Source organism: Diabrotica virgifera, chromosome 7 (assembly GCF_917563875.1).
Source record: "Diabrotica virgifera virgifera chromosome 7, PGI_DIABVI_V3a".
NCBI lineage: Eukaryota > Metazoa > Arthropoda > Insecta > Coleoptera > Chrysomelidae > Diabrotica > Diabrotica virgifera.
In genome coordinates, this window is record NC_065449.1 from 48271565 (window position 1) to 48328120 (window position 56556).

Genomic DNA, 56556 nt, shown 5'->3' on the forward strand with positions numbered 1-56556 from the left:
TTTAAAATTGGTGAAACGCACCTTTAAAAATAAAAAACCGCATTTTTTCGTTTTTTTTTTTCGTTTTTTGATACAATTTTATACATGTTTTTCAAAAAAGGTAACACCGTCAATAGTGTAGGTAAAACACTGAAAAATAATTGGGGTTTGCTTAATAAGATTTTTTTGTAATGCCATCCATTTTCAAGATACAGGGCGTTGAAGAAAACAAAATTTTACATATTTCTTACGATTTTGCCGATACTACTGACAACATTGTAATAAAATTTAGTGAGTTTTAAGAGGTAGTTGTTGTGCATTTTTTGACATATAATTTTATAATGAATTTTATATTTATCATTGGCGCGCATAGGGGTAATAGTCTGAAGTTATTAAAGAAAAAAGATAGTACGCCACTGACATATTTCAAATTAACAATCATTTTAGAATTCCTCGTTCAATTTTTGAGAAAAAATATGTTTTCCTATTTTTTCATGCGATGTGCTATTTTTATTCAAAAAATTAATAAAACATCTTAAACCTTACCAAGTATTCGAACTTCTAGTAGTTTCTACATCTACATACAGTTGCGTCCGCGAGTATTTACTTGTGCGTCATCATTTAAAGCATACGAAATAAGTCGGAAATCTAATTCACGCATCAACAAGTGACAGAAAGTGGCTACTGTTCTGATTACGAGTTTTACTATAAAATTTGACGTTATCAAATAAATAGAATGTCAAATGTAAGTTTTTCTTTAAAAATTTTGGCAGAATTGCAGCTACATTTGAAGTACATTAATAAATTCTTTTAATATCAATAGTGATTAATAAATAAACAATTTATAAAAAATAAAATTTTATATACAACAATGTTCTCAGTGTGTTGATGTAATAGGTTTTTTATTATTTATTTAAAAGTATTTTGTAATATGTTGAGTGTCAACAATAAACAAAAGTAATGCCATTGACTAAGGACAAGAAGGATTTTACCTACTGATAAAATCAAAGTACAATTTTTAAAAGAGTTTTATAGGAAATAATATTATATTTTATAACTACTAACTAATTAATTGCCATTTTATCACTTTGACGGAAACCTAAACACAATCACTTCTTTACTGTGTGAATGACGTTAGCTTTGTATGTTTTAAATATTAACTGCCAAAATATAATTACTTACCTTATAATTTGAAAGTCCAATATAAAATTAGTTGTGAAAACAACTGTTTGTGTATAATAAAGAAACTTCAAAACGCAAAAATTCGACAAAAACAGCAAAAAATTCAACTGACTGACAGCCCCAAAAAGTAAACAAAGCAGAAACGTCAAACAAATTGTGCTTAAAATATGAAAACATACCGAATCGTCTTTTTTTGTACCTATCTCTTTTCAATGCACTGAGTCTAGATGGTTCATAAAAATAACATGTGTTTTAACTTAATAACAAACGGCAGCTGGTTTGTCATGAGTTTCATGCGTGCAAGAGAATGATGCTAGATAAAAAGTATGTGTTTTATCTCGCCGGGTATTAATGACGCACGGGTAAAGACTCGCGGACTCAACTGTAAACTCGTACATCCATTATAATAAAAACTAATTCGAATACTTTGGAAGCGTTAAGATATTTTATTTTTTGCAGCAAAACGGCGCATCGTATGAAAAAATGACAACATAGTTTTTTTATCGCAAATTGAACGAGGTCTTCAAAAACGATTGTTAATTTGAAATATGTCAGTGGCGTACTATCTTCTTTCTTTAAAAAGTTCAGACCATTACCCCTATGCGCGCCAATGATAAATATAAAATTCTTAATTGTATGTCAAAAATGCACAACAACTCCCTCTTAAAACTCGCCAAATTTGATTACAATGTTGCCGGTAGTTTCGGCAAAATCGTAAAAAATGTGTAAAATTTTGTTTTCTTCAACTTGAATCTTTGTATCTTGAATATGGATGGCATTGCAAAAATTTTTTATTAAACAAACCCCAATTATTTTCAGTTCTTTACCTATTCTAGTGACGGTGTTGCCTTTTTTGAAAAATATGTATAAATGTGTATCAAAAAACCAAAAAAAAAACCGAGAAAACGCGGTTTTTATTTTTAAAAGTACGTTTCACCAATTTTAAAAATTTGAAAAAATTCAGGGTGAAATATTATGCAAAAATACACGTTTTTTATTATTTTGGTGAAAATGAATGTCTTAGTTATTTTTTTATACTCATTTAAAATTTTAAAATCGTTCTAAAATTTAAATTTCCCGCCAAAAATTAAAAAAAAAAATTTTTCGGACAGAACTTTTTAATGTTGTTCTGAAGCTATTTCCTTGTGGCATTTTTATAATTATGTATTTTTTATGGGAAATAAGCCACAATTTTACTAAAAAATGAATTTATTAACGTTTCGAAGCCCAAATCGGGTTTCGTTGTCAAAATACAAAATACTATTGATACAATAGTATTTTGTATTTTGACAACGAAACCCGATTTGGGCTTCGAAACGTTAATAAATTCATTTTTTAGTAAAATTGTGGCTTATTTCCCATAAAAAATACATAAGAACTTTTTAATGTTTACAACTTTTTTATTTAAAGTTTTTTGCTTGTTCTCGATGCGGCTGAGATAAAAAATAAAAACATAAAAACCCTAAATAGGCTCTAGGTGGGTCACATGACCACCTAGGGGGCTAAAAATTTCAGAAAGTTAGTTTCACTATATATGCTAAACGGTGACCTATATGGAATTCGAATCGAGTTGGGGGCACTTTTCATCATCTTACCCGGCTAGGCCCTTTCGCTATTATTTTTTTATGATGTTTACTCTTAGGGCCCGGATAGCGCAGGTTGTTGCATGTCTAACTTCCACGCAGGTAGGCCGGGGTTCGAAATCCAGCTCGGCGAGATCATCTAGACTCTAGAAATTTTTAAATATCTATAGGCCCCAGGTCGACTCAGCCTGAATAAAAATGAATACCTTGGGTAAAGCCAGGGGTAATAATAGGCGGTTGAAGCATAGCACTGGTCCTGTTACCTTCCTTGTATGCCGTAGGCCCTAGATATTGCAGACTACTCTGCTATAATCCCACAGCCGCGTTAGCGGTATAAAACGGGAAACTATTATTATTATAAATAAAGTAAAAGACAGACGTACTCTCAATCATTTAATTGTGTACTTCCGACGACCGGTTTCGCTCTCTATAGGCTGCAGAGCATCTTCTGGTCAACGGTTACAAGTCACTAAATGATTCGGATACAAGGAGCTATAACCTCATTATTCCTTAACATGATGTTTCTGCTTAAGTTATGCTAACGGGATATGGTGGAATAGACGGAGAATGTTACAAAGGAAAACAAGTTTGTGGTATTTGGGATTTCTTGAGGGTGAAGAGATAGTTGTTGAGAGACAACCAACAAATCTGTGTCTATGCTTGTGTTTGTGAAGTAAAATAGTGAATGTCATATATACAATTTTTTAAAATATTTACTGTTCACAAAAAGTTTTGGAGGTTTTATTGGTTTTAAAGATTTATATTTTTACTTATTAAAGAATTTGTTTTTATGATTTTATTTATATTTATTAACAGAATTCTATTTATTAATGTGTGTTAGTGCAAGATTGACAACGTTTGGATACAGACGGGTAGAATGTGTATTATGTATGTTAGATGTGGATGTGCAGCTGTAACCTAAATTGTTAAGGCTAGTACTACTTGAGGTTCTAATGAAAGAAGTAGTGGTCGTGTAAGGGAAGACCAATCAGAAAGCTTAAAAACTTAAAAAGGTAAAAAGTTGTAGCTAAAATATAAATTAGCAGTCATATATTAAAACAGTAATAAATGTTAATTAATAGAAAACAATGTAGGTACCTCGAACTGAGATATAAGTTAAAGGGGGTGGAGAAGTAGAGTAGAAAATAAAAGAATAGAAAGAAAGGTAGGAAGTAAAATTCAGTTGTAAGTAATTGATTGCAAATTGAGACTATGTTTTAATACAAGCAGTGAACGAATATCAATAAACTATTGAATTAGATAAAAGAAATAGTAATAAATTTTATTTTGTGGGTATACCTACATTGTATTTTAAAAATTCGTCAATAAATAGGTGCGTGAATTCACATCACATTAAATTAAAACAAACACATAGGACACAAGACGAAACAACAAATAATGTAGGAAATTTAAGTTAGGAGCACTGAATTTAATTTATTTTAACTGTCTTGGTTTTTAGTCAAAGAATCATTTTTAAATGATGATGAATTTTAAAAATGATTCTTGGACTAAAAACCAAGACAGCTAAAATAAATTAAATGCAATGCTCCTAACTTAAATTTCCCACATTATTTGTTGTTTCGTCTTGTGTCCTCTATGTTTGTTTTAATTTAATGTGATGGGAATTCACTCACCTATTTATTGATGAATTTTTAAAATACAATGTAGGTATACCCACAAAATACACTTTATTACTATTTCTTTTATCTAATTCAATAGTTTATTGATATTCGTTCACTGCTTGTATTAAAACATAGTCTCAATTTGCAATCAATTACTTACAACTGAATTTTACTTCCTACCTTTCTTTCTATTCTTTTATTTTCTATTCTACTTCTCCACCCCTTTAACTTATATCTCAGTTCGAGGTACCTATATTGTTTTCTATTAATTAACATTTATTACTGTTTTAATATATGACTGCCAATTTATATTTTAGCTACAACTTTTTAACTTTTTAAGTTTTTAAGCTTTCTGATTGGTCTTCCCTTACACGACCACTACTCCTTTCATTAGAACATCAAGCAGTACTAGCCTTAACAATTTAGGTTACAGCTGCACATCCACATCTAACATACATAATACACATTCTACCCGTCTGTATCCAAACGTTGTCAACCTTGCACTAACACACACATTAATAAATAGAATTCTGTTAATAAATATAAATAAAATAATAAAAACAAATTCTTTAATAAGTAAAAATATAAATCTTTAAAACCAATAAAATCTCCAAAACTTTTTGTAAACAGTAAACATTTTAAAGAATTGTATATATGACATTCACTATTTTACTTCACAAACACAAGCATAGACACAGATTTGTTGGTTGTCTCTCAACAACTATCTCTTCACCCTCAAGAAATCTCAAATACCATAAACTTGTTTTCCTTTGTAACATTCTCCGTCTATTCCACCATATCCCGTTAGCATAACTTAAGCAGAAACATCATGTTAAGGAATAATGAGGTTATAGCTCCTTGTATCCGAATCATTTAGTGACTTTCGCAAATGGAGGCTACGGCCCAATGCAACGAAAACTGAAGTGTGCTGTTTCCATCTGAATAATGCCCAAGCCAACAAAAAACTCTCCGTTCACTTTGAAAACAGACTACTCGCTCATAACTCAACACAAAAATATCTTGGAGTGACTCTTGACAGAACCTTAAGTTTTAAGGAACACCTACAAAGAACGGCAGAAAAACTGAAGACGCGAAATAATATAATCCAAAAGCTATGTGGCACCACATGGGGGTCCTCAGTACACAGCCTCCGTACTCAGATCATCCGCTCTCGGACTCGTATACTCGGCGGCTGAATATGCTTCGCCGGTATGGCTCAATAGCAAACACACGAAGATCATTGACACCCAATTAAACCAGACAATGCGAATGATCTCAGGTACAATTCGACCAACACCGAACTATTGGCTTCCCATTCTGAGTCACATTCCACCGCCTAAACTAAGAAGAAATCATTCTCTTCTCAGAGAATATCGAAAAATCGAGGCTAACCATCAACTACCCATCCACCATGATCAGCTTGATATCGAAATGAAAAGACTGCGCTCCAGATATCCCCCATTGTTAAGGGCCACCTCCCTACATCAGGAATATTTCGACCTCACCAACGCTTGGAGAAGACAATGGGAGAGCGACTCACCACAGGAATCACACCAAATGGCCTGTATCGATCAGAAACCGCCAGGCTTTGAACTGCCCCGCAATACATGGACGGCGCTGAACAGAATAAGGACAGGGACCGGTAGATGTGCTGACAGCTTGCATAGATGGGGAAAGGCCCTTACTCCTGAGTGTGATTGTGGTGCGCAACGGCAGACCATCCGCCACATTATTGAGGAATGCCCCCGAAGGCGATACCCTGGAGTTTCCGATGAGTTCCTGAATGCGACCGAAAATGTTTTACAGTATATTAATACATTAGATGTTCGTTTGTGATACTTCATGTAGTGTTTTATATATTTCTTTAAAATTATGTGTTCTTGTTGTATCTATGCCCTACGATAAATAAAATAAATAAATAAATTTAGTGACTTGTAACCGTTGACCTGATGATGCTCTGCATACTTTAGAGAGCGAAACCGGTCGTCGGAAGTACACAATTAAATGATTGAGAGTACGTCTGTCTTTTACTTCATTTAAAATAAACTCTCACATGCAACCCATTCAACATATTATTATTATGTTTACTTTTAACAGTTTGATGTATTGAAAAAATAGATTTTCATTCTGCAATTTAAATGGAAGGTACCTAACTTTTTTATGCGCACAAGTTCGGTTCAATTCAATCAAATTATTTTTGATCCAGAATATGTGCTTTATTTTATGACCTACCTTTTTGTTACACACTGTATACTGTATATTATACATAAACTACTTCAGAACTTCAGATATTTTCAGAGGTATGAATGGGTGATATCAATTTTATTATCTTCGACTCTTTGAACGTGTTTTCGAGTAATAAAGTTAACTTAAAAACACGCTACGAGAAGAGGACTAGAAAATAAATATGATTGTGATAAAGGTATAAGATATCACGTACTTGTCCCTTAAAAAAAGATTTATGCTTATAGCGGATTATCACGAAAAATAATGAAGAAATATTTTTAGTTTTAAAGGTCAAATAAATGTAATTCGTCGTGTCAAATACGTGATTTAATATTAATTAAAAAATCTCGTATCCTTTTTATTATCAATAATATACATATACAAAGGACGTAAGAAATGAAATCATTATTATAATTAAAGCAATAACGTCTTTAAAATAATGTGTTATTGTTGTAATAACAAATAAATTAATAGCTACTTTCACGGAAAAGCTATTACAATGAATTTCGTGTTAAGCAGAATCGTATAGTAGTAAACGTAATTTCGCGTTATCTATAAAATAAATAGGTAAGTAGATTAAGTGATTGGTAGTAGACTGTACATTTACAGAGGATTTGATTAAAATATATGTGAACCTTATGTACATAGTTTTAAAAGCTATACATTAATTTAATAACTATGCATTAACTCGGAAAACATCGACCGCACGAAAAAATTGTTAAAAAAAAATTGTAGGAATTTATAAAATATGTATTTGGAACAATTTCAGTTTTTACCATTTTTATCGAAACTTTGAAAATGAAGGAGATATTGATCAAAACAACTGCTATAAAACCAATCAGGTCTTACGCTCGCGCCTTTACCGCATATGTATATATTCTCTCCATTTTTATTTAGGTACATTTTTGTCCTAAAACTAATAATAAACGCAACAGTTCAATAATTGCGCATGGTCCCTATTCCTCTCCACCCCCTTCCGAATATGTCGACCGCAAGAAAAAAATTGCTAAAAAGAAATTACAGGAAATCGCAATAGAAACAATTTCATTTCTTACACTTTTTGTCGAAAAGTTGAAAATGGCGGAAATATTGAACAAAACCCATTGCTATAAAACCAATCAGGTCTTATGCTAGCGCCTTTACCGCATACCTACTACTTACCGTCTATATTCGTTATAGACCTGTATCCCGCGTACCAAAAAAAGTTGATTAATAGCAAGCTGAAAATTTGTTAATAGCTTAACGGTGTCTATTTGATGTACAGGAACACTGGAACAAGGGAATTTTTAATTGTGGAACAATTTAATAATTTGGAACGTCAGTTTTCGAAAACGTCCCTTGTATTTTGTCGGACAGAACTTCCAATTTATTTGTTACCCTTTCATTAAACTCTCATGCCAAAAACAGACTGCTATTACTAACCAACATGATTCCTGTCATTTGACATGTTCTTCGTGTTCCACTCATTAAAATGCCCAGTTGATTTTTGTATGAAAGTTTAATGAAATGGTAACAAACCAATTGGAAGTCCTGTCCGACAAAATACATGGAACGTTTTCGTAGTCTTACGTTCCAAATTTTTAACCTGTTCCACAATTAAAACTTCCTCTGTTCCAGTGTTCCCATACATCAAAGTTTGTCCGACTGGACACCGTTAAACTATTAACAAATTTTTAGCTTGCTATTAATCAACTTTTGTTTGGTACGCGGGATCCAGGTCTATTGACTACCTTAAATATTTTTTTTCTCTGATTCTGGCCTTGGTTTAGAACTAGAACCTTTAGCCACGTAATTGTATAACTTATCGCTAACTCAGTCGTAATGTGTAGTGTGTGTGTTGAGTAAGTGTCTTGTTACTTTGCAAAGTCGACGTCATTGTCTTTGCAAAGAGACGCTAATTGTATCCGAACGTCTGAAAACTATTATGAAACTATTTTCATTTATTAATTTATAATAAACGAAAAAATCCCTGACCACGGTGGGATTCGAACTCACTACCATTCGGAACTTTCGATCCAAAGGTTAGGCGCTCTTACCAATGAGCCACAGAGGGGGTTTACCTTAAATATTGATTAAAAAAAAATAAAAGAGATCAAAATTATATAAAATTAATTCTCTCTATTTTTGTATAGATTGATTTTTGTCGTAGAACTAACCATAAACGAAATAGTTCAATAATTACGCCTTAACTCTCACTATTTTTTCCCTTAACTCGGAAAATATCGATCAAATGAAAAAATTGTAATTACAAAAATTATATAGGCATAACAGCATTTTAAACATTTTCAGATTTCACACTTTTTGTCGAAAAGGTGAAAATGGCGGTGTTATTGAGCAAAAACGGTTCTCGTTTAAGGCCATCGGTACATAATTCGCAAATATTTTACGGCTATCCCTACTTTTTCTGTCTTTACACGGCAAATTACGTGTAGTAAAATTCACACTGGTATGGATATGTAAACATTACTAGAACGTCATTCTTCTTGACAATGTCATGATTAACTTTAAAGAGATGGCTTTTGAATGTTCTTGGATAACTGTTATTAATTGCAAATTATTAATTCAGTTAATGAATGTGATAATTTTTTCACTAACTATGTATTCAGTGATTGTAATAATTTATATGTACAACAAAAACTAATACTCAATCGAGAAAAGAGGAAAAGTGTTAAAGTGATTTTTTAATAATATTTTGTTACTATGGAACGCTTACAATTTTGAACATCTTTAACAACGAAAAATGCTTGGATCACGGAATATATTATCCTGATGTATTCTCTGCTTGGATTTTCCACAAATAATACACAATAAATAACTTTTTATTAAGTACACGTCTTAAATCAACTATTTATCAAATACACTATATATCAACATTATTTAATCAACAACTCAGAATATTCCCGATGCCATGTCAAATATTTAAAATTGTCACTGATTGTCACTGTCTGACTGACAATATGCTGACAATATTCTATTCGACTGAGTGCGTTGTAAGACAAATATAGATTTGGAAAATATTACCACGGACATTGTGTTCATTTTTTTTCGAATCCTGAAAAAATCAATAAATATTTTTGAAAAATTTAAACGCAGAATGAAAGAATAAATTATTACCGAGGGTCGAAAGTCCCTTAGAATAAATAAAAAGTTTATTTTCAATGGGATATTTAAAATTAAAAATACACAAAATTTTCTCTTAGTTTTTCACCCCTGTAACTTATTAAAATAAACATTATAGAAGTTCTCAGGGACTTTCGGCCCTCGATAATAACGTAATCTTTCATTCTGCGTTTAAATTTTTCAATAATACTTAGTTTTCTTAGAATTCGAAAAAAAATTAATCCCAATTTGAATAGTATTGCAGCCGAAAATACGTACCCATCCCCTTAAAGTCAAGATGACGCAACGGAGGAGTTCGGAATAGAAAAGATTAGAAAAACAAAATTTGAGGTAGCTCGGCATGCAAGGTTAGGCCTATTATTCGTTTAACCCGACTGGACTAATACAGAAATAGGAGAAGGTGCCCACTTACATTTTTTTTTGTTCATTTTAAATGTGGCAGGTATAAATACATTTGCTATTTATTGCAAATATGTTTGCAACACCAAAGTTATTCGGCGACGATTTTATTTGAAAAAAATGTGCATTACTTTGCTAAATGCTTATTAATTGCAAAGGATGGAACATAAAAATATTCCCAAGAAAATAAGGTATTAATTGAAGAGATTGAGAGGTAAAAAGAAGAAGAATTTGCAAAACCAAAAGACGCAGGTGCAACTATGGACGCAGACCACCTACTTGTAGTAACGACCGTAAATAAAAACATTGTTGTAAAAGGGCGGAGGTAAATTCCTCACCAACCAGTAAAAAGATATAATCCGACAGGTATTTTCCTCATCAAATTTAAAGGTTCCTATTAATCCGGTAGGTATTTTCCTCACCAACTCACTCAGGTAATAAAATAAAAATATAGATTTAATTTAAGAATGTCAATTATGAAAGCATCCGAAATCCGAATACAAGACATTAATTTCCTTAAATTATAATAATAGTTTATTTATAATATAGATAATATACAAGACGTATAAATTATTATTTAATATTTATTATAATAAGACAGACACTTTACAAAATCCAATCTAGTTATTTGATTAGACTGATATGTTATTAATGAATTTACTACATTTTTCAATTTAAGTTTAACTTGTTTATTCATTGATAGAATCTACCTGAAATTCTTTAATTTTTTCAAAGAAAATATATATGGTTGGATGCGTATTACAAAACGATAAATTAAAATGCGAATGAAAAGATTCGCAAGCATTCGTAATACGAATAACAGGAGAATTTGCCCCTGTCCACAAATATGGGGAGAATATAGCATTTTCGTCTATATAAGTTTCAACTAAATAATCAACATATCTATCTTAAATTTCATTTCCTGGTTTGCATGACATTAAATCAAACACAAAACAATCTGATACGTCTTCTGGTTTTATATGTAAGGCCAAAAGTATGTTTGAGACACTTGCCTCTTTCTGGATCATTTTTAAATTCTGATATTAAATCAAGAGACCAAGACATTTCTAGAGGTACCAAGCTTAGTGTAGGTGAAATTTACAAACATGTATTTCAGTGTTCGGACACATTTCAATGATTGCATTCCTTTTCAAAATCTTCAAAAATTTTACTAGCATTAAACTCAATTTTGAGAGCTTTAAAAATTTCTGATTTTAACAAATAAAAAATATTGTTGTAAATTTCTGTTTTTTTGTTTGGCAGTAAACAGTATAATAAAGAAATATAATGCCCATTAACTAGCCCATGAATAATGAATAATTGCAATGTGCCATCCATATAATAAAATTCAATGTGGCTAAAAGTCTTATATTTGTTTCACAACTAAATACAACTATCCTATATTTGACACAGTTTATAAAGAGAAAATTTTCCCTCTTGGTTGTTTTTTGAGCACACCCCGTCACAAATTCTTGAACCTCATCAATATTGGAAGGAAGTCAAGCAGGAATCATTTTTCGTCGATAATTATATATTTTTTCTTATGTAACTGACAACAATCCTAGTAATTGTTTCAGACAAATTAGCTGCAAGTGCTTGGCGTATAATTTTTGCTGGTTTTTCAATTCTCTTCGGCTTTACGTTTACAATAGTTAGAAACAATTTTTCGATCTAACTTCTGACAATCTTGCTCATGATTATGTTGTCGGCTACTTCTAGATATTATAAAAGTTGCACCAATAGTAAAAAAATTCGCACTACAAGTTGTTTTATCCTCCAGAACACTTCTTCACTTTTTAAAACTTTCACTTTAATAAAATTTTCAAATACCAGTAAAGGTTTACCGCGATCACTTTCTATTAAACGTGCCATTTTTGTCAAAATTCCAATTGTGACTAAAAATAAAATACTATAATTAATTAATTAATTAATTATTATAATTATAGGTACCTACTGTAATTTAATAGTAGATAAATAATTCAATTGAATGCCTTTTAGTAAAATCTACCTGAAATAACTGAAATATCCATTTTGGTCTTGGTGAAGAAAATACCTGTGGGATTATGATATACCCTTATAAACGCAGGCAAAAGATTATTTTGGTGAGGAAATTACACCCGCCGTTGTAAAATGTTTAAAAATAGTGTGTGTCTGTAACACGTATACATCTTGTGCAATACTTGTTATAATAATAAGAATTGACATTTTCGATCATATATTTTACTACCACTGATTGTAAAAAAATAAATTATTTTTATTCGAGGATTTGTTTGGACATTTTCGATCATATATTTTACTACAACTGATTGTAAAAAAATAAATTAATTTTATTCGAGAACTTGTTTACTTTTAATTTACCTTGTTATAAATTTAAATCTAACTTATGACCTTTTTATATAAAATAAAATTCCGCAGTGTAATATACTATATGACACTTCAAAAAACACATAACATGTAAAATTGATGACTTAAGGTCAATTAGACCACCACGTACTAATGCCGGAACAAAACTTTGGCCTCATTAGTGCAGGATTAACAACCAATATACATGTATATATGCAACAAAACAATGCTTAAAGTAAGACTCTACGATATTCCTTACATTGCTCAGAGCAATCTTAAGAATTCCCGTTACTTGAATATATTAGTGCTATTTACAATATCCATTAATTTTATATTTTCACGTTTGTAAAGCTAAATAATGGATACATTCCGGAAAATTGGTTCATAAGTATGCGATTTTAAATGTACCTTCCGTGGCACTACACTAGTGTATTTAAATCACGTTTGCCTTATCGGTATTAATTATTATTAGTATTTTAATATTCGATTTAATAACGTAATTTAGAAAAATGGTTTCTGGAAAAGATTTGTATATACTGCTTTCATTATATTATGAAATAATTAATTGATTGGTTGACTTACCTGTTAAGGAAGGACAATCATAATTGTCCTATCTTACATTTCGAACATTTGTACTAATAGTAGTGGCATTTTCTGGCCGCTGATCACAGTTTAAAGAAGAAGAATAAGAAAAAAGAAGATATTAGGCTTCTTGACACGTGACGTGCGCACATCACTGTTTTTTTTTTTATTTTGATCGCACAAAAACGGGTGGGTTCGAAAGAATCAAAGGGAGAGAGCGTACAAATGTTCGAAATGTAAGATAGGACAATTATGATTGTCCTTCCTTAACAGGTAAGTCAACCAATCAATTAATTGTCCTTCACATAACATTTCGAACATTTGTACTAATGGTAGGCTGTTGAAAGATTAAGCAATATTGTGCGATAATTAAACAAAACTACATTGCAATCCAAAAATCGATACTTTACATTTTTTTTAAGGAACTTTACAAAAAAAAAGAGAGAATGTATTAGAACAATTAAGAGTAATGTTTGTAAATAATAAGAACATTAATGTTCTTATGCAATAATAATAACATACACATATAATTACCAACGTATAACCAACAATAAACAAACGCAGAAGCATACATGGACTAAACAGACAATATAGTTTTTGCAAAGAGTCCGTAATCTTTTGCTGGAGGTTTATTATAAAAAATATTAAATACTTGAGAATTTTCTGTCAATCCCGCCGTCTCTCTAAGGGTCGATTTCTCATACCTGCGTTAATCTATGGTTCAGTTGAACCAGGTTCACCCGTGATCTGTGGTTTTGTTTGAAATGCATTTCTCATTGCGCGTTCATGTCAGCGCTCGTTCTACAGCTTTCGAGAAATGCCAATAGATGGCAAAAGGTAAAAAACTGTCGCCATTTTGAACTACCATTTTTATGCTGTTTTTGAATAAAGTTAAATTTAAGTATTTATAGTCAAATAGTCATTTTAATAATTATAAATAAATGTTATAAAAACAAAAATAATGTTATCGTTTATCGTTAGGCTTAATATAATAAAATAGGATATATTTATATTATGACAGCGTTTCGTGTTAATACAACGCATGCGTAGTCCATGGAATCATCTGAACTGAGTTCTGAAATCTTTGAACGGCCGAATTCCACCGTTCAAGCATCGTTCAAGTTTAAACTGCCATCGGTTGAACGTGTGAATTGAGAAAGACGATTTTGACTTTAAACTGACGTTTACTAGAAGTTCAGGTTAAACTGGAGTTGAACTCGACATGAGAAATTGGCCCTAATAGTTTCTATATTTAATCCAGCTCTAGCTCCTGCTGACGTAGATGCTTGTCTAACACTATACCCTTTAAAAATATTGGTGTCTATGTTACATAATTTTAAAACATCTTTTAGCCATCTACTCAAAGTCTGCGTAAATGCTGCTTTATATGTTTTTTTTATTGTTATAAACAACTTGTCCTCTGATTGAGGACGAATGATTTTAGAAATCTCTAAATAGTGACATAAGTCGATGCTACACACAACTGTGGTTTTTCTTTAAAATAGAGAAATCTTAAAATAGGTTGATTTTTATTTTTCGAAGAAGTCTTTATCCTATCTGGTATAATAATCGCAATTTTATCTTGATCCATGAAAATATTTTGAATTTTTATTAGGGATAGGGTTTGCAACCTGTGAGCTGTAGCAGAGCAATCAACATTACAAGTTTGTAAGTAAGTTCTTTCAAGGAAAGACCTGTGAGAGGAAATAATGTTTCTAAATAAAATAATACTGGTTGAGGGTCTCAAGTAAATTGATATTTGGTATATATACCTTTGTAAAATTTTTTAAACATGTTTTTATGACTTTATGGTATATGTATTATCAATGCCAATGCAGCTCTATGAATGTTTATAGAGCTATATGTATAATCTCGATCGACGATATATTTAATAAAATTAATAATATTTGATAATTCATAAGCAAAAGGGTCCATATTTTTTCTATACTATACCTCCACCATCTCTTGAAAACTGTATCATAATAATTTAGTGTTTTTGTTGTGATAGATGCAATCATAATTGCGATGGAATGCTCAGGAATACCTTTTCTTAAAAAAGCTTGCCTGACAAACATGCGATAGTCAGGGTAAGATGTTGGTGTCCCGGATATGGAAGCCTAAAAGGGTGCAAAATTAAATTTTTACCAGGTCCTAAAATTATCTTTTTGCCTGATATCAAAGGTTGGTTACCAAGGCTGATTTGGCCATTCTGCTACTACCACAATTCCTACTGCTTTGTCACATATGATTTTTTCTAAAACTCTTGGAATAATAGCAAAAGGTGGAGTAGAAAAGCATAAAATTTTAATCCATGCCAATTTGGAGTGAAGGCATCAACTTTCTCCGATTCGGGGTCAGGTTTCCAAGATACATACCTTGTACATTTTTTGTTAAGATATGTGGCAAACAAATCGATTTCTGGAATATGAAGCTGTTTAAAAATTATATTAACACAAATATCACTTAAAGAATACTCTGTTCCTATTTTCAAAAATCTTGACTCTGAATCAGCAATAATATTTTCTTTTGTACTGATATAAGATCCAAATATTTTTAAATTTCTATTTTCACAGTATTGTCAAATTTTTCTGCAAATGTGGTTAAGATTAGATTAGAGTATTGCACACTCCCCATCTTGTTAATACAAGATACAGCTGTTGTGTTATCTATTCTTAGCAAAATATTACAATTCCTATATTCCTTGGAAAAGGATTTCAAGTCATTATATGCTGCCAATAGCTCAAGTACATTTATATGTAGCTCTCGCTGTCCATAACTCCAAAAACTATGAGTTTTATTATCATTACAGCATGCTCCCCATGCTAAAAGAGATGCATCACAAAATATTTCAAGTACATAATCAGATTCTTTTATACTTTGTTCACTAATTGGTATGTTATATAACCACCAATTGAAATCGTTTTACAAGTATTTAGGTATGGTCATTTTTGTGTTAAAACTATTAGTTTTAGAAGGAGCAAGCCACTTTTCTTTTTCTAAAATTTTTAAGTATAATTTTCCATATTTAACTGAAGGACAAACTGCTACCAACTGACCGATTAAAACTGCAAATGATCTTATCGTACATGTACTTTTATTTTTGATGGTCTGAATACTATTAATTATTTTTTCTTTTTTTTTATCAGCAGATGCAAAATATATCATTTTATTATAATCAAACGTAAAACCAAGAAAAGTTATAATTTTTGTGGGTGAAAGTATACTTTTTCTTTATTTATAGTAAATCCCAGGCGGAAAAAAGAACAAGTTTCAACAATATTTTCTTTAAATTCTAAATATGATTTTGAAATCAGTAAAGTGTCATCTAAAAAAAAATGACAGAAGTAAAGCCTTTTGTTCTTAGATTGTTTAAGGCTGGTTTTAAGGTTTTCGTAAATATAAAAGGCGAGATATTCAAACCAAATGGTAAGAAGTTGAAATGATATAGAATATTTTTGTACTCCAATTTTAAATATTTTTTTTTTAATTTTCATGAAGAGCAATAGCAAAATAGGCATCTTGTAAATCTACTTTTGCCACAAAACAACCCTTGAAAAATGAGCTTGAGAACTGACCTATAGTCTTCCAACTTAAAATGTGGGGCTTCTATAAAGCAATTTAACTGTTTTAAATTTAAAACAAATCTATGACTTCCGTCCTTTTTGGGCACTAGACAATATGAAGAAAGGAATTGCTCTCTTGTATGTTAAGAAGAAGAAATAGCTCCCTTATCTAGTAATTGCTTTATAGCTAAATCATACGACTCATTTGGGTCTATGAAAAACTTTTGGTGCTCTCTCTTGAGACGGTGTTGTTTTAAATAAAATATTAAAACCTTGGACCCAACTTAAAACTTTGTTGTCTGAAGTAATCTTTTTCCGGTTTTTAAAATAATTAGCCACATTTTCTGCTGATTTTTTATTTACCTTTAGTATGACCTCCTGGTTGTTCTGGTTGGGTTTTGATGCTGTTGTCTGCTCGTCTGTTTGTATCTCGATGTTGGTTGAGGATGATTTGAGTCTGGCTTTGTCGAAATCTTGGTCTGTTCGAGACTGGATTGAAGTTTAAACTCTGTTGATTGAAGTTGTAAGATTCCGGAAGTACTCTTGTTGGATGCTCAGTGGAAAAAACAGCTTGGCGTTGTGGCGTGGTCTTCGGATAAAAAGTGGCTTTTTGTGGCTTCACTATAGAGCTGACTTGAAAAGCTGCTGATCTTGTATCTTTGCTTTCTTTCAACATTTCAATCAAATTCTCCCCAAATAAATATTTATCTATAGGTTGCTCGTCTAATAATTTTTTAAATTTTAAATTTAATGAAGAACTGAGCAAAAATCTTCTGTGCAAGGACATCTTATAAAACACTTCTATATCGAAGTTTATGGAATTGGCAATTGTTTCGATATTCGACCTCTTTATAAAGGGACATAATACTTGCAGCTAAAAATTGTTTGCATAGTTTTCAAGTCTTTATCTTCCCTAATTTTATTTTTATCTTTTATGGCAGATAAAATCTCAGAATTCAACTGAGGTGGGCAAAGTCTTTCGCAGTTTGTAGCAGGTAAGAATTTTTCTGTAAGTTTACCCACAATACTTGTGTCTAAGCCTTTGGAAAGGGAATAGTTTAGCCTTTTTGCTACATCTGGCAACATTTCAGAAGCATTAAGGTTAGTTTTTAATGGGTCTTCCCCAATTAAGTTAATCATATTTAGAGATATAGATTATTTTTGTGTAGGTACCTCTCCAATGAAAAAATCTTCTGTCTGTTGTTGTGACTCCTCAATAAGTACTGCTGGTTATAGATCTTCACTTGCCCTAAAATCTTCAATTATGCTTGTTATGCTCAAAATATGCTAATCTTCAGTTATGCTCAAATTGCATTGGATCTCATTCTCTGTATTATTTAGTGAAACTGATGGGCTATGCACCTCCACAATGGTTTCTGTAATATTATTTTTAATATTTTGACAAAACCAAACAAAAATTTAGTGTAAGTAAACTTGCTACGCTTGAAAAGTGAAATCAAGGTAAAATGTACAAACAAATATTTAAATAAATATTATGTATTTTATTTTAAATTTCTGTGCTACTATAAAATACCTCTGAGAAATAGGAGCATCTCAAATAAATCATAAAGATTTTCTGGGCTATTAAAAAATACCCGCCTCCCTAGTATTATTGTTTGAAGACAAGCCAAACACAAATTTTGTGTAAGTAACTTGCTATTCTTGTGATGTAAATTCGAAGTAAAATGTGTAAAATTAGTTAAATAAAATTATATTCCATACTATACTTCCGGGCCACTATAAAGTGCCTCTGAGAAATAGGAGCATCTCAAATAAATCATAAAGATTTTCTGGGCTATTAAAAAATACCCGCTCCCCTAGTATTATTGTTTGAAGACAAGCCAAACACAAATTTTGTACAAGTAACTTGCTATTCTTGTGATGTAAATTCGAAGTAAAATGTGTAAAATTAGTTAAATAAAAATATATTCCATTCTATACTTCTGGGCTACTATAAAGTGCCTCTGAGAAATAGAAGCAGGTCAAATAATCATAAAGATTTTCTGGGCAACTTAAAAGTACCCTCTGATTTATTGTTATATCCTTAATTATTTAGTCTCTATTACTTGGGCTACCTTAAGGCACCTTTATTGAGACAAACAATATAATTTTTCTTTGCAAAATGTGACGTTTTTGCATGTAATTTATGTTAACACATTTTCTACGAAATAAACATTATCAGGAAAACCCGTGCAGTCCGGCAACATAGTGCCTGTTTTATATTCGAACAGGAAGATGGCGAAAAAACAGGAACTATGGCAACAGAAAAATATACTGATAACAACAAAATAAAAGACTCCATGTTTGAATTTGATTAAGATTGTCACTTTGTAAATAATTAACAAATATAGCTCTATTTATTCACGCTAAATTTAAATTAACTACCATAAGCAAATCAAAAAAATTTCATATAAATACCTGAGTCCTTTTCATCCATTTCCTCTCTCAACTTTACCAATTTCTGTTACAACTCTTCATATTTCCGCCGCTTTCGGGATAAACAACCACTCTTTGATGTCACACATTTTCGGTATGAAAATTCTTCGGTGTGGACAAGCACACCTTTTTGGCATTTTAAACGCTTTTTAACAATTTTTATACAATTATTTCGAACACGCGTGTGATCAGCCGCGCACAGAAAAAAACAGTGATGTGCGCACGTCACGTGTCAAGAAGCCTAATATCTTCTTTTTTCTTATTCTTCTTCTTTAAACTGTGATCAGCGGCCAGAAAATGCCACTACTATTAGTACAAATGTTCGAAATGTTATGTGAAGGACAATTAAAAATAATATTTAATTTATAGTAAGTGCATACCAGAGACTGATTTTACCAGTCCGCTAGTTCCTACTGACCATCCCACCATACAATTTTGATACCATAACCAGTTAAAGAAGAGATATAACACAAGCTTACTGTCTGTTTCTACACGAACAGTACAAATATACACAATACTTCTGCAGCTTCTACCTTCACTTTGGCCCTTTAAAGTGCTACAGACAACCTTCCAGCATACATAACCGCTGCAAAATATACCCTCAAGCCATCTCTTAAAAAAAATAACAGACGATTGTTCTCACTGAAGAAGGCAACTAATGTATTTACTATTATTCTATTTGAAAATAAGCCACGATTTTAGTTTGAAATTAAGTTTATTTAAGAAAATCTTAAATTTCTAGATCGCGTTAATAAAGCTATTGGTAATGGCATTGTGCCAAAATAATATTTCTTTTGTATACTAAAACTATTCAAATCGAACCCCTCAATCTCAGTATTGGAAAAGTTGTTTCCCCAACAAACAGAATATTAATTTCGAACATCTCTCCCTCTATTCCCCATGGACTGGCAGAACATAGAGTTAAGAGCCTTGGTCTTCGACGTCTCCTTCCTTAAAACAGTCATTCTAAGTGATTAATACTCACATATCCTCAGCTTCGGCCGTCAACTATGTGTTTTTTACCTTTTAATAATTTCCAGCTACACACCTCCTTGTTGTGTGTGTGAAGTGTGTGTGTGTGTGTGTGTGTGTGTGTGTGTGAAAAAATGGCTTGGATGCGAGTCCGTTAGCCACAGATTTTTATTTTATTTTTACCTCAATTTATTAGTTTTGTTATATTTATACGTATTTCACTTAAATGATTATATTTGTTTCTTTCAAGTAGTTTATGAGTAATTTAAATATTTCCATTTTATGACAACTTAGTAGATATTCTATACTAATTGGAAAATGAACTTGTGTTTGTCGTAAATTGTAATATAATTGATTTATATATCTCTCGTTAATTTTGCATTCCAAGTAAATATGGTTTAAATCTCTAATCGAAACACTATCACAAAAACATACTGATGAATTAATTATTCCTAATTTGTGCAGATGTGCCTCATATTTCCCGTGTCGAGTTTTTAATCTGACGATAGTAGAAATATCTTGCTTTGGCAGGTTATATTTAAATATGTATTCATGTGGCGGAGGAAGTTCTTGATGTAAAGAAAAATATAAATTTTTTGACATGCTTGTAATATTTTTCCATATTTTATTTATTCTAACTTTGACGTCATTTATTGCATCTGTCGATAAGATGTGAGTTAGTATCTCACCTTTTTTTATTGCATCTTTGACCAACTCATTCACTTTCTCATTACCCAGTATACCGGCATGCCCTTTGGCCCATATAAATACTACTTCCACTTTAGACAAATTATTTTTTATATTACATAAAATTTTTGATTTGTATGGACTAAAATCAGTATTTTCAATTGCATATATTGCAGATCTGGAGTCTTTTATTATCACAGCTTTTTCAATATTATTCTCTTTGATCCATTCTAGAGCTTTTTCGATGGCTATAATCTCACCTGTAAAAATACTACTAATACTAGATAATTTGTAATTATTATGTTGATGGGTATTTTGCACATACATAGCACATCCTACTCCTGTTTGATTTTTAGAACCGTCTGTATAAATTACTGTGTAATCCACAAAGTCGCTCAGTATAGATTTTACTAAAATATTATTTAAATGATTTGATTCTGTATATTTAGGAATTATGATTCTGGGTTTTTTTATCAAAGTACACCTCCTTGTTAATTCCTTTGAAAGGAAGTGATAAGAGAATTTTTTGTCTACGGAGAAGATAGAATATTTCATATGCAAATAGTCAGCGTTGTTTTTAATTGCCCCAAAACTTTGACAACTTATCACGAAATCTTACTCATACTCATAACTGTGTCCCTTCCTAACCAATTTACTTTATCTCTCTTCCTACTCAGAAAATTGCGAAAATGAAACAACATATAAAGAAATTTATGAAAATATAGAGTACCTAGTTTAATAAATCTAGCCCAAGTATACTTTCGCTCCTAGAGCATCATCAGGGGCGTTTCGTCAAAGCAAGAAGGTATCCTGGCAGAATGTTGTAACATTTGTTTAGTAAGAGAGATGGCTTGGCAAATTAACACATAACATAAATCACTTCTTCCTCTTCCTCTTCACCTAGTCATTCACGTCCACATTTGAATACAAGCCTCTTCAAATCTTCTGTTCCATTGTTTTTTGTTGTACGCTACTTGTAGCCAATTTTTCCCTGCAGTTCGTTTCAGATCATCTGTCCATCTTATAGGAGGTCTGTCTCTGGGTCTTTTGTGTTGGTATGGTCTCCAGGCCATAAAACACACACTCCACAAAGAGAAACCTTTCTAAAAGTTAATAAATGCCGGTACTACATCATTTGCACTATTAACAATGCGTTGTTAATAGAACCATAGAGAATATACAAAAATGGAGACCAATTACAGAAGAATTAGTTAATTAAAGTTACCTACCAAAGAGATAACAAACAAACTGAATGAAATTATAACATTAGCAGACGGACAAGATTTTAGGTCGGAAAGATCATGCATAGACGCTATGTTTATAATGAGGCAAGTTCAAGACAAATCATCAGAATACAACTAACCGGAATATTTATGTTCCGTGGACTTTAAAAAATCATTTGACAGGATCAAATTAGTTCTGTCGGACTGCTTTTTACTGAATTGTGTAAGAGAAGCGAAAAAACCTAAAATCTATAATTCTAATAATTCTTATCAGCCAATTACGTTATCGTTCTTAAAAATTCATAAATAATCATAATAATTTATATTCTCATTACCATAGATATGACTTTAGAACGTATTCACGATGGGATTTTCAATTTAGTTTGCGATAAAGTTTACAAAAATGAGTGTCTGTGATAAAAACGTTAATGTTGATGCGTGTACAGAAATCGTAAGAAAAAAGATAAAAGGTAAGCAAGTGCATTTAGTAAAATTGTATTGTAAATACTCTAATATCCATCTTAAAATGTAAAGGACCTATATCGGGAGTTAAAAAAATATAAAATTATTTTTATTATAAATATGGCAATTATTACTTTTATTCTTTCTTCCCATACAGGTGTCGGATTTGAGTTTAGTGACACTACATGTTCACCCATATCTTTATTTTTTTTCGATCTTGTGTTATTATTTTTATTTCTGGAGCGTTTTCTGTTTAAACTTTCCACATCTACCATTAATGTATCCATTTTTTTATCGGTCTGCCCTTTTCTTTTTTGGTCATATTTCATGTGTAGTGAATCTTTCTTAGAATTTCGAGTGAAATTTTAGACGAAGCAACGAAGCAATTAACCTAGGAATTTTGTGCAGTAAGGTGAATCGTCATGCAACTTTTTTCATTCGATTTGTGAGTGTGTCAGGCAATTTTGTAAACTAAATTGATCTCCGGCAAAAATTTTTGTGCATGAGAAAAAGCATCTTTAAAGTGCATCTCGAAGAGATGGAAAATAAATAATTTAGGACTCAGGAAATATTGACGCAAATGAGTTCAATTTGTATACTTAAGCGTTTTGGAGGTCACTGAATACGAATTTCATGACAGCGATGGTCTCCGAGGTACCTGGTGCCCAGGGGGAACTCGTCACCTGGGACGACCGAATAATTCGCGAAATGAAGACTGGATCGAAAAATTGAAAAATGGGTTTTCAATGTTTTTTAAAGATCTATCGAATGACACTAAACACGACCTCCCCACTCCACCCCCTGGAGGTGCGGTGGGGGTAACTTCAAAATCTTAAATAGAAACCCCATTTGTTATTGCAGATTTAGATTTCTCACGTAAAAGTAAGCATCTCTTATTCAAGACATTGTTTAGAATTGTGTATAGATGGCGCTATAATCGGAAAAAACGATTTATCCTGATACCATAGGTAAATTATAGAAACGGTCTAATATCTCAAGAAATACACTTCCAAATAAAAAAAGAATGTGTGTACTTTGTACGCACGTGAGAAGTTATACTTCTATTATTATGATTTCAACGAAATTAGTATACTTAACAGGTTATTTGTCTTTTATTTAAATATTAAACTAACTTTCTTTAAAAATCCACAAGGAACAATTTCCTGTAGCTGGCTGTATACCATTAATTACAAGTAAAATTTAATAAAAAATCTTGGTCTTGGTAAAAGGTATATTATTTTAAAAAGCCCTATAGGGCTACAAACATCGAACTAAACGTTTTCGCTCTAAAAAGAGCATCACCAGTGTTGCCTAAAATAAGTATAACCATATTAATTATCTAAATGTTAAACTTAAAATGATGACCAAGGTAGAAGCAAAGTTTGGTTATACTTACAAGAACATGGTGAGCCTACCAAAAAATACGAAGGTCAAAGCCTTTCAAAAATGGACTAAAAGTCACATCAAAATGCTAACATTACAAATTCCAAAGGATGGATATAATTATATACATTAAAATCTTAAATAGGAACCTCCATTTTTTTCTTGCAGATTTTGAGTCCTTGCGTAAAAATAAGTAACTTTTATTCGAGACATTTTTTCGAATTATGAATAGATGGCGCTATAATCGGAAAAACACTATTTATTAGCGCCATCTATTAACAATTCTAAAAAATGTTTCGAATAATTATTACTTATTGTTTCATGCGGAATCTAAATCTGCAATAAAATATGGGGATTTCCATTTAAGATTTTAAAGTTAACCCCCACCCTACCTCCAGGAGGTGGAGTGGAGAGTCGTGTTTGATGTTGTTCGATAGGTTCTTGAAAAATAAAAAATATATATTTTTGGTCTCTTATTTGGAAGTGCATTTCTCGAGATATTAGACCGTTTCTATTATTTACCTATGGTATCACGATAAATCGTTTTTTTTTTTCGATTATAGCACCATCCATCCACAATTCGAAAAAATTTCTCGAATAAAATTTGTTTATTTTTACGCAAGCAATCCAAATCTTTAATAAAAAATGGGCGTTTCTGTTTAAGATTTCAAAGTTACCCCAACCCCATCTCCAGGGGATGGAGTGGGGGGTCGTCTTTAGTGTCATTCGATAGATTTTTGAAAAATATTAAAGGCCCATTTTTCAGTTTTTCGATCCAATCTTCATTTCGCGAATTATTCGATCGTCTCCGGCGACGAGCTCCACCCTGGGGACCAGGTACCTCGGAGAGCATCGCCGTCATGAGATGTGTGTTCACTGACCTCCAAAATCCCCAAATATAAAAATTGAACTCATTTCCAGAAATATTTCCAGAGTTCTCAATTTTTCATTTTCCATCTCTTCGAGATGCACTTTGAAAATACATTTTCTCATGCACAAAATTTTTTTCCGGAGATCAATTTAGTTCACAAAATTGCCTGACACTCTCTCGAATTGAATGCAAAAAGTTGCATGACGATTCATCTTACTGCACAAAATTCCTAGGTTTTGGGCTTTTAAGTGCTTCGTTGCTTCGTCTATTTCGAGTTTGATTGTCTCTTTATTATTTTGTTCATTATTAGTTCCTGTTTGGTTATCCCTCTTATTATCTCATTCCTTATTCTATCCCATTTAGTCTTTCCTGCTATACACGTCTACACACGTATACTGTGCTATCTGTTCCTACACGTCTTATTACTATTATGTTAATACTTTGCCATATAAATTGCCATATAAATTTTCTTTCTACAGAGTATATACTTCTTACTGCTATATTTCTAGTGCTGTAAATGTTATCTTTTTTTTTTGTCTTTCTGGTCTAAACTGCTGTTTGTTCTTCCCCCAGTTCTTTTTTACCGCTTGCCATAGCTTTTCTACTTTTTTCGTATATATTGTAGAACATAGCGTTACCAATCATATTGCTCTATAATTTTCGTAGTTGACGTGTTCTCCCTTTGGTATATTGGTCATACTATAAAGTTACTTTGCCAATCTTTTGGGATTGTTGCTTATTCCATGCCTCTTTGTATATTTTCCGTAGCCAGTTTATTCCTTCTTCCCATGGATTTTATCATTTCTGGTTCTATGTCATCATCCCCTCCAAATTGCCCTGTTTTTATGTTTGATACTTCCTGTATTACTTTTTTTCTACTTATTTACTAGTCTAGTCTATATTTCTTTGTTTTCGCCATCTTGATATGTTTTATTTATACCGTATATTATTTCATTTATAAAATTTTCGTAGTATTCTTTCCATACTTAACTATCTGTTCCTGTTCTGCATTTGTTTGGATTTGGTTTGTTGTAGTTATTAGTGCTGTTATTTCTTTTGTTTTCCTTTCTTCATAATTATGTCTGATTGTTGTACAAAAGCTTCTTTTATTTGGTACATAGTTTTTCTGTAATTCTTCTCCAAATTCTTTTTACGTCTTTGCTTATGACTACCTTATGGTGTTTTTCGCTATTCCTCTCAGCGTTTTATATTCTTCTTTATCTTCTTCCCGCTCACTTTTAATTTATTTTTCCATACTATTTTCTTCACTGGTGACCTGACGTAATAAATTATTACAATAAATATTTAAAAATGTCTCTGTCAATAATTTCCTTTACCCAAGGAACTTTTGTTTTTCCATTATTACATTTTTCACCGATCGTCAATCCTTGTTAGGAATTATTCATTTCATATATTTTTTTAATTTTTTATTCCCTTTACTGTTATATCATTATTAAAATCTCTTCTCTTGTGTCTTTTTTAAACATGACGGTGTACATGTCGGTGTTCTTGCTACATGACCTACCATTTCCATTTCTTTTAGCTGCATGTTATAATACGTCTTTGATTTTTGTTATTTGACTATTTGGTATTCCATCTCTCCATTTGATTCCTAGCATGGGTCCCTCACATTGACCCTCTGGGTCACTCTTAGATTTTCTGCTGACCTTTTCGTTAATGGTAGGGTCATGGTCCGTATGTTATAGTTATAACCATCCCAGTAAGCACAAGTACATAAGACAAACTAAGTACGTGCTGATGGGACATAAAGTATGTACAATGTACGTACTTTGCTGTACGAAGGACGTACTTAATACGTACATAAGACGTACATTTTCCAAATGATGGTACATACCTATTACGTACTGAAGTACGTACCTAAGACGTATTGAAAGTATGTACCTAGTACATACTATATATACATATTATGTACATACTATACACACTTTTGATGATGTATGTAAATAATAGTACATTGTTTACCGGGTAGGAAAAGCTTAACATTCCTGGACGACTGTGAAGATTGCTAAGTCGAGGCGCAAGCCGAGACTGAGCAACACAGAGTCCAGGAATGTGGCTTTTCCTACGAGGTAAACATACTATTTTTCCGCAAATCGTTTAAAATTCGACAGATATTGATTGATTTAAAAAAAACGCGATAATTTTATTCTCAAATAAATGGTGCTTTGAAATTCCTAATAAAATTACTTGGGTTACTATGGAAACGTATTGAGGTTGAATTGTCAAACTTGACGCTTATAAATTTAATTGCTGGTGTTCTCGAAAGTAAAATGATAAGTGATGATGAAATTTCCATTCCTGGGACTCCTCCAGAGCTGGTTGAGGCAGTGAATACTGCTTCATTAGAATTATTGCCAAAGAAATCAAGAGAAAAGTACGAAAATGCATACAGACGTTTTATGGATTATTAATAATTTTCTATCATTTATGTAGAACACTAACAACTGTACGAAAATATCATTTCCTTACAGTAAGGAAATGACATTTCCTTACAGTAAGGAAGTCCTGACTTTTTCTTCAAGAAATTTTGACAGGAATGTCAAAATTTCCTGGCGATTTGCGGAAAAAGTAAATATAGGTGAAAATTCCACACCTGTAATTTTGAACCAATCAAAATACGTTATTTTGACAGATCACCATGGCAACGGAGGTATTTTATCGGAAATTTTTTGCTCGTGGGGTACCCAACAGCGAATTATAGTGGAAATTTTTTGACGTTTACAATAACAGAACATTTTTGACAGACTGGTTTTTATTTGTTTACATAATTTAATTTTGATTCATTTTCTATCACTTGTAGTTACTCAAAACTTATGTAAAATTGAAGAATATACTATTTTCTATCTTGAAATGGTATTGCCATGCAACTACAATGAGTAGAAATTACGAATTTGAAAGCCTAAATAATTGCTGACAAAGCTATGGCGCGCTATTAATCTGTTCATGCAGCTTTGGATTTTCAAATGCAAATTTGGTGTGGAATTTTCTTACCGAATACCACGCGAAGTCAAATTAATATCCGGAAATTTTTTTTTGATCATGAATATTTTTAGAAAATTTCAAAATATTCATGATCTCAAAAAAATTTCCGGAAATAATTTGACCTCTAGTGATATTACTAGTGAAAATATTTTTATTATTTTTTAAAAAATAAATTCAATTTTTATTCTGATTCCTTTTCGTTGTAAGTTTTTAAGCGATCCCCGGCTCTCCTGAACCATCGTCCTATTTCTTGCTCCGCCACCTTCTTATCACTATATTTTTGACTTTTTATTGCCGCTTCTGGCATCTAACTAATTTGTTTCTCATGTCCAAGATATTTATACTAACATGTGATTCTGTTATGTCGGCGTCATTTATTCTGATGTTTTGTGCATGCATTAAATTTGTCATTATTTGAGTTTTGGTTGCGTTTTTTCAGAGACTTGCTGCTGATGCAGTTGATTCAAAATAGAGGATGTCTAAATTTTCTAGGGAAATACCTCTCTTATGATGTGGCACACGTTGTCTATAGTCTCATAAGTGTTTAAGGTACTGGAAAGAAGATAGTTGACCAATGACAGATGTCTATATCGATCAAAAGTAACACCTTTGGAACAAAAATCGATCGGTTTTAACGTATTCACATTATCCAATTAATATTGCCAAATATCAGGGTGAACTCTTTTGAGTAGTCATTTCTATACAGGGTGTTTCATTAACAATTGTCCATATCGTAACTAGAGAAACCTCAGCACAAAATACGAAGATTTAACCAAAATACTTAAAGAAAATATTCCTTTTTACCGAGATACGGACTGTTTTATTACAAATATTCTAACAGATGGATTTTAGCCCATTGTTCAAGCACCTTTTTTGTTCAAATTTGACACACAGTTTACACATGTTAGGTTACTTTAACTAATCTTAAAAGATAGCTTTCCGCTGTTACCAGAGGCGTACTGTAGGGATATATACTTCATTTTCGCCCCTTTTTCCCCTCAACATCTACGCCACTGTCGTAATAATCATTTCAGTGCGTTTTTTTTATTCCTTGTTACTTTTTACCTAACTATCATCCTTTTGACTCATTGCGATAAAGTAAGTAGTTTTCAAGTTATTTGCGTTTAAAAATGATGGATTCCATAAGTCTACAGTCGGAAAAATGAAAGAATACCCATGAACGAACATATAAAACACGCTGTATTTTCCTGTCACCGTGTCACAAAGAAAATTGTCCTGTGCAAGTACATGTAACAATAATTATTACATGTACTTGCGCTGGCCAATTTTTTGTGTGACACGGTGATAGGAAAATACAGCGTGTTTTATACGTTCGTTCATGGGTACTCTTTCATTTTTCCTACTGTATGTACTTTAAACTACATTCAATAAGATTAAGTACAGTCGGAAAAATGAAAGAATACCCATGAACAATCACACCAATCACTTATTTTGTATTTGCTGTTTTTTTTTTATAAATAACAAATGTTAGTTATAGAAAAAGACAACAAATACAAAATAAGTGATTGATGTGATCGTTCCTTGGTACTATTTTATTTTTTCGACTGTAGGTATATGTTTAAAATACATAATCTTATGAATACATTACATTAAAACACAAATAACTTAAAAACTACTTACTCTATCGCATTGAGATAACGGACGATATTTACGTAAAAAGTAACTAAGAATAAAAAAACATGCTGAAATGATTATGACGACAGTGGCGTAGATTGTAAGGGGGAAAAGGGGCAAAAAGGAAGTATATATCCCTACAGCACGCCTCTAGTAATAGCGGAAAACTTCTTTTAAGACTAATTAAAGTACCCTAGCATGTGTAAACTGTGTGTCAAGTTTGAACAAAACATATTAAAAAGTGCTTTAACCATGCGCTAAAATAATTTTAGAACATTTGTAATAAAACACTCTGTATCTCGATAAGGAAGAATATTTTATTTAAGTGTTTTGGGTAAATATTCGTATTTTGTGCTAAGGTTTCTCCAGTTACGTTATGGATAATTGTTAATGAAACACCCTGTATATGTATTTATCTTATTTTACTTTCACACTTATTTTTGTTGTAGATGTCAAGCATTTAAAAAATATAAACACTGATGATATTTATATACAAAGATTTCTGTATAGTACTGGTTGTTTAGATACAGAAGAAGCCTTTCAAAGAGTAAGTAATTTTAACTATTCTATTACCACAGATTAACCCAACACAGATGCGAAAGCTATGCTATGATGCCGGTACAAAAATTGGTAACCTTGAAACTAAGGAGCACAGTTGTTGTGCCGGTGTTTGCACCAATACAATTGATAACTTACAAAATAGTTCATTTGATCTATAATACTTATTTTACACCTGATTTGATATTTACTATATCTACACTAAAAATTAAGAAAAACAAAACTTAACAAAACATTGGTCATTTAATAAATTTATGTGTTAAACAAAAAATGAAATCAAAATACAATAGGTAATTTAGGAATTCTAGGTATGTCCTTAACAAAACAAGAGAAAGTTAACTAACTGTTAGAAAAGTGACAATCCTTAAAGATTTTTTATATAAATGGTCATTTATTAAATTTCTGTGTATATTGAAAAATAACAAAAAGTTGCTTGGAAGTGAATACGATATAAATATAATAGGGTAATTTGGGAATTCTAGGTAGGTACAAAACAAGAGAAAGTAAACTAGCTACAAAACAAGAGAAAGTATACTAGGTATTAGAAAAGTGACAGTCGTTTGGTGACAGTAATTTGGGAATTCCAGGTATGACCTTTCAGAACAAAACCAGATAAAGTGTTGTTAATATAATAATTTTCAAGTTCCAGGTTATTTAATTATATAATCAAATTTAATTATATAAACAACGTTTAGTTGGCAAATAAAGAATTTTTTTTTTTTCAAAAAGTGATAAGTTTTGGCTCCAAAAAAGTATAATGTTAGAGCGAATTGTTTGTATTCCTGAGAATATCTTCTGGCCTTTGGAACTTTTTTCTGCAACATTGCCTGAGTTTTTACAATTTCGGCCAATGATTTATTAAGAAATTTGTCACATAATTTTTTAAACTGCTCTAACTCTTGTTTTGTACCGTTTTATTTTTTACATATTTTTCTATTCAAAAGTTTTCTTTTTAAAAACCTGATTTTACATTTCAGTTTATATTCACGTGGCAAGTTATACATAAAAGATGCTGCTGTTTGTAATGATACTGAAGGTGATAACTGGGAAACATCTTTTGTAATTCTTGTAGAAATGTGTCCTTTTTTTTCCTTACTGGGGCTGATAGAAACTTGTTTCGAGGACATTACCTGTAAATTTTCCGCCGCAGGCGTTATTCTATTAAGAGATATTCAATTAGATATTCTATTATTATATTCTTATCTGAAAAATCATATCTTTTTATTATTGATATTTACCTAATTTTTACCTGATAATATTTGAACTTTTTCGGCGGCTTCTCAGACGTATTCGCGCAGATATCTTTAGATTCGGTAAAAATTGAAGGCAAAGAATTGTCATACAAGAGTTTTTGTCGTGAAGATGAGCATAAAAATTTATTTTCAAAATGCTTTTCGCAAATTCTGTATCTAGTTAAATCCTCCTCTAACAAATCTTGTCTTTTAGTAGCTTTTAACTATAGCTCACTCCTATAACATAAGATGTTTTTTAATAAAAATTTAATGTCTTGTTAATATCTCTTTTATTTTTTAAGATTATTTTGACTATCTTCAATAACAGGGCGTTATTCATTCTTACTAGTAACTAAAATTTACTGTTTTCAAGACGGATTTTTTTCACACTTATCAAAATATTTCTTAAAAAAATACTCTTGGAACTATTTCTAACATACATAGCTTGAGTAACTATTTTATGTAAGTTTTGAGATTAATATAATTAATATGATATAAGTAATATGCCGCTTAATCAGTATTTAGAAAGTAAATAAATTTATTAATGACACTATATACCTTACTTCATCCTTTGGCAATCTAAAAAATGATATTTCTTGACCCGTCTTAGATGAACATCCTTCACAAATACACGTATATCCAACCATTTTTAAAAATATAACAAAACTATTTAAACACACTTGATAAATAGAAAAAATTCACAATAGTAAATTTAACACTACAATAAGCGCATGTACTGTCGAGGTTATTCAGGAACTGACAATAAGCTTAAGCCTGCATACTAAGCGAGCTACTAAGCGACTACCCTTCTGGTAACTCAAAGTGGGAGGAGTTTACCAAAACTCGGTACCAGAGTCATCGCCAGGGTTTCGCATCTGTGTTGGGTTAATCTGTGCTATTACTAAAACTACTATTACTATTATTATTCGACTGTTAAAAATTAAATAAATGTTTGTATTACAGATGCTGCTATACCACGAAACAATAGTAAAAATACCCGACTATTATCCCAAACTAGGCCCTAAAGATATAAAGGATGTCTTAGATATGAATTTCTCAGTAGTTTTAGACGATTGTGATAAGGAAGGGAGACCAATTTATTATGAAAAAATGGGCAGGTTTTTATTTAAAATTTATAATTTTACATCACACGTTTAATTTCCTTATTTTAAGTTACATACATACTAATAGTTACTTATTTGGTAGGTTTATACAGCTTATTATAATATATAGTCGGAGAGATAGAAGCGGATTTTGTGCGTGATAAGTAATATGGAAAAACTATATGGGGATATGTTGAACTAGTTATGTACATTACTTTCCTTAATGGCCGGAAATCAGAGTGGGGGCCGAGGGTAGATATAAGGGGTCAAAATCGCGGTTTTTATTTTTTTGTGACGCTCTTGATGGTCTAGGGCACCAAAATTTGGAAATAAGTAGGTCATGACGTAACCAATTAAAATCTCCAGGGGCGGAACGCTGCGTGGCCCACAAAGGGGTGGGAGAAGGGGTGAATATAAAAGTTGTAATTGAGTTTTTTGTGACGTTCCTTATCGAGATGCACCAAATTCGGGAATAAGTAGACCATGACAGAGCTACGTAAAATCCCTAGAGCCGGAAACCAGATTGGGGGACGAGGGCAGTTATACGGGGTTAAATTCGCGGTCTTTATTATTTTTTTTTGTAACGCTCATGATAGAGATTGTGCACCAAAATTTGGGAATAAGTAGGCCATGTAAAATCTCCAAAGGCGGAACGCTGCGTGGCCGACAAAGGGGTGGAGGCAGGGGTGAATATAACATAGAGAAATAGTCACCGTTATCACAATGCCTATTATTACAATATTGTGTCTTTGATAGTGTCACCTACTTCCGACGCACTGTTATTAAAGGTTCGCAAAACTTTCGAAAAACGGTGCGGCAAAACTTTCGCTCGAATTAATATTAATGACACACTGATGTAGCCTCTTAATACTTGTAGATGTAAATAAAATTATATTTTCCAATAAAAACCCATGATTATTTTTAATTTCATCATTTTTTCTATCAATTAATAATAAAAATTTCGAGAACAATAATTATTTGCACAAATTAATTTTATAAATTTTTTTTGAAAAATATAAGAATTTTTAATTTTTATTTTTCTCTACATTTTTTATGAAAATATTGTGACACTGTTTTTAACAAAGCTACCTGACCCCACCTAGCTGCCCGCCCTTTTTGATTTTGATTCTGCAATGAATCAATTGTGCAAGTTACGGACATATTCTCGATGACGAGCATAACCCAAAAATTTTGCGTATTCACCCTTGTCCGCCCCTGGAGATTTTATTAATTTTTTTCATGATCTACTTATTCCCAAATTTTGGTACACTATCTCGTTAACGAAGGTTACAAAAACCCCTATATTTTTATATTCAACCCTACCCACCACCCCTTTATACCCAAGCAGCGTTTCGCCCCTGAAGATTTTAGTTAGTTGTGTTATGATCTACTTATTGCCAAATTTTGGTGTACTATCTCGATCACGAACGTCACAAGAAAACCCTTATAATTTTTATATTCACCTCTGCCCCCACCCATTTGTCCCCCACACAGCATTCCGCCCCTGGAGATTTTACTTAGTTATGCCATAATCTACTTATTCTCAAATTTTGGGGCACTACCTCGATCATGAGCGTCAGAAAAAAAAAATAGTAAAAACCTCGATTTTGACCCCTTATAACTACCTTCGTCCCCCAATCTGGTTTTCGGCTCTGGGGATTTTACTTAGTTATGTCATGGTCAACTTATTCCCAAATTTTGGTGCACTGTCTCGATCAGGAACGTCAAAAAAATCCCAATTATAATTTTTATATTCACCCCTTTTCCCACCCCTTTGTGGGCCACGCAGGATTCCGCCCCTGGAGATTTTAATTAGTTACTTCATGACCTACTTATTCCCAAATTTTGGTGCACTATCTCTGTCAAGAGCGTCACAAAAAAATAATAAAAACCTCGAATTTGACCCCTTATATCTGCCCTCGGCCCCCACTCTGGTTTACGGCCGTCGGGGAAAGTAATGTACACAACTAGTTCAACATATCCCCATATAGTTTTTCCATATTACTTATCAAGCACAAAATCCGCTCCCAGCTCTTAGACTAATACTATTTACCACGTCCAAATTGCCATTTCTAATTTGTCATAAAATATATTATATCTTTTTCATTAAGGTCTCTATTTTACATTACTGTTTTCATTTGTCCGTTCTACTGTAATCTGGGGCCTAGGGTGTTCTCTTTTTCTCCTTCTGTTTGGTTTCTCTTTCGAAGTTCTCAGCAGTAGGTATTCTTATCTCGTCGATAATTAAAATAACAGATTTTCGTTCTTCCATTTTGTCATTTAGTGTGACCTTCGCAATAATTAGTTCATTCCACACTATGTATGTCCATTCGTCTGAATCTGTAGTTTCTTCTCCAGAATATAATTGCACATAATATTCTCTTTTTAGTTCTTTTATTTGACACCCACGTCTCTGAGCCATTTATCGGATTTCTACTAATTCTTAAGATTTGGTTTTAGTTTTACTTATAATATTGTCGCTCAGTATAATCGACTGTGTCTAATTGTCGTGTTATAATATGTAATGAGCCTGATCAAGATTAGTCTACAGGGTGATTCATTAAGAATGTCCAATCTCTGAGTTGTAGATTCTTGACCTCAAAGTATTAAAATTAACCCAAATCACTTAAATAAAATGTGCCCCGATACTGCGGTACAGGGGGATTTAGATGCCTGTTTTTAGTGTTGAAGTTTGAGTCTCCAGTGTCAACTAATTAAGCAATTCTCGGCAAATCTTGTCCCAGAGACCCATGTTGGACCTATGATCTACTCAATGAAAAAATATTTAGATTAACGAAAGACCGTGCAAACAAGTGCTGATAATTTAGTAACCCAATTGCCAGTAAATGGTGAACCTAGGTACAAGAAAACAACAATGGAAATATTGAGGTTGTTTTTTGACAAATCATATGTTATGTGATTGTTTTATTTTGCTTGGTACTCTGCGAATGTTAAAGAGGTTTAATAATTTAAAAATATGTATCACTTATGTTACAGGAAAACTTTTTCCTTGTGGATACTTATGTTTAATTTTACTCCTTCAGGGAGTAAACACAATCCTACGCTTGAAAGTGTGCCAATGGAAACATTTTTTTATGTCGGTCTCTCAGACCCGATGTTAGCTTTGGAGAAAGTGTAGTTACCGTCCTCGCGGACGACAGGAGCAGAGGATGGTTTACAGTTCCCAAATTCTACGCCACGGACGGAATTGATATTTTAGCACAATATTCCGATTGTCCAATACTTTCTAGGCAAATAATATACTCTCAATTCGTAATTATAAAGTCATTAATTTCCGAGATATCTGAAGTTGAAAATGAAGCTATTTTGATTAATCATTAATGGTTGTTGTGGGTTTCCAACCTCCAAACCCCCAATGGTTTCCAACCTGTGGGATGCGCCCCCCTAGGGGGGCGCGAGACTGTTGCCAAGGGGCATACAGCTGTAACAATTGTTTATTACAAGAAGGAAATTGTAACAAAATGTCTGAAAATTAATTTAAAAATGGGATAAACACTATTAAAAAGCAAATTTTATTATTTTTTATGTATATGTTTACATATTGTATATTATTCTGTACTGCATCAAATAAATTATAATATCAGTTGAGTATTTATGAAATTAGATTCAAAAATTAAGGGGGCGCAACAATTTTTTGTTTTTTTAAGGGGGGCGCACGTACAAAAAGGTTGGAAACCACTGGATTAATCTATTGCGCTCTTTCATTTTTAAATTTAAATATCTTAAAAACTAATGAATTTGTCAGTACAAATGAAGAGTATATTATTTACCTAGAGAGTAAATCTAAAAATTATGCTAAAACAGCAATTCCATCAGTGGCGTAGAATTTGGGAAGGGTCAAATATTCACTTTCCCCTGTGCGCCTCTCGTAGTAGTTAAAAATATTTATTTAACATAAATTAGTAGGGTGTACAGTACCTACACTTTTTGGTCAGTTTCATAAGGATATTTCCATTAATTTTAAAGTAATGGTTATAACTAATTTTTAAATTTTAAATCAAACATCCCTATTACATACATATCTATTACATACATACATATTACATACTATTTGTATCTAGTACTTTAAAGTATTTGACGTATCCTTATCATACTTGGCAGAAAGTGTAGTTACTGTACACCTTACCAAAATATGTTACATAAATCTTTCTGGCTACTACCAGAGGCGTACGACAGGGGAAAGTGAATGGTTGACCTTTCCCACATTTTTAGATTCTCCCACAGTTTCTATGCAAATATTATACTCTTTATTCGTACCGATAAAATCATTAGTTTTCGAGATATTTGAAGTTACAAATGAAGGGACACATAATACATTAATCAAAATAGCTGCCACGTTTCATTTTCAACTTCAAATATCTCGAAAACTAATGACTTTAGCGTTACGAATATGAAGAGTATATTATTTACATAGAAATTATTGGAGAATTGAAATAAAGCACCAAAACAACAATTTCTTTGAAGGAGGAATACGAAAAATGGGGACTGCAGTTATGCCTAGGTGAGGATTCAACTGATATGATATTGGACAACAATCAGAAAATAACTAGTTGTGATAAATATAAGTATTTGGGAATTAATTTCAACAAGGAAGGTACTGACGATGCAGAAATTAAGAGTAGAATAAATAAAGCAAGAACGATAATTAAACCATTGAACGAAGTTTTGTGGAGTACCGAGATAGGGAAACAAAGAAAAGTGAGAATATACAATATACAACACCATGATTAAGAGCACATTGGTATGCGGGTCCGAAACATGGAGAATTAAGGAACACCAAAAAAGAAAAATAGAAGCAACTGAGATGGACGCCCTAAGAAGAGCAAGTAGAACACCGAGATTGGACCGGGTTAGAAATGAGGAAGTAAAGCGAAGAACGAATTTACAGGAAAAGGTTGTAGAATGCATTGAGAAGAAACAATTAGTGTGGTACGGATATGTTCAGAGAATGGGCGATTAAAGACTGCCAAAGAAAATTATGAACTGGATACCTACAGAAAACAGGAAAACAGGAAAGCCAAGAAGGACGTGGATACAAGGAGTAAGACGATCAATGAGTGTACGAGGATTAGATGATGAAAACTGCAATGATAGAAGATATTGGCAAATAGGCATTGAACAACGTCGGATGATATTTTGAACCCGAATTTATATATATGACTACAATTTCGGCAGTAGCGTAGAATTTGGGAAAGGTAAGCCACTCACTGTACTCTGTCGTACGCCTCTGGTAGTAGCTAGAAATGTTTATTTAGCATAATTCAGTAGGATGTACATGTACAGTAGCTACATTTTCTGACCAGTATGACAAGGATAGGTCAAATAGTTTTAAAGTACTGGGTAAAAATAGTTTTTAAATTTTTAAGTAGAACACCCTGTAACTCAGAAAGGAGCCAAATTTTATTTAAGTGATTTGGGATAAATCTTAAAATGTTTAGGTCTAAAATCTACACCTCGGGGATTGGATATTCTTAATGAATCACCCTGTATATTCCCATTTTTGTCTTTTATGTTTAAAGATTTTCTTTTTGCCATTTTCTATTTTTCTCCTCAATGCCGCCATTCCTTTTTTTTTCTGCTATAATTTTTATAATTTTATTGTTCCTCTATTTTACTCTCGTTTGGAAAGTTTTGTCTAGTAGCTTCAGAGAATTAATTTATGATATTTATTTATTGTCAAAAATTCCTTGACTTTTCAGTAACCTACGATCTTCCAATTTTGTTTCATATCTGTACTTATTTTTCCTTCAATTTTTTTCTCTCTTTTTTTAGGGAATTTTTTTTTATTGAGGGTTTATATCTTTGCCATATGCCGTTCCATAATCACTGAATACCATTATGTGCCTATCGTTCTTTATTTCAGATTCATTTTATTTGAATATTATTTTTCATTACTGTTATAATATATTCATATTATTAAGTATTACTTCACCTTACAGAGAGACTTGATCCAGCAAGATTAACTTCTATGGACGTAATCGCAGCTGAAGAAATTTGGTTCGAATATATCTTAAGCAGACATCCTGAAAAAGCGGGAAAAGGCTTATGTATGCTTGTTGATGTCAGTGGATATAGCTGGAAACTTTTTAAATGGTTAACGCCAAGTGCTCTATCTAATGGAAGACGTAAAATAGACGCTATACCTTTTAAGGAAATACAGGTGCATATTGTTAATCATTCCCTTATGGTGGATGTAGCACTTAAATTAGCGTGGCCATTTGTTCCAGAAGAACGAAAGAAAACGGTAAGATAAGTATTATGCAAAATATCTATGTGTATTAATTGAGGATACAGCAATAATCTTTCCAGTACAAAAGTACCTTGATGCTATGGTTTATTTTCAAACCAGGAGCAGTAAAGTAAAATGACAGATTCACACCCAAGAAAATCACTAGAAAAATCACCAAATACATCTTGTTTTTTGTTTGATTATATCGGCCTTTGATGGTAATCGATACATATTATGTTACACTAATAGGTCGCTAAAAACAACTTTTGTTATACAGAGTGGGCCAAAGAAAACAGTCCACCTCAATATTTGGCAGTATTTATTTGATTTTAAGGAAATGAAGAAACAGGTCGATTTTTGATCTAAGGGGGTCACATTTTTACGGTACATAAAACTATCATTTGTCAACCCCCTCCCTTCCACTTCTCCTACCCCTTATTTTTAAATAGGGAATAGGGGTCGTGTTCTAGCTCATTTGAAATGTTATTCAATTCTCTATTCAATAATATTAACATTAACATAATTATTTATTCCCAAGAATTTTTTTTACTAAATTAATTGACAGAAAAACAAGAATGCATGTAATTTATTTAATCCAAAATATATTCTACTGTTGTCATAAAACAGAAAAGAATGTTTTTTGATAAATTAACTTTGCTTGTCGCTTAATTTCAATTTCAAGCTGCACTTATCTGCCTCTTGGTAGGTTGAATATTGAATTTAAGCAACAAACAATGTTTATTTATTAAATAAACATTTTTTTCTGTTTTCTGTCAGCAGTATTTTGAATTAAATAAATTACAAACATTCTTCTTTTTGTGTCAATTAATTTAATTCAAAATAATTTTTCTTGGACACCTCGTATAAATAATGATGTCAGTGTTAATATTATTGAATAGAGAATTGAATACCCTTTTAAATGAGCTAGCACACAACCCCTATTCTCTATTTAGAAATAAGGGGATGGAGAAGTGGAATGGAGGGGTGTGACAACTGACAGATGTATGTACCGTAAAAACATTTCGTCATTTCCTTAAAATCCCAATAAATACCTACTGCCAAATATCCAGGTGGACTCTTTTCTTTGGCCCACTCTGTATATAAAGGCAGACTAAAAATCTAAAAATTAAAGGAATAATTCAGAGAACACAAAAAATCGCTGAAATAATTTAATTAACCTATAAAATGCCAATAGTGTCAAAATTTCATAAATGTCATTTTCAAGCTGGTCTGAGGTTAGACGTTGGCCCAATTACAAACTAGCATTACGGCGCGGTGAATTACTCCTCTTGGTTTAAAAGAACAGAACATAGTAGGAAATAACGCTTGATAAGAAAGATAAATATTACAAAATTAGTTGTTCTGCATGCGAGTGATACTGGTGTGAGATTGTGAGTTTGGATAACAGAGTATTTTTACTACTTTGTTTCCCAGTCTGTAGAATTTTCTTTTATTGACGCTTTTCCTGATTTCATCCATGATTAAATTAAAGAGCAGAGGACTTCCATAGGATAATTAGTACCCCTTTCTTATTATGTATTTCAGCATTCCTTTAGCTAAAGCCTGAGGAAGCTGTGGATGTGTTAGTTGTTGCTCTGGAATCCTCATGGTCTTCGAACGTTATTACCAAAAATTGGATGCATTGCTCCAGTAGGGATTCATTCCAAGTTACGACACTTCTATTCTAACTTGGCTACACCGTTCTAATAACGAACAATAAGTCAGAAATAGGTACGCATCTATGGTTGCATTTAACTTATACAATATTTCGCTTTTTTTCACCCTTGTTGCGAGACATGCCGATATGTACTTCCTATCTTGATTTTATTAACCTTTCCTTATTGCTTGATTGTTGGAAATGTTCTAAAAGTTTAGCATTCCTTTCCACGGGTAGCTGTAGCTTCCTCTGTGGATGTGTTAGTTGTTGCTCTGGAATCCTCAGGTTCTTCTCACCCTATTGCCACAAATTGGTTGCATTGCTCCTATAGTGATCCTTTACCAAGTTATTCTTCTTAATGTGCCTATCCGTGACGAATGTTGGCGATCATCATGTCCATCTTTACTTTATCTAGAGCAACGCGGAAAAGATGCACAGATGTTGTGTTGAACCAGGTTCTGAGGTTTTTTAACCAGGATGTTCTTCTTTTTCCTGAACCTCGCTTTCCAAACATTTTTCCGTGCAAGATGGCTTGTAGGAGGGCATATCTGGATTCATTTCGCATAATGTGTCCAAAGTATTCAAACCAAAGCCTAAGTTCATTATCGTTGCTCCCTATAGAAGGAACGACTTAAATATATTTACAAGTGGCAGGAATTTTTCCTGAATTTGATGACAAAACTGTTCTTCTCTCTACTAACCATTTTAAAGAAATTTTCGGCTGATATGTGAGTATATCATCTCCATAATGGTAGGGGAGCCCAAGCGGGGATTTTTGCAGTTACTCGAGCGCGTCAGATTATTACATGAGGAGAAACCTTGTACCCTGAAAATATATCTCTACTATATATTGGCCCTTAATGCAGTTGAGTTCGTTAAGGGGAGAGGGAGGGCGAAAAAAATCTATCCTTAGAAAAACTCGAAGTCGTTAGATTAAGATATGGTAAGTTAAGTACATGCAAAACAGTGTATATTTCAAAATCCTGACGATTGTAAGAAAATGGATGAGTCCCAAAATTTCACAAGAAAAAATCGAATATTTCGCGGAATGAATGACATATCGAAAAACTAGAAAACACGTACTAAATATTTTCCAAAAATCTATCGAATGATACCAAACACGACTTCCCACGGAGAGGGGTGGGGGGTAAATTTAATATTTTAAATAAGAATCCCGCGATAATTCGCGAAATGAATATCAGATCGAAAAACTGAAAAATACATTTAATCGAATGTCATCAAACACGAACCCTCACGGAGGTGGGGTGGAGGTTACTTTAAAATCTTAAATGGGAGCCCCCATTTTTTACTTGAAGATTTTGATTCCTTACGTAAAAATAGGTAACATTTATTTAAAACATTTTTTCGAATTATGGATAGATGGCGCTATAATCGGAAAAATCCATTGTTGAAAATGGGAAATTAAATTTAAAAATTGAAAGTCTCCAATAAAATGGAAAACTTTACTTAACTTTTTTGGTTTTAGAACCTACTCTTCACAACCCAAGAGGTCCCCAAAGGCTCGAGTGACTGCACATTTAGCATTTTTTGCTCCCCTACCATAAATAGAAAAACTAAAAAACTTATTTTTTGCGACTAACATAATTTTTGTTTTAGGTACACTGCTATTTTAACAATTATGAAACTTTATTTGAGCATATAGATAAAAGTGTGCTTCCTGCAGAGTATGGTGGCGAAAACGAAGTTAACTTTACAAAACTTACTCAAAAACTTTATGATAGAAATGAAGAAATTTCAAGAAATTTTCAGCTGTACAAAAATGTTATTAAACTATAAATATATGTTAAAATGGTTCTATTCTATTTCAATATTTTAAAAATTAGTAAACTTTATGGACCGGATATCTCAGGCGATAGAGTGTCTGGCTTCCAAGAAGAAGGCCGAGGACATCCAGTTAAAGCGTAGCACTGGTCCTCTTATTATCCTTAAATACCGTAGACCAAAAATATAGCAGACTACCGTGCTATAACCAAAACAGGAATAGTGGTAGAATGGGAGACTATTATTAGTAAGCTTTTTAGAAATTATATTTTTAAACGTCAAAATGTTGTTGAAACGCAGCAGTAAGTGTCCCGTAACGCAACAAAGGTGTTTAATGATGTAATTGGTTCAGTAACACAATCTCCAATACATAGGAAGAATAAAATTATAGCACAGAAACCAAATATAAAGCAGAAATTGAAAATAGACTAATGAAAACGGAAAAGTATGTTTGTGTAAAAAAACGGATTAAGAGGTGCGAAATTAAGAATATATAAATAATATCTGCTAGGCTGATAGTAGCTTGCATTAGCGGCATGGACATTAATTAAAAAACAACAAGAAATGGTGCAGCCTTGAGAACTAACAATATAGTCGAGGCATTGAAGGATTGAAGTGTCGATTTTTTTGCAGTAAGACGGATTTTAATGGGCATTGGTGCGTTGGATTCGTGAGAATGTCAGGAAGTTTTGTAAACTAATTTAATGAATAAAAAATCTCAAATTGCATTTGTGCATAAGAAAAATGCATTTCCGCAAATAGTGGGAAAAATTGACTCAATTTTCTTACCGTGGGGTTTTTGGGATCGCTGAAAACGAATATGAGGTCGGCGAGAGTGTGCAAACTATCTGGTGCCTGTAGCGGGTGAAATAAACGTCTTCCTCTGTAAGCGAACGGCTCCACGAGCGACAAGTTTACGCCAGCAGTAGCCGTAAAACCATCATTAGGTTCCGCGGGACGGAATAGGAATAGCCGAACTGAACCGACTACGCACAAGTCCTGTAGTCGGTTCAGTTCGGCTATTCCTATTCCGTTCCGCGGAACCTTAAGATCGTTTTACGGCTACTGCTGGCGTAAACTTGTCGCTCGTGGAGCCGTTCGCTTATTACAACTACAGAATATTAAATTTAAAATGTTTGGAGGACCAGGTGGCTGAGTCATTCTAACTGGAATTAATACATTATTTTGTAATTCCCATTCCCAATCGGTTGGGTTCATGTTACTGTCCTCTCCATGCAGCCAAATTTGTGTTTGTAAATATACCCTTTTTAAATGCTGGGTAAATGCATCAACAGATGAAAAAAATTTTCCAATGACAATCTTTTTATTTTTGGCAATAGCCATTAAGTACATTCTGTATCTACTAATTTTCTCTCAAGGCAAAACCACATCATCCACTTGCGCCTTAATTCAAACTGCTTTAAATGATATGAAATTAGAATTTAGTCGTTGCGATATTTATTTTGAGTGACCCCAAAGACCGAGTAACAAGTTTGGGCCAATTATTTAACAAATTACCATAATAGTCCAGAGGAAGACGTTTATTACACCTGCTGCAGGCACCAGGTAGTTTGCACACTTTCGCCGACCTCATATTCATTTTGAGCGACGCCAAAAACCCCCGAGTAATGAGTTTAAGCCAACTATATGATAAATTACCACAATACTCCAAAAAAGTCGTTTATTACACCCGCTGCAGGCACCAGGTAGTTTGCACACTCTCGCCGACCTCATTTTCATTTTCAGCGACCCCAAAAACCCCCGACTAATGAGTTTAAGCCAATTATATGATAAATTACCACAATACTCCAGAGGAAGACGTTTATTACACCCGCTGCAGGCACCAGGTAGTTTTCACACTCTCACCGACCTCATATTCGTTTTCAGCGACCACAAAAACCCCCGAGTAAGAAAATTGAGTCAATTTTTCCTACTATTTACCAAAATGCATTTTTGAAATGCATTTTTCTTATGCACAAATGCAATTTGAGATTTCTTATTCATTACATTAGTTCACAAAATTTTCTGACATTTTCACGAATCCAACGCACCAAACTGCATTAAAATCCGTCTTACTGCGCCAAAAATCGACAGTAAGGCCTATTTTTGTGCTTCAATGCCTCGACTAATAATAAGAAATATATTTGGAGAAAAACTGAAGAACGAAGGTTAGATCTGAAGGACAGATAAAGAACTGAGAAAGTTTATGAGGACCTTAACATAGTCAGAAAAATCCAACATACTATAGTAAATTTACAATCAAGATGGAGTAGAAATAAACAAACCAAGACATGTTAAAATCTCCTAGGAGCAATCCCGAATCATAATTTACAATGTATAAAATTTGGAAATCATGATTTGGAATTTACTATGTATATACATTGTAAATTATGTTTCGGGAGTGCTTCTAGTAGCATTTAACATGTCTTGGTTTGTTTATTTCTACTGCATCTTGAATGTAAATTTAATATAGTAGTAGGTAAGAAGAACGCGTGATTTTTTCTTAAGTGTTACCAATACCAAAAAGTGTAAACAATCTTATTTAAAAAAATTATTTTGAACCTCCCAAATAAAAGTTTTTGTTTATTTGCAAAAATGTTAATAACAGAATTGTATAAAGAGGATTTTGTCATTAATCCATTTTAAAAGCGTTTCTCAATGGAAATTAAAAAAATGAGGACATTTAATCTTGCAATTTTGGGTATTACTTTGGCAGGATTTAATCCGCTTCATTGCTGAAAAACTACTGTCAACGGGTGCACTTGTAGCTAAAACTGTTAAAAAAGGTTTGCCAATTTAAGATCTTTCTGAAATACATTATCAAATTATCGATATAATCTGGATTATTAAAAAGAACTGTCAATTCTGTTATTCTCTTTACTCTGTCAAATTGTCCATATAGCTTTACAAATTGATGCAAGGCATCTGGGAATTTTTTTTGTGTTAATTTAAAAATTGTCAAAATAATAATATATTGCCAAACACTCGAGATGCTTTATATTAGAAAACCTATTTTTAAGTTGAATAATCATAGTGTCAACAATTTAAAAAAAAATCGTCAACGACACTCATCCATGTTTAATTTCACGCACACTATAATAGGTAAGTAACCATTTTAACCATTCCAAAAAGTGGTAACAAGAGTTCAATTATCCACAGTCCACAACACACAAACACCACAAACAAAAGTGGTAACAAAATAACCTGCAACCGAGTCGCATAAACTCGTCAATATTTTCGCGCGTCTAGTTGGCTTTTTACTGAATTACTATTAATTAACACTCATATCTCTATTGTAAAAAAAAAATAAAATGAAATTATTTCACAATAGTCGTAAAATATTTTTATTTGCAAGATTCTTAACTGTTACCAACATTTCTTCCGTGGTGATTCTTAAGAGTGGTTACATGGACGCTTCGCCAGTGAGATGAACACAACAACTAGATGACTACATACAACAGAATAGCAGTGAAATTACCGAAAATGCTACATCAATTACAATAATGGTCGTCAGAGAAGAGGTCGATCTAAAATATGGTGGAAAATGTAGAAGATGATCTTCTTCTTATTACGCAGTCTCCTTTCAAAGGTTGACGATCCAAAGGGCAGTTGTAGTTTTGGAAATTGTCGCACGAAAAATTTCTGCAGATGAGCAGTCAAACCATTGTCTCAGGTCTTTCAGCCACGAGTACTGGCGTCCCTCTACTGATGTACTTTACCTTCTTATATGATTTGAAGTAGTTCATATCGTCGTTGATTTGCAAAAAGGTGCCAAGTGACATTTTATTCAAAAGAGGAGTTATGTGCAAAAATGATACATACAAAGGTTCTACCTATTCTGTAAAAAGGGGTCAATGTATTATTTATTGTTGTTGAGATAGTCTTATAATTTTTTGGTGCCAAGTAATATTTTCTTTTAAACTGGTTGTGTAAAAAGGAGCCAAGTTCCACTTAGTAAAAATATGAAAATGTTACTTGGCCCCTTTTTGCAAATCAGCGACGATATATTTCATCTCTCAATACATGGCTTAAGTATTGTATTTTCTTCCTTTGATTATTCTTAGTAATGCCTTTTGTTCGTTCATGCATCGAAGTACCCCATTTTTCGAAACTTTTTGTACCCACGGAATTCTCAGCATCTGTCTGTATAATATATACATCTCAAAGGTATCTATTCTATTTTCTGTTTCACATTCCATTGTCCAACTTAACAGCCTTACAGCAAGACAGAAAACACATAACATCTGATCTTTCGGATTCTGAGCTCCAGACTAAGGTCTGATCTTGTAAAAAATGTTTTCCACCTACCCCTACCGGAAGTATACTTTTCCTGACCTTATTGTAGGAAGCAAAGTCGTAGTTTTCCTCCCTAGGGAGTAAAAGTAAAAGTGACGTCATGGTATGTCATTGATGAAATAACTTAATGACGCTCTATACAATATTCTATTATCTATTACCTAAGTATCTATACATTTTAACGTTTATTTCTAGAACACCCTGTATTTTGCAGAATGGTAAATGACAGTAAATTGGTATTTTGGTTTAACAATGTTTACATTAATAATTAGACGTATATGTGACAGTTGACAGTTCTACTGTACCTACTTGTTAGTTTTAATTCTCTAATTCCCAGTATTATAAAATATATTTATCTTACCAAGTAAAATTTAATTTGAATGTAAAACAATTTTTTCTACAGATTTGCGTATTATAAACGCAAATGAAATTAACTCTGGTAGTAAATCTGCGAAATAAACTATTCTTTAGTTTTATACCAATTATTTAACAAGTAAATATGACACTAATGACAGTTTCAATGTGTTTTCGGCTGCTGTGAAAATATAAGCAATACCTATGTAAGGTTAAGTTTTAGATTATAACCATTTTCTGTTTGCAACTACGTAGTTAAATATTTAGAAATGTACTTCTTCAGTAATAAACTAAAAACTATTAGATTTTTTATTTCAGTAGGTAACTAATTTACAATAAAATAAAATAAAATTAGGCGAGCGGGTATTAAATTTTTAAATTCTCGAACTCATCCCCATACTGATGTTTTAGTTGTAGAATCTTTTCTTTAACTGCCAACTCTAGTTTCTGTTTGTTTAATTTTAAAATGTCTCTACTTAAGTTTTCCTTTTCTTTTCGAACTTTAAGAATTTTTAAAATCTTCTTTCTTTTTCACACTTATTTTTTTGTGATGTAGGACTCCCGATAGATTAGGTCTTTTACACTTTCCCGGTAGTTTAACATGTTAATTTCCAGTGCATTGTTCAAGACTACCTTTGGTCCTGTACTTTTTCAGCAACTTGTGCCACCCCACCTTCATTACGAGGAAGTTCATCAAATGGAGCGGTGCTATCATAAATATTTACTATTGGCTGCGTTCCACTAGTACTCGCCATAGATAAATATTTCTCCCCAACGGAATCTGTCTTTTGTCGTTATCTTTTTTGGCTTTTTTTAATGCTATCCTAAAGAAGTCTTAACTGGCCTGCATTTGTTATTCCACTTTGTGCCGTTGAATTAACCTCCTCGGTGATAACTTCCCATACTTCGTTCTTCAATTTTACACTTGTGCTATGCGTTTGTTTATTGTCAATTGCATTAAAGTGTTGTTTTACTATTTCTAAAAGGTTTTCTTTCTCCTACTCTTTGTACTTTTTTCCTCGCTCTCGTTTCGTTTCAGTCTCATCCATTTTTTGATAATAATTTATATATTTCTAATTTAAAAATCATATGTTGACACTTCGGGAAGGCGCAAAAATAAAATTAACCTAATTTGTATAATCTTTTTTTTTTATTTCTTATACACATTTTGTACACCGCCATCTGTAATTATACTTAGAAACTACAAAAAGTTTTCAATGAATATTTTATTCATCAGTTAGTTATTTGCTTGGTACTAGTTTTGCTTTATAATACAGAATTTAATTAACTTGTCGATTTAGTAGCAAAGTAAATTTAACCCACAGATAATTATTTGATGATTTATTTATTGTTTATAATACCAGCCATAATAATAGTAATCGTCCTTCACATAACATTTCGAACATTTGTACTAATGGTAGTGGCATTTTCTGGCCGCTGATCACAGTTTAAAGAAGAATAAGAAAAAAGAAGATATTAGGCTTCTTGACACGTGACGTGCGCACATCACTGTTTTTTTCTGTGCGCGGCTGATCACACGCGTGTTCGAAATAATTTTATAAAAATTGTTAAAAAGCGTTTAAAATGCCAAAAAGGTGTGCTTGTCCACACCGGAGAATTTTCATACCGAAAAGGTGTGACATCAAAGAGTTTATCCCGAAAGCGGCAGAAATATGAAGAGTTGCAACAGAAATTGGTAAAGTTGAGAGAGGAAATGGATGAAAAGGACTCAGGTATTTATATTATGATATTTATTTTGATTTGCTTATGGTAGTTAAATTAAATTTAGCGTGAATAAATAGAGCTATATTTGTTAATTATTTACAAAGTGACAATCTTAATCATATTTTTATATATTTTTCTGTTGCCATAGTACCTGTTTTTTCGCCATCTTCCTGTTCGAATATAAAATAGGCACTATGTTGCCGGACTGCACGGGTTTTCCTGATAATGTTTATTTCGTAGAAAATGTGTTAACATAAATTACATGCAAAAACGTCACATTTTGCAAAGAAAAATTATACTGTTTGTCTCATTAAAGGTGCCTTAAGGTAGCCCAAAGTAATACAGACTAAATAATTAAGGATATAACAATAAATCAGAGGGTACTTTTAAGTTGCCCAGAAAATCTTTATGATTATTTGACCTGCTTCTATTTCTCAGAGGCACTTTATAGTAGCCCAGAAGTATAGAATGGAATATATTTTTATTTAACTAATTTTACACATTTTACTTCGAATTTACATCACAAGAATAGCAAGTTACTTGTACAAAATTTGTGTTTGGCTTGTCTTCAAACAATAAGACTAGGGGAGCGGGTATTTTTTAATAGCCCAGAAAATCTTTATGATTTATTTGAGATGCTCCTATTTCTCAGAGGCACTTTATAGTGGCCCAGAAGTATAGTATGGAATATATTTTTATTTAACTAATTGTACACATTTTACTTCGAATTTACATCACAAGAATAGCAAGTTACTTACACAAAATTTGTGTTTGGCTTGTCTTCAAACAATAATACTAGGGAAGCGGGTATCTTTTTAATAGCCCAGAAAATCTTTATGATTTATTTGAGATGCTCCTATTTCTCAGAGGTATTTTATAGTAGCACAGAAATTTAAAATAGAATACATAATATTTATTTAAATATTTGTTTGCACATTTTACCTTGATTTCACTTTTCAAGCGTAGCAAGTTTACTTACACTAATTTTTTATTCGGTTTTGTCAAAATATTAGAAATAATATTACAGAAACCATTGTGGAGGTGCATAGCCCATCAGTTTCACTAAATAATACAGAAAATGAGATCAATTCAATTTGAGCATAACTGAAGATTAGCATATTTGGAGCATAACTGAAGCATAATTGAAGATTTTAGGGCAAGTGAAGATCTACAACCAGCAGTACTTATTGAGGAGTCACAACAACAGACAGAAGATTTTTTCATTGGAGAGGTACCTACACAAAAAAATCTATTTCTCTATATATGATTAACTTAATTGGGGAAGACCCATTAAAAACTAACCTTAATGCTTCTGAAATGTTGCCAGATGTAGCAAAAAGGCTAAACTATTCCCTTTCCAAAGGCTTAGACAAAAGTATTGTGGGTAAACTTACAGAAAAATTCTTACCTGCTACAAACTGCGAAACACTTTGCCCACCTCAGTTGAATTCTGAGATTTTATCTGCCATAAAAGATAAAAATAAAATTAGGGAAGATAAAGACTTGCAAACTATGCAAACAATTTTAGCTGCAAGTATTATGTCCCTTTATAAAAAGGTCGAATATCGAAACAATTGCCAATTACATAAACTTCAATATAGAAGTGTTTTATAAGATGTCCTTGCACAGAAGATTTTTGCTCAGTTCTTCATTAAATTTAAAATTTAAAAAATTATTAGACGAGCAACCTATAGATAAATATTTATTTGGGGAGCATTTGATTGAAATGTTGAAAGAAAGCAAAGATACAAGATCAGCAGCTTTTCAAGTCAGCTCTATAATGAAGCCACAAAAAGCCACTTTTTATCCGAAGACCGCGCCACAACGCCAAGCTGTTTTTTCCACTGAACATCCAACAAGAGTACTTCCAGAATCTTACAACTTCAATCAACAGAGTTTAAACTTCAATCCAGTCTCGAACAGACCAAGATTTCGACAAAGCCAGTACCCAAATCATCCTCAACCAACATCGAGATACAAACAGACGAGCAGACAACAGCATCAAAACCCAACGAGAACAACCAGGAGGTCATACTAAAGGTAAATAAAAAATCAGCAGAAAATGTGGCTAATTATTTTAAAAACCGGAAAAAGATTACTTCAGACAACAAAGTTTTAAGTTGGGTCCAAGGTTTTAATATTTTATTTAAAACAACACCGTCTCAAGAGAGAGCACCAAAAGTTTTTCATAGACCCAAATGAGTCGTATGATTTAGCTATAAAGCAATTACTAGATAAGGGAGCTATTTCTTCTTCTTAGCATACAAGAGAGCAATTCCTTTCCTCATATTGTCTAGTGCCCAAAAAGGACGGAAGTCATAGATTTGTTTTAAATTTAAAACAGTTAAATTGCTTTATAGAAGCCCCACATTTTAAGTTGGAAGACTATAGGTCAGTTCTCAAGCTCATTTTTCAAGGGTTGTTTTATGGCAAAAGTAGATTTACAAGATGCCTATTTTGCTATTCCTCTTCATGAAAATAAAAAAAAATATATTTAAAATTGGAGTACAAAAATATTCTATATCATTTCAACTTCTTACCATTTGGTTTGAATATCTCGCCTTTTATATTTACGAAAACCTTAAAACCAGCCTTAAACAATCTAAGAACAAGAGGCTTTACTTCTGTCATTTTTTTAGATGACACTTTACTGATTTCAAAATCATATTTAGAATTTAAGGAAAATATTGTTGAAACTTGTTCTTTTTTTCCGCCTGGGATTTACTATAAAAAAAAAAGTATACTTTCACCCACAAAAATTATAACTTTTCTTGGTTTTACGTTTGATTTTAATAAAATGATATATTTTGCACCTGCTGACAAAAAAAAGAAAAAATAATTAATAGTATTCAGACCATCAAAAATAAAAGTACATGTACGATAAGATCATTTGCAGTTTTAATCGGTCAGTTGGTAGCAGTTTGTCCTTCAGTTAAATATGGAAAATTATACTTAAAAAATTTAGAAAAAGAAAAGTGGCTTGCTCCTTCTAAAACTAATAGTTTTAACACAAAAATGACCATACCTAAATACTTGTAAAACGATTTCAATTGGTGGTTATATAACATACCAATTAGTGAACAAAATATAAAAGAATCTGATTATGTACTTGAAATATTTTGTGATGCATCTCTTTTAGCATGGGGAGCATGCTGCAATGATAATAAAACTCATAGTTTTTGGAGTTATGGACAGCGAGAACTACATATAAATGTATTTGAGCTATTGGCAGCATATAATGACTTGAAATCCTTTTCCAAGGAATATAGGAATTGTAATATTTTGCTAAGAATAGATAACACAACAGCTGTATCTTGTATTAACAAGATGGGGAGTGTGCAATGCTCTAATCTAATCTTAACAACATTTGCAGAGAAATTTGACAATGCTGTGAAAATAGAAATTTAAAAATATTTGCATCTTATATCAGTACAAAAGAAAATATTATTGCTGATTCAGAGTCAAGATTTTTGAAAATAGGAACAGAGTATTCTTTAAGTGATAATTGTGTTAATATAATTTTTAAACAGCTTCATATTCCAGAAATCGATTTGTTTGCCACATAACTTAACAAAAAATGTACAAGGTATATATCTTGGAAACCTGACCCCGAATCGGAGAAAGTTGATGCCTTCACTCTAAATTGGCATGGATTAAAATTTTATGCTTTTCTACTCCACCTTTTGCTATTATTCCAAGAGTTTTAGAAAAAATCATATGTGACAAAGCAGTAGGAATTGTGGTAGTAGCAGAATGGCCAAATCAGCCTTGGTAACCAACCTTGGATATCAGGCAAAAAGATAATTTTAGGACCTGGTAAAAATTTAATTTTGCACCCTTTTAGTCTTCCATATCCGGGACACCAACATCTTACCCTGACTATCGCATGTTTGTCAGGCAAGCTTTTTTAAGAAAAGGTAATCCTGAGCATTCCATCACAATTATGATTGCATCTATTACAACAAAAACACTAAATTTATATGATACAGTTTTCAAGAGATGGTGGAGGTATAGTATAGAAAAAATATGGACCCTTTTGCTTATGAATTATCAAATATTATTAATTTTATTAAATATATCGTAGATCGGGATTATACATCTAGCTCTATAAATATTCATAGAGCTGCATTGGCATTGATAATACATATACCATAAAATCATAAAAACATGTTTAAAAATTTTTACAAAGGTATATATACCAAATATCAATTTACTTGAGACCCTCAACCAGTATTATTTTATTTAGAAACATTATTTCCTCTCACAGGTCTTTCCTTGAAAGAACTTACTTACAAACTTGTAATGTTAATTGCTCTGACTACAGCTCACAAGTTGCAAACCCTATCCCTAATAAAAATTCAAAATATTTTCATGGATCAAGATAAAATTGCGATTATGATACCAGATAGGATAAAGACTTCTTCGAAAAATAAAAATCAACCTATTTTAAGATTTCTCTATTTTAAAGAAAAACCACAGTTGTGTGTAGCATCGACTTTATGTCACTATTTAGAGATTTCTAAAATCATTCGTCCTCAATCAGAGGACAAGTTGTTTATAACAATAAAAAAAAACATAGAAAGCAGCATTTACGAAGACTTTGAGTAGGTGGCTAAAAGATGTTTTAAAATTATGTAACATAGACACCAATATTTTTAAAGGGTGTAGTGTTAGACAAGCATCTAAGTCAGCAGGAGCTAGAGCTGGATTAAATATAGAAATTATTAGAGAGACGGCGGGATTGACAGAAAATTCTCAAGTATTTAATATTTTTTATAATAAACCTCTAGCAAAAGATTACGGACTCTTTGCAAAAACTATATTGTCTGTTTAGTCCATGTATGCTTCTGCGTTTGTTTATTGTTTGTTATACGTTTATAATTATAAGTTTATGTTATTATTATTGCATAAGAACATTAATGTTCTTATTATTTACAAACATTACTCTTAATTGTTCTAATACATTCTCTCTTTTTTTGTAGAGTTCCTAACAAAAAAAAAATGTAAAGTATCGATTTTTGGATTGCAATGTAGATTTGTTTAATTATCGCACAATATTGCTTAATCTTTCAACAGCCTACCATTAGTACAAATGTTCGAAATGTTATGTGAAGGACAATTAATTGATTGGTTGACTTACCTGTTAAGGAAGGACAATCATAATTGTCCTATCTTACATTTCGAACATTTGTACGCTCCCTCCCTTTGATTCTTTCGAACCCACCCGTTTTTGTGCGATCAAAATAAAACAAAAAAACAGTGATGTGCGCACGTCACGTGTCAAGAAGCCTAATATCTTCTTTTTTCTTATTCTTCTTCTTTAAACTGTGATCAGCGGCCAGAAAATACCACTACCATTAGTACAAATGTTCGAAATGTAAGATAGGACAATTATGATTGTCCTTCCTTAACAGGTAAGTCAACCAATCAATTAATTTACGTAACAAATTACGAAAGTGATATTTTACGAGACGAGTAAGAAGTTTTCAGGGCGAGCCGTAGGCGAGTCCTGGAATCCTGCGAGTCTCATAAAATCGCTTTTGGATCGTGTTACGTACAATATTTTTTCTGCAGCCGTTTTCTATGTTAAAAAAATATATTATGGATAAACTTTACTTATGAACTTTTATTAAACACTTTAAGAGGAAACAGTAGCGATCATCAGGTAGCGAAAACGCGTCCCAAGATTGCGGCTGTAATTTCGAATATTTTTTCGAGATATTTGGCACACGTATTCGTAATATAATAAAGAATGGCGATACAGAGCCCAATTTGAAAAATATATTAATATGTGGAAATTACTCTGTAATTAAATACAATATTAAAAAAACGAGCCTCTACCGCCATTAAGAAGAACAAAAAAATACACTTTCTTCAAATAAATTTTTTATCCTAGATTTTGTGTGATTTTGGAACTACTAATGAAACAAAAAAAATTTAGTAGTTCCAAAATGACACAAAATCTAGGCATCGGATAAAAAGTTTATTTGAAGAAAGTGTATTTTTTTGTTCTTCTTAATGGCGGTACAGGCTCGTTTTTTAATATTGTATTTAATTACAGAGTAATTTCCACATATTAAATTTTTTTCATATTGGGCTCTGTACCGCCATTCTTTATTATATTACGAATAAGTGTGCCAAATATCTCGAAAAAATATTCGAAATTACAGCCGCAATCTTGGAACGTGTTTTCGCTACCTGTTGATCGCTACTGTTTCCTCTTAAAGTGTTTAATAAAAGTTCATAAGTAAAGTTTATCCCTAATATATTTTTTAACATATGTAGAAAACGGCTGCAGAAAAAATATTGTACGTAACACGATCCAAAAGCGATTTTATGAGACTCGCAGGATTCCAGGACTCGCCTACGGCTCGCCCTGAAAACTTCTTACTCGTCTCGTAAAATATCACTTTCGTAATTTGTTACGTAAATTACTATTATTATAGCTGGTATTATAGACAACAAATAAATCATCAAATAATTATCTGTGGGTTAAATTTACTTTGCTACTAAATCGACAAGTTAATATTTCGAGCAATATAATCGACAATAAATTCTGTATTATAAAGCAAAACTACCAAGCAAATAACTAACTGATGAATAAAATATTCATTGAAAACTGTTTGTAGTTTCTAAGTATAATTACAGATGGCGGTGTACAAAATATGTATAAGAAATAAAAAAAAAAGATTATATAAATTAGGTTAATTTTATTTAAGTGTCAACATATGATTTTTAAATTAGAAATATATAAATTATTATCAAAAAATGGATGAGACTGAAAAGAAACGAGAGCGAGGAAAAAAGTACACAGAGCAGGAGAAAGAAAACCTTTCAGAAATAGTAAAACAATACTTTAATGCAATTGACAATAAACAAACGCATAGCACAAGTGTAAAATTGAAGAACGAAGTATGGTAATTTTGTGTGATTTTGGAACTACTAATGAAATAAAAAATTTAAGTAGTTCCAAAATGACACAAAATCTAGGCATCGGATAAAAAAGTTAATTTGAAGAAAGTGTATTTTTTGTTCTTCTTAATGGCGGTAGAGGCTCGTTTTTTTAATATTGTATTTAATTGCAGAGTAATTTCCACATATTAATATATTTTTTAAATTGGGCTCTGTACCGCCATTCTTTATTATATTACGAATATGTGTGCCAAATATCTCGAAAAAATATTCAAAATTACAGCCGCAATCTTGGAACGCGTTTTTGCTACCTGTTGATCGCTACTGTATCACCTTAAAGTTACTCTCGTGAATTCAACATTAGAAAAATCTACTTATGAACATTAATTACACAATTATAACATTTATATATAATTTACATTGATATTTAGTTTCCTTAATCTCATCTGGAGTCATTTCGGCTTCACTTTCACTGCTGATTTCAATTTCTTGGAATTGAAACGAAAAACTGAGCGAAAACTGACACGAACCTTAAATAACAAGCGTTATCATAATAAAATACAAAGTTGATGTTATTGTCAAAGCCGTTACCTAGCTACCCAAAATCGTCCGGAAATTAGAAAAAGCGTCCCGAAAGTCAAAAAATTAGTCCCGAAAGTAGCTACTTTCGGTACGTGTTGTGTAAAATGGTACTTTCAATTTAATAAATCATACCGAAAGTTTTATTTTAGGGACGGCTGTAGAAAAAAAATTTTGTTAGTTGCATAAATAAATTATTTAAAAATGAAAAAATGATTTGTTATTTGAGGTAGGTGCAAAAATGCATAACATGTGAATAAAGTGCTTTTTCCTCCCTTAAATGATTACTGCCTTTCGCTACGCAACGGGCAGTAAACTTCATTCCCGGAAGGAAACGTGGCACTTTCTTCCCTTGTTATACAAATAGCTATTTCATGTTTATGAATCTTCTCCTCGCTTGTTCGATTCTTGAGAGGATTTCTTTTTGAAGATAATCTAAAAAGACTAAACGTGATGTATTGAAGGATGAAAGCAAGCGACAAGAAGGGATCGATAAGAATGGTCAATCAAGCCATTGGCCTACTAGGCTCGACGTGCTAATAATAATAAAAATAAAACGGGATAATACCCGAAGGTTGGCTGTATACCATCTAGTTAAATAAAATTAACATGAAGTAAAACTCCCTAGTGTAGTTGGTATATTTAATAAAAATTCTAAAAAATTTTTAAAAATCCAAACGGATTACGTTCAAAACGTTTTCGGACTTATCAGTCCATCATCAGTGAACCTAAAAGTAAGTAATCTCACTTAGTAAAATTGAAAAGGGTGAAATTTTGAATGTTAAAAATTGAAAAGTGTGGTTACGATTACTTACTCTCTGTCCTTGCTAAATAGCC

General features: G+C 32.2%; 1 protein-coding gene across 2 annotated transcripts; it reads left to right on the forward strand.

The window, feature by feature from the left end:
* The first annotated feature begins 22242 nt into the window (after positions 1 to 22242).
* On the forward strand, positions 22243 to 41885 carry LOC114327842 (alpha-tocopherol transfer protein). 2 transcript variants are annotated; one of them, XM_050656264.1, is made up of 5 exons: positions 22243 to 22387; positions 29721 to 29818; positions 32025 to 32179; positions 38129 to 38429; positions 41689 to 41885. In XM_050656264.1, exons 1-5 carry the CDS (start codon positions 22321 to 22323, stop codon positions 41866 to 41868), a joined length of 801 nt encoding a protein of 266 aa, XP_050512221.1. In that variant the 5' UTR covers positions 22243 to 22320; the 3' UTR covers positions 41869 to 41885. The 2 variants fall into 2 exon arrangements, with proteins under 2 accessions (XP_050512221.1, XP_028132349.1); XM_028276548.2 differs by having other exon boundaries at positions 32025 to 32175; positions 38125 to 38429.
* Positions 41886 to 56556: the final 14671 nt, after the last annotated feature.

Coding starts and splice junctions, on each gene's coding strand:
- LOC114327842 (XM_050656264.1), top strand. CDS start 22,321: ATGAGTGTCTGTGATAAAAACGTTAATGTTGATGCGTGTACAGAAATC. Junction 29,819..32,024: donor CAGAAGAAGCCTTTCAAAGA/GTAAGTAATTTT, acceptor TTTGTATTACAG/ATGCTGCTATACCACGAAAC. Junction 38,430..41,688: donor CAGAAGAACGAAAGAAAACG/GTAAGATAAGTA, acceptor TTTTTGTTTTAG/GTACACTGCTATTTTAACAA.